Below are 72,089 nucleotides of genomic sequence, written 5' to 3'. Positions count from 1 at the left end.
CTTCAGGAGACCTTAGCACAGTTCCTGAGTATGTTTGGTACATTAACTCAGGCGAGATTGATCTCTGTTGCACTAAATATTTCGCAGATACGGGTAGTAGCTCAGACTCCTACCACAATTCCAGAGCAGCATGTTCATGTTGGTCAGGTTTCGGGTGTAGTACCGGTACAACCTGTTATTCCGGTTCGGCCTGAGGTCAGGCTAGAGGCATCAGAAGAAGAACAAAAGAGACTTAAAAGTTTAAGAGGTATAGTCCACCGACTTTCAGTGGCACAGCTACATAAGATGCCCAAGAATTTCTAGAAAATTGTTACCGTATTCTCCGCACCATGGGCATTGTGGAAGTGAGCGGAGTTTCCTTTACTACATTTCAACTGTCAGGCACAGCGTATCGGTGGTGGCAAATCTATGAAGAAGGTAGACCAGCCGATGCCACACCACCAACTTGGGCTCGATTTTCGGAAATATTCTTGAAAGAGTTTGTTCCCTAGACTCTCAGAGATGCATGGTGCACAGAGTTTGAACGGTTGCGTCAGGGCACTATGACAGTGTCAGAATATGCTATCAGGTTCAGTGAGTTAGCCCGTCATGCACCGATCTTAGTTCTGACAATCAGAGAACATGTCCGAACATTTATTGAGGGGCTCGATTATGATATTAAAATATGTATGGCTCGAGAATTGAAAACTGATACTCCATTTTAACAAGTAGTGGAGATTGCAAGAAAGATTGAGGGTGTTTTAGGCGAGGAAAGGGAGTCTAAGGAGGCCAAAAGGTCTCGAAGATCTGGAGGGTTCAGTGGATTTTACTCTTCAGCTAGAACCCATTATAGCGGAGGCTCGAGCAGTCGGTCAGCTCAGTCCGACATCAGATTACTCGGAGTGCTCCAGTTTATAGTGACCATCGACACGAGATTCTTACAGTGGTTATTCCAGTTATCCGGCACAGACGCAGTACGAGCAGCCGCGACCTCAGAGGGGTTGTTATGAGTGTGGTGATACTAGGAATATCATGAGAGATTGTCCTAAACTTGGGAGGGGTAGATTTCATCTGAACACTCCAGCCACAAGCTTTATTCCAGTTGATACTCCACGTGCACAGTCAGCTAGAGGTGGAGGATAGGCGGGTAGTGGGCGCCTAAGAGGTGGAGGCCTGACCCGTTGATATAATCACTATGATTTGGCTGGGGCCAATACACCAGATGGTGTCGTTACAGGTAGGATCCTGATTTTATTATAAAAGAATATTTTCCTTAATTTAATTCGGTTCTGAATATTGAGGTGAGTCCTCCTATTATGCTCCACTTATGGTGAGCTTCGTAAATTTGTGACCCACTTATATGTTTATCCCTGTTGGGAGATTTAAAGATGTGAGCCCGTGTCTGTTATTTTATTTCTGTACACCATTGAGGGTTATAAGTCTAAAAATAATTTTTATTATTCATTACAGTGGGTTTAATGTGTGTTGGAATAATTGATTCTAATTTTTGTGAATTATATTCCCTACCGGTATTGAAAAGAAGAAAGAAAGAAAATTGAAAATTTCAGTTGGCGCAATGTGCAAAATACTTGTGATTCGGAGTTGAGGACGAGATCCTCACATTTTAGACATGATGTGAAATATTTAAATCGGGCTGCAAGCCGCGATGGAAGTTATGTTAGGACGAGGTCCTTGTGGTGAAATATTTATGAGTTTAAAAAAAATTCCCTTTTGTGAAATTTAATTGTACAATAGTATTAATAGGGAGTCATGCCTGTTAGGCTTATTTAATAATTCTTGTATATTTTTCTGTGCATATTCAGCCATTTTGGTGCTGTAAACATTGAGTTTTAACCTATGAGATGAGTGCCTATGTGGCGTTAAATGTGACTCATTAATCCAAGTAAGCAATCATGAGATCTTCATACCTCACATTCTGTTGTAAGTGTTGTGAAAATTCGGAATGAGGTGGTGGTTAATATGAGATTAATTGATGATGCTGGAATTAATTATGAGCAGTTTTTAAGACCAGATATGTGATGATGAGCATACATATGATGTGCTTCATGTCCTGATATCATTATGATAATGCAGTGTTTGTAACTCTGAGATTATGTTATTGATATATACATTATGGATGTGTTGTTAGGAGTTGTTTTGGTATTACTCTAGCAGTGGATAGGCCCAATTACAGAGGAGACTCTGCCGAATTTTCTGAAAAAATAGGGAGTTAGTAAAATTTGAAGGATTGAGAATTGCTAAGGAAGAGATAAATGTGTTATGTGTTTGAGGGCGAATGATCCTAAGCGGGGGAAGAATGTAACACCCCAGAAATGTTTTTGAAGTATTTCAACACTATCAAAAAATTGATGTGTGCGTAGGCACGAGTGGCTATAGCCAGTTGAGACTAATATCGTGTGTTGTTGTGAAAATTAGACCTTTTGAAATGTTTGGAGAGTAAGAAATTTGATCTTAAGGCTTACAAATATGGATAAAAGAAATAAACTCAAATGAGATGATGTTGTCACGCTTATCTCAAATGCGGTAGCGTGGAATCAACCGTGAGTATATGTGTAAAAGTAAAACCATCAATTTGGTAACCTCAGAATAATTCTTAGAACGTACGAGGACGAACGTTTGTTTAAGAGGTGGAGAATGTAACGACCCGACTTGTCGTTTTAAAAATTACGCCTCGTTCAGTGACTTAAAGTTTCGAGAAGCTTCGCAATATGTATTATGACCCGCGTGTGTGGTCGAGTTTGGTTTTTGGAAGATTCGGAATTTAATTTAAAGAAAACTTCTCATTTTGAAGCTTAAATGGAAAGAGTTGACTGGGGAGTTGATTTTTAAGCAAACGACCCCGGAATGAAATTTTGGTGATAGAAATAGCTTCGTATGATGATCTCGGACTTAAGCGTATGTTCGGATTTGGATTTGGAAGTACGTAGGACAATTCGACACTTTTTGGCGAAAGTTGGAAAATATAAGATTTTAAAAAAATCCGACCGAAGGGTGAAATTTTGATAACGAGGTCGAATTTTAATTTCGGAAATGGGAATAGCTCCCTTACATTAATTATGACTTGTGTGCAAAATTTGAAGTCATTCCGCATTGATTTGATACGTTTCGACGCAAAATATAGAAGTTGGAAGATTTGAAAACTTATAATTCGATTCGATGCGCGATTCGTAATTTCGGCGTTGTTTGATATGGTTTGAAGCTTCGACTAAGTTCGTATTGTATTTTGGGACATGTTGGTATAATTGGTTGAGGTGTCGGAGGCCTCGGGTGAATTTCGGAAGGTTAACGGAGCAATTCGGACTTGAAAGAAGCTATTGGAAAATGGCAGCAGCTGTTGGATTCGCACCTGCGAAATTTTGGGCGCAGGTGCGACCTCACAGAAGTGAGGATTTCGTCGCAGAAGCGAGCTGGGCAGAGCTGGATGAAGGTCTCACATGCGGACATTCTTCCGCACCTGTGCAATCGCAGGTGCGATGGTTGCTACGCAGAAGCGACGAGGCAGCGCAAAATCAGAAATGCTGCGCACCTGCGATCAGCGCAGAAGCGGAAATGGCTCCGCAGGTGCGAGCTTATGGCTGGGCAGTGATCATCGCAGATGCGCATCTTGGCTCACAAAAGCAAGGCCGCAGATGCGGAAAATCAGTCCGCAGATGCGAAACTTGGCAGAATGTTAAGGACCAAAAATGGTCATTTCGCCATTTTTCGATTTAGATTTTGGAGCTCGATTTTTGGGCGATTTTGGAGGAGTTTTTCAAGACTTTGACTTGGGTAAGTGTTCTATATCCTAAAGTGATTATATTTTATGAATCTATGATTATATTCATCGTTTAGTTCGGATTTAAATGAAGGAAATAAAGATTTTTGTAAAAATCTTCCAAAAATGAATATTTATGATTTGGAAGTCGAGTTATTATTGGAATTCAATAAAATTGGTATGGTTGAACTCGTATCGAAATGGGTGTTCGGATTTCGTAAAAATTATGTCGGGTTCCGAGATGCGGGTCCCGCGTTGACTTTTCTTGACTTTTTGGAATAAATTTTTAAGTCGACGTATTATTATCCGGAATTGTTTATGATGAATTTTAATAAAGTTATACAATTAATTTGGATAGATTTGAACTATCCGGAGGTCAATTCAAGCAAGAAGGTATTTTGAAATATCGGCATAACATCAAAGAGGTAAGTTTCTTGCTTAACCTCGAGTGGGGGAATTACCCCTTAGGCATTGAGTCTTATGTGCCATTTGTGAAATGTGAAAAAGCCGTGTACGCGAGGTGACGAGTACGTACTCGGGCTTATACGTGCAAAATTCATTGAAATAAAGTCTTTAGCATTATTGCGTAGTAAATTGGAAAATTGTGAAAAATTATTAAATCATTTGTTTGCCATGCCTAAATCCTTATTGTTGAATTTGTTTTTATATGATAATTTGATGTGATTGTTACTAGAAATATTTATGAAATTTCGTGAGTATTGTTGGTTTAATATTTCTTGAAAATTAATTCCAATATGAATTTTCTTATGCAAATAATTAATTTAAGCAAGCTTAAGAATAAGTGTTAATATAATTATCTAAATTTGCATTAATGAAGGTTTTGCTTTATGCTGACTAATTTATATCTCTATTAATTATTTTTGGGTGTTATATACATTGTGTGGAGCCTTGGGCTATTTGTTGTGAAACTAATTGATTTTGTTATATCTTTGAAATTTGGTTGTGGCCATTGGGCAAATTGTGATATGAATTGATTTTTATTATATTGTCGTGTTAATTTTCCGTGTAAATTATTGTGTTGTGTGAGTTACTATTTTGGGGAGATAAGGGTGGCATTTCACCATTGATATTATGTTGATATAAGGGTGGCAATAGGAGCGATAAGGGTAGCTATTGATATTGTCTGGGCGGAGCGATAATGGTGGCTATAGGAGTGATAAGGGTGGCAATAGGAGCGATAATGGTGGCTATTGTCGGGGATGATATGTGATGATGTGGGATTGTGGTGTAGATGATTTTTATGCGATGTTGTGATTTTTTTTGTATTTATTTATATGCCTTGTGCAATTGGTCTTGTTGATAGTAAATTGATAACAATCTATTTTATGTTGAAATTGAGAACCTGTGGCTATTGCCAGGCGGATTATAAATTAAAATGTGGGCACGAGATGTCGTGAGTAAATAATGATGATAATTGGCACGTGAATTGTCCGTGCAGTTGTGATATGAAATATGGGCACGAGGTCCTGTGATAAAATGGTAATGATATTTGGCACGCGAATTGTCCGTCCAGTTGTGAGATTAAATGAGGGCACGAGGTGCTGGAAAACTATGATGATTTAATTATGGGCATAAGGTGCCGTGAAAATATGAAAATAGGTTGAGACCCGCGTTTACGAAAAATATGAAAATGGGCTGAGACCCGTATTTTTATGATTATGAAATGAGGTGTCACATGGTGACTTTTTAGTTGAAAGAATTGTATTCAAAATATTCATTTGAAAGAATTTTTACTTAGAAAGTATTATATAAAAGAATTGTATTTGAAAGATACTTATTTGAGGAAATTATATTTGAAAAGATTTATTGAAAGAATTATATTCAAAATATTTATTTGTAAGGATTTTTACTTAGAAAGTATTATATGAAAGAATTGTATTTGAAAGATATTTATTTGAGGAATTATATTTGGAAAATAATTATTTGAGAAAATTATATTTGAAAGAGAGTTATCTGGAAGAATTATATGTGAAAAATATTTATTTGAAGGACTTGATTTAATTGGGTGTAATTGTACATATTAATTGTTGAGCGATATTAATGGTATTCTTATTGTCTGCTGTGCATATCATTGGTTGTTCCATGTTGTTCTATTATTATTTATTTCCTATTATTTTGTATATTATATTGCACAGGTTATTAGACCAGTGAGTGTCTTGACTGTACCTCGTCTCTACTCCATTGAGGTTAGTCTTGATACTTACTGGGTACCGACCGTGGCGTACTCATACTACACTTCTGCACATTTTTGTGCAGAGTCAGGTATTGAAGATATCGAACTTGAGCAGAGTTAAAGCGCGATCATAAGCAGTCCCTTGGAGTCTTTTTATTTCATTGTACTGTTAATTTGTAATCAAACAGTATTGTATATTCGGTCCTCGTAATTATTCCATGTATTCAGTTAGAGTTCGTGACTCAGTACTACCAGTCTTGGGAGGTTGTGTATTGTAATTATTTCCGCTGTTAGATTTTAATTCAAAAAAAATGGCTTTAAAATGTAATATAGAAATCGGCTTACCTAGTCTTAGAGACTAGGTGCCATCACGACGCCTGTGGTGGGATTTTGGGTCGTGACAGCCTCGAACTACAGTGTATGTCTCATTCAATCCCATGAGAAACTGTATCAACTTCCTATCTTGCTCAGCTTTGTGCATGCTTTCCTTAGCTCCACATGTACAATTACAAGTGCAATGAGATTTGACAATCAAAGTGTTGAGTTCCTCCCATAGCTTCTTCATTTTAGTGTAGTAACCAGTGATATCAAGGGCTCCTTGGGATAGATCATTGATTTTCTTTTGGATTAGGTAGAGTTTTGTTCCATTTGTTTGATCATATCGATCTTCAAGTTCTTTCCACAATTCAAATGCATCTGTCATATATTCAACACTATATGCAATCTCCTTAGTTAAAGAGTTTAGAATCTATGAGGTGACCATGTCATCGTATTTTTCCCATAGTCAAAATTTCGATGAGTCTGGATCTGATCTCTTGCATTCCCCGTTGATGAATCCCAGCTTATTTTTCACTGATAGGGCTCGCATTACACCCCTTCTCCATGATCGATATCCAAAACTATCAAATGGAACAGGAACCAACGCTGCTCTGGGATTATCATATGGATGCACATACAAGGGACTACTGATATCAACACTTGACTGATTAGGCGGTTCAACCATGGTCTGTGTAGATTGATTATCATCTTCAACAATAGTCATCTCGTACAGTATAAAATTTCTAAGTGATTGAGAACTAGAAAACAATGATTACAGATCTAGAAGCAATTTCCAAGTGATTACAGAAACAGAGAAGTTTGAAATTGATGAAAAATGAACTTGCATGTGTGCGATCTGATTGAGATCGAGATTGACGGAATTAGAACTAACAGATTCAGAGAGACGAGTCCAAACTTACGCTCCTTGTTCTGATACCATATTAAATTCGTCAATGTAACAATAGCTTAAACCTCAGCTAAGCTTCAATGGTGATGAGAACTGGACTTCTACACCATGGGAGGTTACAGTGAAGAGAATGAGGAAGGAGAGAGAGTGAAGGTTCTAGAATTTCATTTCTCTAAAAATAAAATTTGAGTGGAGAGTCCACTATATACAAAACGAGAATGCTAAGAAAAATGAAGTCCACTAACTAAAGCTACTATATCTGCCATTTAACTAACTACTGACCACTCCACTAACTACAGCTAACAATAACAACTCTGCTCCAATAACTAAGTTAGTGACTAAGCTAAGTTAAGTGAATAATTAATCTTAACAAAGATCCCAAATAAGTATGAGGTATATCCTTTACTTATCATGTCATATGTAGATATAACTGCCATTTTGTCACTTAACGACATTGTCGTCACAGAAGTAAACTGAACTTTTGGGACTGTGTATAAAAGTGTCCACAAACGTATAATATGCTTCTTCTTCCCACGCACTTGGGAAATTAATGAAAACGATTGATGGACTTAGAAAACAGTTGCTTGGTTTTCTTAGAGAAATAATAACCGATTGACACGTGTAAGTAAATGGTCTTAGTGCTATAAATTAATAACCTGGCATAAAGAAATCCACAAAAGGGATATAGCTAAAGTTTTGTCGTTTGCTAACAATTGTCAATATTTCATTGGTTGTATAATTAGATCATAGTCCATCAAGCTCTTCTCTCTTATTTTTCTTCTTCTTCGTTTTCCCTTTTCAGCCAAGAGAATGGCCAAAAAGAAAACAAAGGAAATTAAAAGAATAAGGACATGAGATCCAATTATAGAGCCTTCAAATATTGAAATTTTATGTTGATGCTTGTACAATCTTCATCAGTTTATATATCGTTCATTTTCTATCAAAGTAAATGTTTGTTCCCTTATCTCTTCATAAAATTGTTTGAGTTAAAGCTTATCTCAATTAAAAAATACGTCTAATTGCCCTAATTCTACGTCTTTATGTGTGTCTCCTTCTAATTGGTGAACCAAGCTAATTATTGGCTGCCATGCCTATTACGATGTACCAGATGGCAAAAACCACATTTACATTTATTGGCCGGAGTGTTCCTTTGCCTGTTTTATAGAGTTCCTTTCTTTGGAAATATATTTGTGATACAAATAATTCTTGATGTAATTGTCATAGAAAATTAAAGCTTCGTCATATATGTAGTCTAGGTATTGAGGTGCCAAAAGAAATCAAAATGTTTGGATTTTCCTGTATGTTTTTACATTATATTGGTAGGTGCGCGTGTCTATTTAACATGCTGATAGTATTAGTATTAGCTTCGTATTTTTCATATTTTCTTATCCGCTGATTGCTTTTACTGTATGTGATTTCTTTCTCGTCGGTTATTTTATTATCTTATCATGCTATTGTTACTGTTAGAAAAATAATTTTGATAACTCAAAAAGAAATATTCAAATTGATGTCTAGGTTCATTCTTTTAATATTATGTTAATGTGTCTTCATTATGTAATTAATTTGATTACAATTTGAATAAATTTTCAAACATAATAATGATTTTGTAACTGAAATTTGATATTACTCTTGAATAGCTAATTATTCATAGTTTCTAACGTTGGCTTTTGACAATTGGGTCAGACATTGCAATGGGTTCAAAATAGCTTTTATAAGCTATAAAAGTTGACATTTATAACTTCTATCAACTTATCATATATATACTCTACTTTCACGCAGGGGCAGATCTATGTAGAGGTGATGGGGTGGTATGCCACCCGGTCGCTCGGATAGAATTTCATGTACTCAGTGGTATTTCACTAGTATTTCATGTAGAAAAAGTATATAAATAATTTGTGGCACCCAAAGTGTCAAAATGGCTGTAGGTGCCGTGGTTAAGGTAATCCTTCCCAAGCCCAATGCCCAGGATCAATCCTACTTTAACTCATGTTGTGAGTACTTTTTGTGTTCCTTCTTTCCGGATTGTTTTCTTTTCTCCTCTTTTTCTTAATTTCTTTCATCTTCGTGATGATATTTTCCCTATATACAATCTCATTTTTATTAGTAGTTCTTTAGATTATAAAAGTATATTTGCCTATGTTTTCTCGGTTTAGCTCTCAATTTTTTTAATTTGAATATGTTTTTAATCATTTTTCTTTTTTATGTAGTTAATAGTATTTTTTCCTTGAAAGGATAAAATATATTCAGTTTAATTATCATGTGTTTATTTATAAACCAAAAGATCTTGTAAAGCAAACCAAATTAACTCAAAATGGATCGAACCGAACCGAACCAAATTAATTTAAAATATAGCGAACTGGCCAAATACATGTATACCTAATAAATTTAACCTCTTTGACTACTGGTAAGTTTACATTAAATACAGTGGCACCCGCAACCATCAAATCCTGGATCCGCCTCTACTTTCACGTTGAAGGAAAGGAAGGGAAAAATAACAGAGGAACAAAAGTGAACATTTTCTTCTTCTTTTCTCTTGTGCTGGGATTTTTTTTATTCAATCTTTGTTGTTGCTGCTCCTAGTTTGTACTAAGAGAACTTGTTGAATCATGTGGGATACGCCTAATTTTATTTATCACCGTGTGGGAGAAATATTCTTAAGGACAGTGTTCTTGACACGCCTCAAGCTAAATCTTTTATTCTCCATAATCATCCAATTTTTCCAACAATTTTAAGGATATTTCTACATTGTGCATGCTTATGGAGAATATCGATTCTAATGGTCGTTACATGCTATTCAAAATGGCTAACGCGAAAGAAATATAAGCTTTCTCCATCAATTCTTGAATCTCGGGAGTAGTAGATGTTATTTGAATAAATACTATTATTATATTAGTACCGTATGTCATTGTTACTGGTTCCACTTTGGACTGCACTCTTCGCAAGTTGTTGCTTCAATTTTATACACTATTGCATTGTGGAGGACAAAATGCACAACAAAATTAAGGTACACTTTTCTAGTATTTAAATGTACCTAAGCCTACGCAAGTGTAGATTAATTCAATTAGGGGTAAAAAGTTATATTTACTTAAGAACCCACTTTATTCTAAAAGCTCTCAAGAAAATATTCTTTTATTCTTTCTACTGGCATTCATACCTCAATGTAATTTCTTCGAGAATTAGTGTGTTCAACTTCAGCATAAACTGTGTGAATTTGATTGATTAAGATAAAGTGGATGATTCAACTCATCAATAATTTACATACATGATAAGGATCATGAAAGGTAGCTTCTGCAAGTCTTTTTGCAAGTGAATAATCGTGAAATACAGACTGAGTCATGTCCATAAAGGCATATGTTACTTATTTTAGTTCCTTCGATGACATACTGATAATGTCATGGCATATATCATGGAAAGTAGGAACCTTAAGTAAGTTTCCCATATTTAAATAATTTTTCCGATAAAATTTATAGTCAGTGTCTACCACCATAAAAAGTTATGACATGAAATTTTCTTTTGTGAGGTAAGTTTTATTTGCCTAATTTATTTTAGCATAACTATATATATATATATATATATATATATATATATATATATATATATGTGTGTGTGTGTGTGTGTGTGTGTGTGTGTGTGTGTCATCGGTCGATGAATGCTTAATGGTCACATTAGAAAATATCAAAATTAGTGGTATGTCTGTATATTCTTCTGAATTTAAAGATATAGCTAAATAGAAGAATAATCTCCAGGGTAAAACTATATTTTGTTATTTATAGAGTAGAACTCTTTATGATTTGTGAAAAGATTATGTGACGACTCAACCGGTCGTTTTGAGTATTACAGTCATGTTTCCCTATTTACTGCTTCGTTTGTGCTTTATAGTTGTTGTATGACTTATCGGGTTAGTTAGTTCGGGTCCGGAGAGAATTTAGAGTGAAATGAGATACTTAGTCTATTAAATGGAAAGCTTAAGTTGGAAAAATAGACCAGATGTTGATCTATATGTAAACGACCTCAAATTCGAATTCTGATTATTCCAGTAGCTCTGTATGGTAATTTTGGACTTAGGAGCGTGTCCAAAAAATTATTTGGAGGCCCGTAGTGGAATTAGGCTTGAAATGGCGAAAGTTGAATTTTTGAAAAGTATGATCGGGGGGTTGACTTTTTGATATCGGGATCAAAATCCGATTTTGAAAATTTGAATAGCTTAGTTATGTCAAATGTGACTTGTGTGCAAAATTTGAGGCCAATCGGACGTGATTTGATAGGTTTCGGCGTCATTTGAAGAATTTAGAAATTTCAAAGTTCATTAGGGTTGAATCTATGTGTGATTCGTGCTTTTAGTGTTGTTTGATGTGATTTGAGGCCTCGAGTAGGTCCATGTTATGTTATAGGACTTGTTGGTATATTTGGTTGAGGTCCCGTGGGCCTCGGGTGACTTTTGGATGGTTAACGGATAAAATTCGGACTTAAAATCACTACTGGAAATTTTGCTTATGGTATTTTCGCACCTGCGGAAGTCAGATCGCAGGTGCGAAGCCGCATGTGCACACCAGCCATCGCAGAAACGACCAGACGTGAAGAAGGGCAATGGTCGTAGGTGCGAAGAAATTTCCGCACATGCGAGATCGCAGATGCGAAAAGGAACGCGCAAAAGCGGAAGGAGCATATTGGGCGATCGCAGATGCGGGCATTTCATAGCACCTGCGAGACTACAGATGTGATTAATCTGGTCGTAGGTGCGACAGGCCCTGGACAGAATAAAATTGGAGGAGTTCCGAGCTTTTGCCATTTTTGGGCATTTCAAGATCGGGTTGGGCGATTCTTGATCGAGAAATCACGGGAAATTTTGAGGTAAGTCACTTGTGATAATTTCTACTCCATAATATTGAATTATCATCGAATAATCCGACTAGATTACGTATTTTTGAGGTGTAAATCGGGGATTTGAACCTAGAGATTTGAAAATAAGATTTGAGGGTTTGGAGGTCGAGTTGAGGTCGGATTTTGGTAAAATTAGTATGGTTAGACTCGTGATTGAATGGGCTTTCGGATTTTATAACTTTTGTCGGTTTTCGAGATGTGGGCCCCGCAGGTAATTTTTGGAGTGTAATGAGAAAATATTAGTATTTTGATATGGAATTAGTTCCTATAAATTGTGTGGACTGAATCAAATTTATTGTGGCTAGATTCGAGCCGTTCAGGAATTGATACGCGCAGAATAAAATTTCTGGAGCATTGTTTAGCTTTCTCGGTATTGGATTCGTCTTGTTCGAGGTAAGTAACTCTTCTAATTTTGGAACTGGGGGTATGAATCCTGAATATACGTATTATGTGAATTATTTGGAGGTGACGTACATGCTAGGTGATGGGCGTGTGGGCATGCACTATAGAAATTATGACGTACTTGGTTCCGTAAAATTTTGTAGTCAAATAATCTTGGCATTTTCTATGTAGTTTTATGTGTTAAAGAAATTGAGCTGAGAATCATATTAAAAATCATGTTGAGACTATGTGCTAGTATTATTGAGACCCACAAAGGTCATATTGTTGTTGAATTATTTGTTTAAAATAAAATTTCATACTCAGTCATGTTCATTCATTTTATATCATCTCTCAGTCTCTGTTGTTATTTATTGATTCATCATATCATCATTTTGGGCTAGTTTCATGACATTATGAGCCCGAGAGACTAGAGAGATTGATGACTGAGTGAGGCCGAGGGCCTGATTGTGATGATAATTATGGGATTGGTCTGCACGCCGCAGCATGTCCATATTGGCTTTATATACTTTATTATTATGTGGATCGGGGTTGCCCGCCTGCAGCAGGCCTTATAGGTTTTATTATAGCACGTGAGTTATCCGTGTGGATACAGATATTGATACTATAGTACGTGAGTTGTCCGTGCAGCACGTGAGTTGTCCATGCAGATTATAGCGCTTGGGCTAAAGGAGCCCCTCCGGAGTCTATACACACCCCCAGTGAGCACAGGTATCTACTAAGTGCGAGTGCCGAGTGATTGGGAGAACTGAGTGACTGTGAGGACTGAGTGATTGGGAGGACTGAGCTATTGGTAGGACTGAGTGAATTGATACTCTGAGAGTATGCATATGGTCTTTATCACTGAGCTGCATCACATTGACAATGCACACATGACATACATGCATAGAGATGTATTTTTCTCATGTTGTACGGTATCACGTATTTCATGACTTCTCACACATACTGGCCTATGGGAATAATGATGTGGCTATTTGGAAAAAAAATGGAACATCTTATTTATTGTGGAAAGGATTTTTGGAAAAATTACTATTTTCAACTTACTCATATTTTTGGTAACTTCGGTAAACGATTTAGGTTTTTCACTGATGTACTTGAAAGGTAGAACTATTTTCAGAAATCATGATTCAGCTGAACATTTGATTTATGGGTTACTCTTTTTATTACTTTCTTTATGTTGTTATGAATTATTGTTGCTTATGGGAGTTGGACTCTGACCTTGGTACAAGCTCGTCACTATTTTCAACCTAAGGTTATGTTTGTTACTTATTGAGTACATGGGGTCGACTGTACTCATACTACACTTCTGCACCTTGCGTGTAGATATTGGATGTTGATGTTGCTGTACTCGACGGGAGCTGGAATTGAAGACGTACCTGCGTTCTGGTTGTAGCTGCCTCTTGTTTATGGTAGCCTTAGATTTATAAGAATCTGTTTATGTATATTTCGAACTGATGATGTATTTATTTCATACCAGTTTTATAAATTCTAATCTTAGAAGCTCATGATTTATACTATCAGTTCTTGGGAAATGTATAAGATTAAGATTTTTCTTTACTTAAATTGCTTTAATAATTGTTATTGGAATTGGATAGTTGATAATTGGCTTACCTAGCAGGTTGGGTTAGGTGCCATTACGACTAGTTGAATTTTGGATCGTGACAAGGTAGTATCAGAGCTCTAGGTTCATAGGTTTTACGAGTCATGAGCAAGTATCTAGTAGAGTCTTGCGGATCGGTATCATGACGTCCATACTTATCTTCGAGAGGCTACATGGCATTTAGGATAATTTTCCATCTTTCTTTCCTTATCGTGCGGAATTGATTTAGCTTGAAATATAACTCTTTGAATTCCTTCCACGCATTCGTGTGCGCATGTGAGCGCTCGGTATCAGCTGTGGATCGATGGCTTGTGATTTCAGGGATGATGTGCGAGATATGTTAAGATGGATTGAATGTGACGCGAAGTGTTTCCTTGGAATGTAAAGAGGGCCATTGGGTGCTTGATTTTTATTTTGATATGACGTACAATCTCGAGTGTGAATATTTTGACAGATCTTTCACATTGTTAAATTTTGGAAAAAATTAAATTCTCGTGTTTAGTTAATGAGTTTGAACTCATAAAGATTAAGTGATTTCATAGTAATTGTGGCTACGAAAGGATATAACAAGATGCCAATTTGAGACTAAGCAGGTGGGTTATCTCTTGCGGAGTAATCTACGTAGGTGTATTTCTTATGATGTGAATAGAGAGTTTCTTTCTGCCAGCGGGGCGTATGCGTTGGGACTTGAATTTGAATCTGGTTGAGAAAGTTGACTTGAGTGTTAAGGGAATGGATGCGAGCTTAGCGGACGATTGAGGTATTTTTATGATTGGTGTGGTATGAGCTTGAGAGGAATTTTCGTTGAACTGACCACGGTGTTATTGTAGTAATACAATATGGGTACTGTGAATTATCGAGTGTTTTAATCTATGGCTTTGAGCCAAGTGGGGGAGCCTGCTATTGACAATTCAATTCATGGTTATATGTTAAGTTTTTGTTTTGGTCTGAGGTATACTTGGGAATCAGTGATGACTTGCAGAGGTGGAGTTCGAGAATGACTCAAGTAAGGAAATTTCTGGAGACGGGTTATGACACTTTAGGAGTATAGAAAAATCACGGGATGAGTGAGTTGTTATTTCTGAACGATACAGCGCGCACAGAGTATGAATTTGATCAGTGGTGTTAAGGCAGGATTACCTCTTTAAGTGTTGTTGTGCTAATGGGGCACGTGTCTTTCAGCCCGTTTGGGTGGTGCAATTTTTAGATTTAAGCAAAATGAGTGACTCTCGAGAAGGTGCTAATGGATTCAAAAAAACAAAAAGGTATAAGTGGCAATTGAATTTTTTTTTTCGGATTCGTATATCGCTAGAATCAGTTATTTACATTGGATGGTATCGGGACTTGCGGTAATTTTATATGACTATGGATTCTACATTTCAGTATAATAAAAGGGAAGAAGAATAATTTTAAATTCACACAAGGTCTTTCAGAGTGGATGTCTCGGTTGTGGTATTTATGGGGTGCTTAAGAAGAATACAACGGTTTATGGGTCTTAGGACGGTGTGGTTTTATGCTAAGGTTGTCTTATAGTGAGATTTGGGTAAGGATCATAGTGTTCTTATAAGGAGAAATGTCACTTGAGGGTAATTCAGAAGAAACTCAGAGAAAAGAGGACAGCTGAGTAGTAGGCTGGACCAGTACGGTAATGGTAGGATCAGTTCTTTGGGTAATCACAATGTGGTAAGATTTTACAGATGTTTTGGTGGCAATATTCTTGGGTTTGGTGACCTGCGTGGCTAGGTCGAGTTATAGGAATTCAATTCTAATAGCTTGGTTATGTGAAAATGAATTTCAAAGTATTCTGGATAGTTTCCACCATGGTTTGAGATGGATATTTTCTACCGGTGTGAGGTAGCATGTTAAGTATTGTGATTTTCTACTGGATGGGATCAAATGGAAGGCTTCTGGATGATCGGATATTTATTCTACTTGTGACTCAGAATGATTATGAGGTTCTCGTATTTTTCATATGATGGCATGATAGTTGCGGTGTGTTGTGTGGGATTAAGGTTGGTGTGTGCAAGGTCACAGTTTAGTTTTGAAGGGGAGGTCATAAATTCTTAGATGGCATGGACGGTTTTCGATGTTTAGATGAATGCTATAACTATTTGGTATTGCATGAGTAGAGTGTACATTTCAGAAGGCGCATTATGTTATGAATTATGGATATGTCATAGATATTGCGGCACTCTCCTGGTTGATCGACTATTAATTTTAAGATGTTTCTATATGGCACGAAAGAATATGTGAAGTATTCCTTGTAGGAAGATCGTGTATGAGATATGTGTTAGACATTCGGGTTGTGGAGATGGAATCCGAAATGGTGATTCATGTATTCTATGGATTTGGAGACTGAGAGTTTACAGGAGCAGATTGTTTTATGGTTGTGGATTGTGAAGTCGTGGCCGAAGCTAGCCAGATGATAGTATGTATTATGAATCAGTCGTTGTGGATTTTTGGAGGGTTATTTATCTATTTGTGGGTGACCAGAGTTGATTTTGGGGTCCATTGGTAGGCCCAATTAGGATGAGTATTCTACACCGGGTCGGATTGGTTGGCTCCATACTGCTATTGTTGAGAGATGTGCCATTCAGTTGATGTTGAGCTTATTCGTGTTCTGAAATGATCTGTGAGTTACCCTTTTATGCTACGAGGAGTTGTGATTCATTGGATATGCACACATGGTGCGGTTCTATTGGGGGCCTTATGGCGAAATTTGAGCGAGATGAGTATTTGGGTATTGCATGATCGATTGCGTATTGGTTAGGTTCTTTCAGGTTTTGTGTGGCATTGTGTCATTTGCATCTCTATGGTTATTGATTTTAAGCAGGGTGGCTCGAGGTAGATAATATGGACCAGCGTTTGGATGAGGTCACGCATTGTAGCGGAGTTATGTTAAGGTATGAACCTTGTGTTAGAATTATGTGATGGTTCTACGGTGTGATGGATTTTCAGCATTTTGTTGTGGCGGTACTTGTTAATCTTGCGGGGCAGTTCTCTCATTTGAGTCATTTTCATGACTGAGTACATTTGAATTGTTGCGTATTGGTGCACGCATGATACGATTTGTGGCTCTGAGTTATATTGGTATGGCATTTCTGTGGGATAGTTGTGTTTAATAATATAAGGTCATTGGAACTAGAATGTGTACTATCGGGTTCGATTATGGTATATTCGGGAGGATAATATTAAAAGTCAGCTTAGAAAGTGATTATGGCTCTGGTTGGAGCGAGAGAGCTCCATGACTTCTGGATCTAATAAGGGGTTACAAGATTGTACGTATTTCTTTTATTATCAATAGAGTACGAAGGTTTTGGGACGAGGTTTTGTTTGATATGGGATTTAATACTAGTGCTTGGTTGGTTTGGAGTAGTTACTGTGATCAGTAAAGGTGCTACGAGCATGAGAGTGTGTAATATGTTAGGTGATTATATCTGTGGTCATGGTTATGGCTCGATGCAGCTTGTTCAGACTCATACAGTGTGTAAATGTAAGATTCGTGTCTTGAAAAGAAATTCTAAATGTTAGGAATTGAATTCCAAGGTTTTTGGGCCAAGATTAAATTAAGGATTTTTAGTTGTATTGTGCTATCAGGCCTATGTGGAATAGGGTGACGTGGGATCAACCCCGGGTACGTGCATGGTAAGATAGAATAGTTATTTAATGGCTCGAAAATAACTCTTGGCATGTTCGAGGACGAACGTATATTTAAGTGGGGAGAATGTGACGACTCGACCGGTCATTTTGAGTATTACAGGCCTGTTTCTCTATTTATTGCTTCGTTTGTGCTTTATAGTTGTTGTATGACTTATCAGGTTAGTTAGTTCGGGTCCAGAGAGAATTTAGAGTGAAATGAGATACTTAGTCTCTTAAATGGAAAACTTAAGTTGGAAAAGTCGACCGGATGTTGATCTATGTGTAAACGACCTCTAATTCGAATTCTAATAATTCCAGTAGCTCTGTATGGTAATTTTGGACTTAGGAGCATGTCCAAAAAATTATTTGGAGGTATGTAGTGGAATTAGGTCTGAAATAGCAAAAGTTGAATTTTTAAAAAGTTTGACCGGGGGTTGACTTTTTGATATCGGGGTCGAAATTCGATTTTGAAAATTTGAATAGCTTCGTTATGTCAAATGTGACTTGTGTGCAAAATTTGAGGTCAATCGGACATGATTTGATAGGTTTTGGCGTCGTTTGTAGAATTTGAAAATTTCGAAATTTATTAGACTTGAATCTATGTGTGATTCGTGCTTTTAGTGTTGTTTGATATGATTTGAGGCCTCAAGTAGGTTTGTGTTATGTTATAGGGCTTGTTGGTATATTTGGTTGAGGTCCCGGGGGCCTCGGGTGAGTTTCGGATGGTTAACGGATCAAATTCGGACTTAAAACTACTGCTGAAAATTTTATTTCTGATATTTTTGCACCTGTGGATGTCTGATCGCATGTGAGAAGCCGCATGTGCTCACCAGGCATCGCAGAAGTGATCAGACATGAAGAGGGGCAATGAGGTCGTAGGTACGAAAAGGAACGCGCAGAAGCGGAGGGAGCAATTTGGGCGATCGCAGATGCGGATATTTCGTCGCACCTTCGAGACCGTAGGTGCGGCTAATATGGTCGCAGGTGCGACAGGCCCTGGACAGAATAAAATTGGAGGAGTTCCGAGTTTTTGCCATTTCTGGGCATTTCAAGCTCGGGTTGGGCGATTCTTGAGCGAGAAATCACTGGAAATCTTGAGGTAAGTCACTTGTGATCATGTCTACTCCATAATATTAAATTATCATCGAATAATCCGACTAGATTACTTGTTTTTGAGGTGTAAATCGGGGATTTGAACCTAGGGATTTGAAAATAAGATTTGAGGGTTTGGAGGTCGAGTTGAGGTCGGATTTTGGTAAAATTAGTATGGTTAGACTCGTGGTTAAATGCACTTTCGGATTTTATAACTTTTGTCGGTTTCCGAGACGTGGGCCCCACGGGTAATTTTTGGAGTGTAATTTCGGATTTTGTAGAAAAATATTAGTATTTTGATATGAAATTAATTTCTATAAATTGTGTGAACTGAATCAAATTTATTGTGGCAAGATTCGAACCGTTCAGGAATCGATACACGCAGAATGAGATTTCTGGAGCATTGTTTAGCTTGCTCGGTATTGGATTCGTCTTGTTCGAGGTAAGTAACTCTTCTAATCTTGGAGATGAGGGTGTGAATCCTGAATATACGTATTATGTGAATTATTTGGAGGTGACGCACATGCTAGGTGACGGGCGTGTGGGCATGCACTATAGAAATTGTGACGTAATTGGTTCTGTAAAATTTTGTAGTCAAATGATCTTGGTATTTTCTATGTAATTTTATGTGTTAAAGAAATTGAGACGAGAATCATATTAAAAATTATGCTGAGGCTATGTGCCAGTATTATTGAGACCCACAGAGGTCATATTGTTGTTGAATTATTTGTTTAAAATAAAATTTCATACTCAGTCATGTTCATTCATCTCATATCATCTCTCAGTCTCTGTTGCTATTTATTGATTCACCATATCATCATTTTGGGCTAGTTTCATGACATTGTGAACCCGATAGAATGGAGAGATTGATGACTGAGTGAGGCCGAGGGCCTAATTGTGAGGATAATTATGAGATCGGGCTGCACACAATAGCAGGCCATATTAGCTTTATATACTTTATTATTATGCGGATCGGGGTTGCCCGCCTGCAGCAGGCCTTATAGGCTTTATTATAGCACGTGAGTTGTCCGTGCGGATATAGATATTGATACTATAGTACATGATTTGTCCGTGCAGCACGTGAGTTGTCCGTGAAGATTATAGCGCTTGGGCTGAAGGAGCCCCTCCGGAGTCTGTACATACCACCAGTGAGCGCAGGTACCTACTGAGTGCGAGTGCCGAGTGATTGGGAGGACTGAGTGACTGTGAGGACTGAGTGATTGGGAGGACTGAGTGAATTGATACTCTGAGAGTATGCATATAGTTTTTATCACTGAGTTGCATCGCATTGACATGCACACATGACATACAGGTATAGAGATATATTTTTCTCATGTTGTACGGTATCATGTATTTCATGACTTCACACATACTGTCCTATAGGCATAATGATGCATTTGTCACTGGCTATCTTTAAAGAAAATGAAATATCTTATTTCTTGTGGAAAGGATTTTTGGAAAAATTACTGTTTTCAACTTACTTATATTTTTGGCAACTTCAATAAACGATTTGGGTTTTTCACTGATGTACTTGAAAGGCAGAACTATTTTCAGAAATCATGATTCAGCTGAGCATTTTATATCTGGGTTACTCCTTTTATTACTTGCTTTATGTTGTTATAAATTGTTGTTGCTTATGGGAGTTGGACTTTGACCTTGGTACAAGCTCGTCACTACTTTCAACCTAAGGTTAGGTTTATTACTTATTGAGTACATGGGGACGGTTGTACTCATACTACACTTCTGCACCTTGCATGCAAATATTGGATGTTGATGTTGTTGTACTCGACGGGAGCTGGAATTGAAGAAGTACCTACATTCTGGTTGTAGCTGTCTCTTGTTCACGGTAGCCTTAGATTTATAAGAATCTATTTATGTACATTTCGAACATATGATGTCTTTATTTCATACCAGTTTTGTAAATTCTAATCTTAGAAGCTCGTGATATGTACTACCAGTTCTTGGGGAATGTATAAGATTAAGATTTTTTTTACTTAAATTGCTTTAATAATTGTTATTGAAATTAGATAGTTAATAATTGGCTTACCTAGCGGGTTGGGTTAGGTGCCATCATGACTAGTTGGATTTTGGGTCGTGACAGATTATCTCCTTAACCTAAAATTTTCAGAAATGTGGGGGACTGTGGTGTCTAGAGTTATATAGCTTGATCCTAAGAAGGAAAAATGTGAGAAAAATTATTTATTAAAATTATAATGATGAAGCCATACAAAAATGAGATTTTTTTGTGACGAAAATTTGTATTGGAAGATACAAAAATATACGTTGTATTTCTGATTAGTTATTTTATTATAGGTCTCTTGGTTATTTGGGTGAAGAAATTATTAAATTATGATTCGTTGCATACTTTAGATATTTCTATAGACGTTAAAGTTGCTTCTATATTTGAAATTTTTTACTTTGGTATTTGAATATGTGTTAAAGATGTTTCAAAAGGCACTTGTATAGAAGTCAAGTTTCATTTCATTTGAGATGATTTTGTGCCTTACTCGGGAAATACTATGAGTTAGTATTCTGTATCTGGATTTTTTATTGTATTAAAAGGATACAATGATGATATTGAATCTTTGATTCAGATGTTGTGTGATCACCTTTTGGTGGGGTGTTACAGTATTGAAATTGCTTGGCAATGAGGTTGATTAAGCAACCTTTTGATGAATATTCCACTAGGAATTAAGCCGACAATATTTGTGTCGATGAATGGTGATTGCCGAGGCGCAATAGCCATTGTAAGAAAATAAATCTCTCAATGGGAAGAGTAGACACATTCTCTTGAGACATAATGTGATAAAGCAATTGCTTATAGAGAAATTTTTATACATATTAAGTGTAGACAAAAGAGGATTTGGCCGATCCTTTGACTTGTAAGTGAAACATCGAGGGATTGAAACTTCTGCCAATTTGAGATGTATCAACAATGATGGTAACCCAACCTATGTGATTGGATATCCCATGAAGTAGGTTCATATTGGTAATAACAAGTCATTAGTAGATCAAATATGCACTATTAAATTATGTCTCTTCCAATGGTATGTGTGCATACAGTGCAAGACTGCAAGGAATGTGAGGTTGAGTTATTAAACTCTTAATCCAATTTCGTTGGGTTTTCACAAATCGACCCGTTTTGTCTTCAGGACTAATTTTCTATGTGCGTGAGACCACTCCCTTTTACTAGCTTTTTACAAGCCCAACAAAGAGCAATTCAATATAAAGAGAAGGAAATTACTTTCCACGACTAATGAGGGACATGTTATCTTTCACAAAAGACAAACAAGTAAAGAAGAAAAAGGGACCACAAAGAAATCTTTGACTTTGCATTATCAAGATTAATAATACCAACAATGACTTCTATCAACTTATCATATATATATATATATATACTCTACTTTCACGTTGAAGGAAAGGAAGGGAAAAATAGCAGAGAAACAAGAGTGAACATTTTCTTCTTCTTTTCTTTTGTGCTGGTTTTTTTTTATTCAATCTTTGTTGTTTCTGCTCCTAGTTTGTATTAGAAGAGCTTGTTGAATCCTGGGGGATACGTCTAATTTTATTTATCACGGTTTGAGTGAAATATCCTTAAGGACAGTGTCTTTGACACGCCTCAAGCTAAACCTTTTATTCTTCATAATAATCCAATTTTTCCAATAGTTACCGCTTCTTTTTCTTCTTTTCTTGTGTCGAGTATCTATTGGAAACAGTCTCTCTACTTTCAGAAGATAGGAATAAGGTCGGTGTACACATTACCCCGTCTGACCCCACATTATGGGATTACACTATGTTTGTTGTTGTGGTTCGTTATTTTGATTGTCAATTGTGTATTCAAAAATCTTTTAAATACTTTATTAAAAACTATCATCTCTAATAGCATATTTACTCAAACTAATTGAATCAACAACATAGAGATTTGATGGTATGCCATCTATATTCTCAAAGTGCACTCTATGTAGGAGTTTTTGGTTTTGCTTCCCCTCCACCTATCTTTTTTCATTTTAAGATCATGTACTTTTTCAGTTTCTTAAAGATTAATTATATACATATATACTAATTCAAGAAAGTGAATACAGATTCTGAGTATCTGACCATATATAGACTACTCAAATTAAAGTAAAGGTGCCATCTAGAGAGTGTCATGTCAGTATCTTGGTGTGATTGATTATAAAATAATGCTTCTTTAACAATAATGGGAAACCACATCTAAGAGATTGCAAGGAAAATAACATTTTTTTTAGATAAGTTCTAGTTTAGGTAATGCTTATGTAAGCCCTCAAATGCTTGACTTTAAGTTTAACAAAAACAGATACTACTTATGCTTAATTTAATCTAGTCTTGTACTTTTAACATAAACCTTTAAATCATGTCTGTTTGGTAAGGAAAATCAGAAAATGTCTTCTTGTCTGGGTGAGTAGACACTTTTAGAAGACCCATATTGTGCTAGCATTAATTGAGTTTGTTCTTTGCTTAATTAGGTTACCCATTTTTGGACATCTGCCCAAGAATATTCTTTTACTATAACGAGTGTTTTATATCATTATATGGCCTTGCACTTTAAGTTGAAAGTTTGCAAAGGCTAACACATGTCTATGTGTCTTGAACTTCACATGTCGTACTCAAGAAGAGATAGGTCTAGAGAAAATTCCAAATGATTGATTGTGTTTATATATCATGTCTAAAGAAAAGTTGTAGTCTTAACTTGAAAATAGTTTTGTGCAGATATGATTAAAAGGTAGAGTTCAAACTCATTATAATACAAGCGGATCTAAACGTTCCAGAACAACCATGGAAAAGAAATGTTTTATTCTGATTAATTTGCCTTATATAATATGCACTTTTCCTAATTTAAAGTTTGGTAACATAATGTTAGGTTAATCCAGCTTAATGACACTTTTAACATGGCATAATATAATTCGATTTGAGTTAAATTCGCACGATTTTCCTCTAATTAAAAGTTAAAACACTGATTATAAGCATTTGATGTGCAATAATTTAATTCGTATCGTTCATAATCTGATTTCCAGAAAGGTAGTTAGCACTGTTGCAGTTAGCATTTATATCTGATGTTGTTAAGCAGCTAAAATAACATGGAAATCGTCTAGAATACCAATCAGAGAGTTCCAATTTCCATCACAAATGGTATGTAAAATGTTTACCGTTCAATATAATTTTAACAATTCCAAAATGTTACTCATCGCACAATTGAGTTTTTAGCTGACTTAATTATGTAAAATTTGTTACACTATGAATAGATAAAAACAATTTTATCCATATATATTCCATCCATAGACATTCTCCATAAATTATATGTACAGTCGTACATAATGAAAATAACTTTTTTTATTTACTTCCTCAAAACTAGGGACATAGCCATCTATAGTAAGAATTACCATATTTATTGAGAAAGAAGGCAAACAGCTACGTTAATAGTGTAAAAAGTTCTCTAAATTGTTTCGTATCTTTTTTAGTGAAACAATAATAGGCTGTAATAACAAATAATATAAATAAGTTTGGTCAAAAACATCACAATACTCTTTTCTCCATGGACAATATTATGCGGAGATTATAATGAAGAGATTGCAATGCAACAATAATGTTCGCCAAACTATTTTGTTACTTTTTTTGGTTTCACTTTAAGTTATCCTGGTGTTTTATCAGAAATAAAGTGCCAATCTAACACAGTATAAAATAATTCCGAATTTTATACTAAAATTATTTTCCTAAATGAGGTAATTAAACGACCACTAACTATTCAATTATTCTTCAAGAAACTTGGTAATAAAAGCACTTGAACTTCAATCAAGATCTCAACCACAATTAGCCAATAAGAAAGTGCCAAATTTAATGAAATCCATAAAGTCACTTCCCTATTATAGTATTAACCAATTCCTAAACACCAATTGCCCTACACACAAGGGAAATGGTCATTACTGCAAACACTTTTGGGCGTGCATCCCTATCCCATCCCACCTATCTGACAAAAACCAAATAAACTCATCTCAACCGTTCATTTCCTTCTACGTGGACGGTTTCTGATCAACCCACCTTTCTTTCCACTATTGGCCTAAAGTCACACCAACCATCTCCTACTCCATTAATAATTGGCCCAAGTTTTATACCTTTGGGCCCCACACGCCCATTAATTTATTATCCGAAACTATATATTTTGGGTTACCGGCCTTTGCTTTATTAAAAAGTCCTAGTGAGACACTTGGCACTTCTAAGAACCACTCGCAGCCAAAGAAGAAAGAAACGTCTAGTAGTCTGCAAGTTTAGAAAGAAAAAAATATATCCAGAAAAACAGAAAAGGTAAACATGAAAACACACTGTTCTTCCCATTTAAAAAATTTCTCAAAAAAAGAAAAGTTTTATTCTTTCTTGTTATTGGTGCTTCCTTAAATATTTTCTATTTATGGATAAGTAGTCATTGATTAGCTTTCTTGGTTTCTTACCTTCAAAGTTTTCAGCTTTCTGGTTTTGAGCTTTGTGATTTTTGACTTGAGTTTGTACATTTGAAGTGGATATTTAAAGTTTATGCTTTTGTTGAATTGGTTGGTGTGGAGTTTGTACTTTGTATTCTGGGGTTATTGGTGTGAACTGAAAGTTCAGTCAACTAAGTGGAAATGAAGTGAATTTCAAGTAGAATTCTGTTTTTAATTATTTTTCTTTTTAGGGGTTGGTGAAGTTTAGGTTCAGTTTCATTTTGTATCTATTTCCAGGTATATTTGCTTTCAGTTTTATTATACACTTGTGAAAAACTGTGTGTATGTAGATATATGTACATTTGTGTGAGGGGTTGAACAGCATCTTAGTGAAAAGGCCTTAGAGGGAAGTGAAATAACTTGTTGATCTGACATAGTTTTTGTGATTCTTGAATAACAGAGTGAGTTTTGAAGTTTGATTGGAGACTATTATTTTTAGTGAAATGGGGAGTAATTTTAATTTCAAGAACTTTGGAAATGAGCCACCTGGTGAGGGTGGGAAGCAGCCGGGGAACTTTCAGTTGCCGCGGCAGCCATCTATCTATTCATTAACGTTCGATGAGTTTTTGAGCACGACGGGAGGGAGCGGAAAGGATTTTGGTTCAATGAATATGGATGAGTTGCTAAAGAATATATGGAATGCTGAGGAAAGTCAAACAATGGGAGGGTCTGGGATTAATGGGCAAGAAGTTGGTGGTGTTCAAAGTGGGCATTTGCAAAGGCAAGGATCTTTGACTTTACCTAGAACACTGAGTCATAAGACTGTTGATGAAGTTTGGAGGGATATGTCAAAGGAATATGGTGGTGGAAAAGATGGAAATAGTGTTGGGGTGCCAACAAATTTGCCTCAGAGGCAACAAACTTTAGGGGAGATAACACTTGAGGAGTTCTTAGTTAGAGCTGGAGTTGTGAGGGAAGATGCACAGTTAGTCGCGAAATCGAATAATGTTGGAGGAATCTTTGCTGATTTGTCCTATGCTGGAAATAATACGGGGCTTGGATTTGGATATCAACATCAACAAACTAATAGGAACACGGGTGAAACTGGTATTCAGGCTGCTAATTTGCCACTGAATGTGAATGGGGTTAGATCAACACAACAACAGCTAAGGGCGCAGCAACTGCAACAACAACAACCACAACCACAGCAACAACAGCCACATCAGCAACCCCTTTTCCCTAAGCAGCCTGCTTTGGCATATGCTACCCCTATGGCTATACCAAATAGTGGTCAGTTGGGCAGTCCTGGAATGAGGGGAGGAATGGTTGGTACGTCTGATCCGGCGATCAATTCTAATTTCGTCCAAGGTGCTGCTTTAACGGGTGGAGGAATAGGTATGGTTGGTTTAGGAGCCGGAGGTGTTACTGTTGCGACAGCATCTCCAGCTGTTTCATCAGATGGACTTGGGAAGAGCAATGGAGATACACCTTCTGTATCTCCACTTCCCTATGTCTTTAATGGTGGTATAAGAGGCCGAAAATACAGTACTGTGGAGAAGGTTGTTGAAAGGAGGCAGAGGAGAATGATAAAAAATAGAGAGTCAGCTGCCAGATCAAGAGCTAGAAAACAGGTAATATTCTGAATCTCACACATAGGATATACCTTTGGTGTCTGCATGCATTTGTATTTCTAGCTATGTGTATACCAGAAACCAATACATCTGTCCTTAATGTGTATAATCTTAATATTATACGATTTCAGTAGATTTCTCTTCCTGTAAAATTGTAAATTTTTATCTTGATATCTTCAAGATTGTGATTTGAATAGGTCTGATTAGTATGTTCGGAAACATCCGTTGATATACTCTTTCTTAGATGTAGCTGTGTGCTCTAGTTGAGGGGAGAAACACCATCCGTTGTGTTATTCAGAAAACTTAATCATACTTCCATCGATCTTCTTATAACTTCCTTAGTTAAGTCCTCATGAACTTTGCTTAACCTGTTTCTCTAACCACATGCTAATATCATTATTTGGTGCATTTAACCACATCCATTTGATGATTAATGATCTGCTTTATTATACTTCGAGGTGCATCTTTTAACTCTAGAAAAGATTGGATATCGTATGCAGCAGAATGGTGTTTGAGATGTAATGTGACAAGATTTGAAAGGTTCAAAGATTCGGTTTAATAAAATGTAATGCAGCTTGTGCTACACAAAGCAACCAAAATTTGTATGACTAACACTGTTATAAGTTGTAACCTTTAAATAGTTCTGCCTCCTGTGCTTTTGTCTTCCTAAATGTAGAAATGACCAAAAACTAGCACATCGAATTCCTTAAATTTCAAAGGATGCATATGCACTTAACAATTCCTCAATTTTTAATCTGATGAACACTCTTGTGGTCACTGATTACAAATTTTAACTCGTTCTCTAGGCGTATACTATGGAGCTAGAAGCAGAAGTTGCAAAACTAAAAGAAGAAAACGAAGAACTTCAAAAGAAACAGGTGATCTTATATGAAATCACATTGCAACTTTTGTCTGTCTCAATGGTTCACCACTAACTAGATTGTTCTGTTGCAGGAAGAAATGTTGGAAATTCAGAAGAATCAGGTATATAAAGTTGTTCTTCCTCTTTCAAGTCAAACCCCTCGTGCTTTTTTCTTGTCTACGCGATTTTGCCTTAATAAACATAGTCAGATAATTCAGCACACACTGATCGAAATTGTCCAAGTTTTAGCTGTAGAAGCTCAAAGATATTCTACCTCTATGATCACATTGTTTTCTTCTCGAATTGAGTTAGCATAGCCATTTTGGATCTAACAACTGAAGTTACTGCATTATTGTGATACAGGTTATGGAAATGATGAACCTTCAAAAGGGAGCTAAAAGGCGATGCTTAAGACGGACACAGACTGGTCCATGGTAAAGAAAGGGGTTCAGAGATTAGCGATATTAGCCATATTTACAAACTTATAGTAGGTGTCTGTTCATAAAGGGAATATGCGTCCACTTTAGATCAGAAGAGAAGAGTTGTCTTTTTTGCTGTAGCTTTTTCATTCTGTTAATTTCTTATTCTCCCTTGTTGGGCATCATATGCATAAATTAGAGCCAGGATGTAGAAATACCTAGTTGATAGCAGATACACATGAAAATACATATATATATATTAACATTTCCTCTTGTAATGTGTTCTGTAGAAGTGACTTGGAATCCAGCGTACTGCTTTGACAGGCTGAAAGTTAACGACTTCAAAGTAATTAAAAAGTGAGAAAGGAATTCAGATGTTGCCCAAACCCAAATGTTTTTCTGCGGGGCGTTTTGGAGTGAAGAGTTTTCTGTGATTGCTAATTTGGACAAGCATCTTTGTGTAGTCTGAACACGACATTTTCAGGAAAAGAGAAAACATAAATTTTGAGGTGAAACTACCATCGACTTAAGAAAAGAATTATTTTTTCAGATAATTTTCAGCAAATCAACTAAAAACTTATGGGGTGGATGTGGGTGTTTGAAACCTCTAGGTTCAAGCGCATTGGTGATCGATGTTGCTTCCAAATGCACACGCAAGTATACGTGGTCGTACAAGTAATAAAATAATAAGTCGGGTGTCGAACCCATAAAGACTTGTATCAACTACCTACTAAAATCACCAAGATTGTTATTCGGTCAAGCCAAAATCGAGTTCAAGAATGTGATTATACTAAACTATAATTCTAAGTAGTAACTAAATTATCAAGTAGTAAAATAATTGTGGTGTATTTAGTAGAGACAAATATTTCAGGGTTGTGATCGATTCACCAATCCTATTGTGTTTTAGTTAACTCTCCCTTTCGTACAATTCATTCATGGTTGCTAATTAATCGAACAATTACTCTCATAGCCTTCTCCCGAAGTACTACTCGTCTATTCAAAATAGATCAATGCCTATATTCCTATGGAATCAATTTATCAAGAACGCATTAAGATTACTATATTTAATTAAATACGGTGACTAGGTATATTCCTATCCTAACCACAAATCCGCTCCCCTCCCTAAGAGTTAAGATCGTGCTCTCTTCAATTCTTCTCTAATCTAAACATGGTTTTCCCAAGCATAGCATAGATAGTAAATAGGACCTAACTGTTGGCCAGACAATTAAGTAATTAATCACAGAATTGAAGAAATAACCATATATTAGTGAATTGTAATCAAGGTTAATTCAACATAAAACAACAATATTCATGGCTAAATCATAACCCCAAAACTATGGGTTTTAGCCGCTCATGTTCGTAGTAATAATTTTTCAAGTATTTTGTATAAACAAATTACAAGGAAAAGATAAAGGGATGAAGAACTCGATGATTTTCTCCTCCAAAAGTTGTCCACGTGATGTTCTTGCCTCCGGTCGCAAAAACTTCTCTAATAATGATGTTTAATGACTATTTATATGTGTAGGGAAGAGACCTAAATGAAATAACCAAGTCCAAAATCAAATAGGAGATAAAATAGGCTTTAAAAATCCGGAACACGCTCGCCACGGGCCTCGGCTCGCGAGGCAAAACGCCTGGTCCATCTCGCCTCAGCCCGTGCGCCGCAAGCTCCTTCTCGCTTTTTACCCCGTGCGTCGCCAGCTCCACCGCGAGCTAGAAAGCTCGCGTCGCCCAACTGCTTATCTTCATTTCAATGTTCTGATTTCTCATAGAGTTAGTGCTAGTTGCCTAACCTTTCCTTTTCCTTTCTCGTTTTCGTTTCTGTTTCGTTCTTTCAATTCCTTTGCATTGTCTCTTCAATCGTCCTCCATCATAAAGACACTATTTAAGATTAATTCACCGTGCGCTCAAAATTCAGTCTCCAACGTACCTACATATAAAATAAATTCAATTAAGCACAAATATAGTATAGTTTAGCATTAAAGTCCCAAAATATAAAGTAAGTAATACACTAAAAATATGTAATTATAGTAAAACATCAATACCTCACACTTAAACGTTGCTCGTCCTCGAGCAATCAAACTACACTTTATATAGATACGACATTTTTAAACAATTCTCCTAACTTATCACACCAAGAATCTTTAAAATAGACTAAGCACAAGGGTGTAATATCTTCACCTCAAAATTTGACTCACAAGTACCACGCATTATTCACAACTCACTCACTTACTCTAACATAGAGGTCAATGACATTACATTTCCTTCATGAATCAAGTGCCCTCACACAACAAAAGAGATTAGTTCCACACACAATAAAATTTAAGAACAATTAGGAACTCAAGATAGAAAGAATTCACTCACTCTCAGAAATAATATTGATATGCCACAAAAGATGCACCATAGGCTTGCCCATAATATACTACTCTACTAATCGAGCTCATTCAGTTTAGGATCAAGTAGGACTTTAATTGGTTGTAATGTAGGCTGCGGGTCGGGTAGGATATATTTGGATATAATAGTGACTACACCACCCTAAGTACTTTAATACGTACACTTTAACATTTAAACCCCACACTTATGTCAAATCATAACTCCACCTTCACATCAATGTATATTAACTCCATACTTCTTTAAGCACAATTACATCAAGAGTCACCACTATCAAGGAATATTTTTTCACAGCAATTCAACTATTTTTTTTTCCTTTATTTTTTTAATTCAAGTGGCTTTTATTTTATTTTTTCAAAATAGTGCACATTTCTCCTTATTTCATTAGTTCCACTCAAAAGCCAAACCAACTACCCACACAATTTAACTTTTACAAAGTTCATAACAATTCAAGTGCTCATGAGAGGTGAAAAGGTTCAAATAGATGGTTAATTCAAATAAATGGGTAAGGCTTGTAATATGATTGCTAAAGAAACATGATTACAGGCAAAAAGGAGTTAGCTACGATACATAACAATTAGGCGGGTAAACTATATATATCTGGCTCAATAAAGAAATGCCTATATCACTTCCAAGACTAGACAACACTACTATTTCGCTTTACAAATACACGGGGCAAGTTCTAGACATCAAATACAATGCACAGAATAACACACAAATCTCACACACACATGGCACATAAATCACTCACGAATGGACTCATCAAGACACTCTAGTCAAATCAGTTAAGCAAATTTAAGATCATACAATTTAAGATACTTATACAAGAGTCAAAAACTTGAGCCTAAGCGTCACAACCAAAGTACTCACTATTTATATCTCAAGGCATAACAAAGTCAAGAGATATTGTTTCAATTCAATTCATCTCACAGTGGCTCCTACTCCTAAAAAATAAAATTACCTACACCCGATTTAAATAAAATCCTTGAAAAAGAACCGCGTCACAAAGAAAAACCAAGGGGGAATTACTACACTACCTAACAAACGAAAATCTTTTTGTCTTTTTTTCTTAGACTTAAATCCCTCAAGACACCTGTCGAATGCGATCCATCATCGGGAGAAGTCCAATTTTCTACTTTTTTTTCATTTTTTTTCATAGCTACTAAAATACTACACAACTACGAAAACAAAAATAAGAAATTAATATTTTTCTAACATCCTACTACTAATTATCTAGAGAATTCTCCACCCCACACTTAAAAGAGTGCAGTATCCCCAATGCACAAATAAGCAAAACAATAACGAGGGTGGATAAGAAACTTCCTGAAAGGCCAAAGGCCGAAGCAATAGCGGCTCACGGGTACTCAGACGTCCACCAGGCATGGTCCTCTGTGTGGCACCCCACACTTATTTCTCACCATCTAACTCGCTTTTGCACTCTTCCAATGGATTTGCCTCTTATGCTTATAATCCTACAAAACAAAAACAAATACTACAACAATAATAAGAAAATATATAAATAAACGAAATTAGTAAAGATGGGTTGCCTCCCAACAAGCGTCTGATTTAACGTCGTGGCATGACGCAGAGTCTCGATTACTCATCAGCGAGTACAACCTTAGTCTTCTCACAATCAATTATTCCTCCCTACTAATGTTTAACTCTATGTCCATTCACCAAAAAATTTCTTTCACCATTCAAGGCTCGCAGCTGAATTGCACCATAAGGAGTGACTCTCACTACCTCAAACGGGCCTGACTATCTCGATTTTAACTTCCCAGAAAATAGTCTTAGTCTAGAATTGAACAATAATACTTGTTGGCTTAGCTCGAAGCGACACAGTTTGATATGCTTGCCATGCCATCTTTTTGTCTTTTCTTTGTAAGCATTTTCATAAGAGTGCAGCATGAACTCATTCAACTACAAGTGTCTTTTCTCGCCTGCGGCTTCAAGGTCTATATTTAAATTCTTAATGGCCCAATATACTTTGTGTTCAAGTTCAACAGGCAAGTGACATGCCTTCCCATAACTAGCCTATACGGCGACGCCCTAATTGGCGTTTTGTATGCAGTTCCATAACTTTGCAGCCCAATCTTTTCTATTCACACTCACCGTCTTCTCTAAGATTTGCTTTATTTCTCTATTAGACACCTCAACTTGTCCACTTGTTTGTAGATGATATGCCGTCGCAACTCTATGGCGGACTCCATATTTAGCTAGAATGTTATTCAACAATCGATTGCAAAAGTGTGTCCCTTCATCACTAATCAAAGCACGTGGAGTCCTTAATCTCAAAAATATGTTCTTTTTCACAAACGCAGCTACCACCATGACATCATTCATTGGCAATGTGATCGCCTCTACCGATTTTGACATGTAGTCAACTGCTAGCAAAATGTATTTGTTTCCTCTGGACAATGGGAATGGTCCCATAAAATCTATCCTCCGCACATCAAAAATCTCGATCTCCAGGATGTTATTCAAAGTAATCTCATGTCTCTTTGTGATTGTTCTTGTTCTCTTACACTGGTCACACTTCTTAACAAATGCATGGGAATTCTTGAATAATGTTGGCCAAAATAAACCGGATTGTAATACCTTTGCAGTTGTTCTATCCTCTCCATGATGGCCCTCATAGGGTGATGCATGAAAATCATACAACACTAGTTCAACCTCCTATTCAGGTATGCATCTCCTCATCATTTGGTCAGCACACTGCTTGTACAAATATGGCTCATCCAAATAGTAGAAGTTCACATCATGTAGAAACCTCTTTCTAGCTTCATATTCAATTTCAGGAGGAAGTACCTCGCTCACCAGATAATTCACATAGTCCGCGTACCATGGGGAAGGGTCTTGGGTGATAGCAAAAAGTTGCTCATTAGGAAATATTTCTTTAATTTGCCCATCCTCCTCCACGTGGTTGTGATTTTCCAGCCTTGATAGATGGTCAGCTACTTGGTTCTCTATGCCCTTTCGATCTCGTATTTCCACATCAAATTCCTAGAACAATAAAACCCAGCGCATCAATCTAGCCTTAGATTCCTTCTTTGTAAATAGATACATGATTGTTGCATGATCGGTATGGACTATGACTTTTGTTCTCACCAAGTATGCCCGAAATTTCTCAAAGGCTCATACCACAGCTAACAACTCCTTTTCAGTGGTAGTGTAATTCAGCTGCGCATCATCAAGAGTCTTACTCGCATAGTAGATGAAATAAAATATTTTGTCCTTCCTCTGGCCTAACACTGCCTCAATAACATGGTCACTTGCATCACACATAAGCTCAAATGGTAAGGACCAATCCGATGCGGCAATAATGGGGGCAACCACCAGCTTCATTTTGAGCTCCTCGAATGCTTTCAGGCAGGCGTCGTCAAAATTAAAAGTCACATCTTTTTCAAGCAACCTGCACAAAGGAGTAGCAATTTTAGAAAAAATTTTAATAAAGCGTCGATAGAATTCTGTGTGTCCCAAGAAACTCCGGACACCCTTCACAGAAATGGGTGGGGGTAATTTTTTAATTGCCTCCACCTTCGCCTTATCAACTTCAATGCTGCTCCTAGACACTCTGTGACCCAACACGATGCTTACTGCACCATAAAATGGAACTTTTCCCAATTCAATACCAGATTTGTTTCTTCACAACGGGCTAACACCTTGCTCAAATTCTTCAAACAATCATCATAAGAAGACCCGAAGACCGAAAAATCATCCATAAAAACTTTCACAAATATTTCCACCATATCGATGAAAATAGCCATCATGCATCTCTGGAAAGTAGCTGGTGTATTACAAATACCAAACGGCATTCGCTTGAAAGCGAAAGTGCTATAAGGACAAGTAAAAGCGGTATTTTCCTGATCCTCTGGGCATATGACAATCTGGTTGTATCTGAATAACCATCAAGGAAGCAATAATAATCATGCCCCGCCAATCTGTCCAATATTTGGTCAATGAATGGAAGCGGGAAGTGGTCCTTGCGGGTTGCTTTGTTGAGCTTTCTGTAATCAATGCAAACTCTCCACCCCGTCACAGTGCGAGTAGGAATTAGCTCATTTTTTTCATTCTCAACCACGGTCATCCCTCCCCTTTTAGGAACACATTGAACTAGGCTAACCCAATTGCTATCAGATATAGGAAAAATGATACTTGCATCGAGCCACTTAATTACTTCCTTTTTCATGACTTCCGTCATGATAGGATTCAATCTCCTCTGCTGCTCAACACTGGGTCGGTGTCCATCTTCCAGAAAAATGTTATGCATGCAAAACGATGGACTGATTCCTTTGATGTCAGCAATTGTCCACCCTATAGCCTTTTTATGCTCGCGAAGTATTCTGAGTAATTTTTCTTCTTGTACATTAGTCAGGCTGGACGAGATAATTACTGGCAATGTTTCAGAGTTCCCCAAATAAGCATAGCACAAATGTGCTGGCAGGGGCTTTAATTCTAGCTTTAGAGCTTCCTCAATAGATGGCTTAGGAAGGGTCAGAGTAAGAGGCCTGCCCAACTCCTCAAACTTCCCAAACCCATGGACATAATTGCATGATTTATCAAGTACTTGTTCAATTTCACCCATCATCTTATCTTCAATGTCTTCTTCATTCCCAATCAAAGCTCGTTCAAGAGGATCTATAGGGCTCATATAAGGCACCAATGACGTAGCACTGCTTTCTACTACAAAAATCATGGATAGCTCTTCATAGTGGGCTGGCAATCTGAGTGCTTTGTACATATTAAATACCTCCACTTGATCACCTACTCTCATCGTCATCTTTCGTTCGCATACATCAATAATAGATCGGCCCATGGCCAAGAATGGAAGCCCCAAAATAAATGGGACTTCCTGATCAGGCTCGTAGTCTAAGATAATAAAATCAGAAGGGAATATGAAAGAACCCAATTGAACTAACACATCTTCAATCACTCCTTCCGGATGAGCAATGGAGCGATCACTCCTTCCGGATGAGCAAGGGAGTGATCATCTAACTGTAAGATAACTGTTGTTGGGCGCGGATCACCCAAACCCAACTGTCTGAACACAGATAGCAGCATCAGATTGATGCTCGTTCTAAGATCACACAAAGCTCACCCGACTGCATGTTTACCAATCAAGATTTTGATAGAGAGACTACATTGATCCTTCAATTTCTAAGGTAGCTTGCTTTGGATTCTAGAGCTACATTCCTCAGTGAGTGCCACAGTCTCGAATTCAGTCAGTCTCCTTTTATTTTTCACTGTCCTTGATGTATTTTGCATATTTGGGCACTTCTTGCAGGATGTCTACCAATGGAATATTTATTTGCACATGCTTCAAAATATCAAAAAAAAAAATATACGTGGCATTATCCTTCACTTTCTGCAATCTTTGAGGGAACAGAGGTGGTGGCCTCACAACTAATGGTGGGAGTTACTTAGCCACCGCCTCTTCAGCTGGCTTCTCAGACTCCTTTGATTTTTCTGATTCTGACTCTATAGTTGTCGGTTTCTCATTAAAGGTCACTTGTTTTCTCTTTTTCGACTGGACTTCTTCTAATTGTCTCATAGTCCTCAATGAGACATCATTAAAATATGCCTTAGGATTAGCCTCAGTGTCACTTGGAAGAGCTCCAACTGGTCGGGTATTTTGGGCACTGGCAAGTTATCCCATTTGGCGTTCCAAATTTCTCATGACTGCGGCTTGGCCGTGCTAGTCAACCATCACTTTCTTTATCATCTTTGCGGTGTGGGCTTGCTGGTCAGCCATCAATTTCTTCATCATTTCCTCAATGTGATTTGTTGAGTTTGCTTGTTGTTCAGCCTGAGGTGGTCTATATTGTTGTTGAGGTGCTTGTGGTCGGTATCGATTTTGAGCACCTTGATTTCCACCCCAAGAGAAGTTTGGATGGTTCCTCCAGTTGGGATTGTAAGTATTCCCATATTGGTTTATCTGGCCCCTATTTGCATTACCCACAAAGCAGACAGACTCTAGATTAACTAGGCATAAGTCAATCGTATGACCCTCTCCACATACTTCACAAAATAATTGAACATGTTACACTAGTTGAACTTGTTGCTTGTTAATACCCAAGGTCATCTGATTGACTTGGTTGGTCAGTATAGAAATCTGCGCTGATAATGCCGAGACGACATCTAATTCGAGAACCCCTGCAGAATTTTGCACCGTGTGTCTGCCCATTTCTCCTTGCCAATTCGGATTGCTTTTGAAAAATTTGTTCAATAATGCATATATCTCGTCAAAGCTTTTCTCCAACACTTGACCTTCAGCTGCAGCATCTACCATAATTTTTGTCTCAGGATGTAGCCCCTCTATGAAAGTGTGAGATAACACTTCGTTGGTCTGGTTATGATGAGGACAGTCTCTGAGCAGCCCTTTGAACCTCTCCCAAACTGAGTATAAAGACTCCCTCGTTTTCTGTTTGAAGGCGACTATCTCACTTCTGATCTTTGCAGTTTTGCCTGAAGGGAAGAACCTTGCTAAAAATTTTCTTGTCAGATCATTCCATGATGTAATTGAATTAGCCGGTTCTGCCTTCAGCCATCGCTTTGCTTTGCCCAACAGAGAGAATGGGAAAAGTGTGAGCCTCACATAGTCTGGAGTGACTCCGTTAGTGATATAAGTATCACTAATCTCCAAGAAATTCAGGATATGCTGTTGTGGATCCTCGTGTGGAAGACCCATAAACTACCCATTCACATGAAGTAGCTGGATCATACTCTGTTTTAGCTCAAAGTGTCCGGTGATCCTGGGCATCACAATGCTGGAAGTGACATTAGCAATGTTGGGCATTGCCACCTCCTCAACAGCCATATGTTGCTCCTCTTCCATGTTCACAGGAAATTGAACAAGTGCCTCAAGATTATTTATATCCTTTGCTTCCCTCAACCTCCTATGAAATGTTCTCTCGGGTTCGGGGTCAAAGCCTTGAAGTCTGTCCTGGCTTCTGACCCTACGCATTCAATCAAAGTTCCTGAAATCAGAGCAACAATCAAGTAAAGTTAGACTTGACGAAATAAACAATTAAGCAAAAACTAGAAAGTAGTCGATATTCAAGTCCCCGACAACGGCGCCAAAAACTTGTTGCTCCCAAACGCACATGCAAGTATATGTGGTCGTATAAGTAATAAAATGATAAGTCGAGTGTCGAACCTATAGAGACTTGTATCAACTACCCACTAAAATCACCAAGATTGTTATTCAGTCAAGTCAAAATCGAGTTCAAGAATGTGATTATACTAAGCTATAATTCTAAGTAGTAACTAAATTATCAAGTAGTAAAATAATTGTGGTGTATTTAGTAGAGACAAATATTCCAGGGTTGTGATCGATTTACCAATCCTATTGTGTTCTAGTTAACTCTCTCTTTCCTACAATTCACTCATGGTTGTTAATTAATCGAACAATTACTCTCATAGTCTTTTCCAAAGTACTACTCGTCTATTCAAAATAGATCAACGCCTATATTCCTATGGAATCAATCTATCAAGAAGCATTAAGATTACGATATTTAATTAAGCACGGTGACCAGGTATATTCCTATCCTAACCACAAATTCCCCCCCCCCCCCCCCCTCAAGAGTTTAGATCGTGCCCTCTTCAATTCTTCTCTAATCTAAACATGGCTTTCCCAAGAATAGCATAGATAGTTAATAGGACCTAACTGATGACCACACAATTAAGCAATTAATCACAGAATTGAAGAAACAATCATATATTAGTGAATTATAATCAAGGTTAAGTCAACGTAAAACAACAATATTCATGACTAAATTACAACCCCAGAACTATAGATTTTAGCCACTCATGTTCGTAGTAACAATTTTCCAAGTATTTTGTATAAACAAATTACAAGGAAAAGATAAAAGGATGAAGAACTTGATGATTTTCTCCTCCAAAAGTTGTTCACGTGATGTTCTTGCCTCCGGTCGCAAAAACTCCTCTAAGAATAGTGTTTAATGAATATTTATATGTGTAGGGAAGAGACCTAAATGAAATAATCAAATCCAAAATCAAATAGGAGACGAAATAGGCTTTAAAAATTCGGAACACGCTCGTCACGGGCCTCGCCTCGCGGGGCAAAGCGCCTGATCCATCTCGCCTCAGCCCCTGCGCCGTAAGCTCTGTAGCAAGCTCCTTCTCGCTTTACCCGTGCGTCGCCAGCTCCACCGCGAGCTAGAAAGCTCGCGTCGCCCAACTGCTTATCTTCATTTCAATGTTCTGATTTCTCATAGAGTTGGTGCTCGTTGCCTAACTTTTCCTTTTCCTTTCTCTCTTTCGTTTCTTTCAATTCCTTTGCATTGTCTCTTCAATCATTGAATAATTTTCCTCCTCCATCATAAAGATACTATTTAAGATTAATTTACCATGTGATCAAAATTCGTCTTCGTACCTACACATAAAATAAATTCAATTAAGCACAAATATAGTATAGTTTAGCATTAAAGCCTCAAAATATAAGGTAAGTAATGCACTAAAAATATGGAATTATAGTCAAACATCAATCGCACGAACATAAAATATTACTATACTCCATGCGTTTCAATTTAGATGATGTAGTTTGACTTGACACAAAGTTAAAGAGAAAAAAAAAAGACTTTTGCAACATCTAGTGCTAAAGCTAGGGGGGAAATCTTAGTAGGCCATAATATTTGTGTGGCTATAAAAATTTCTCATTAATGATAAAGTAAGTAGAATGAGAAGCTTAAAGTTAAACTGTTTTTAAATATAAAAATGTGTCATTCATTTTGGAACGAACTAATAAGGAAAGCATATCATCTAAATTAAAACAGATGGAGTAAATGAGTAATTGTTAATCTATATGCGTAATTTAAGATCAATTGCCATCGCAATTTGAGAAAGTTGCTTGAGTTGAAGATAACTTCATGATTTTAGAGCCCGTTTGGACATAAAATTTGATGGAAGATTTTTTCAAAAATAATTTACTTTTTTTCGAAATCAGCGTTTGTTCATAAAATTTTCAATTTTCATTTGAAGATGCATTTTGAAATTTTTCGAAAATTTGAAAAACTGCAAAAAGCTGTTTTTCAAAATTTTCACTCAAATCACTCACAAAACTTCAAAAACAACTCAAACTAAAATTTATGTCCAAACACAACTCTAAATTTCAAATATCATTTTTCACTTGAAAAATAATTTCACCATTTTTCCGAATTTTACAATTCTTATGTCCAAACGCCCACTTAGTCTGAATCGTGGAAGTTAAATGGCTTTGCTAGTTAGCTTATAATGTCAGGCCCTCATATCGTACGAGTGCAATGAGCTGAAAATAATCTCGTTTTTATTTTTATTTCTATTTCTAAGGGTGGTCTAATATAGAGTTTTGATATTTAGATACTTCAAGGGAATGTTTCTCATTTCAATTTCTTCCTTTCTTGCATATTTCGTGGTAATAGCCACATTTCAATCTTTTTATCTTTTTGTTTCCTACACAATGAGTAGGTTTTAAATATATTTTTCCAACACTACAATGTGCCCCAATAAGATAGTTGGTATTACAATTTTACATAGTATTTAAACAATACCCTCGCCGCTGATAGGTTAAGCGACGTGCACAAACAGAGGATCCGCATTAACACCAATGAGTTGCCTTTCGCTTCAATCTAGCCTTTTTTATTATGTCTGCACCGGTCTTTTAAAAGGCTTTTATGGGACTCGCCTCGGGGCTTGTCCCGGGGCGGGACATTATCAAAACGTCTTGAGACTCATGTGTGAAATTTAGTTCTGTGAGGTTTATGCACCCAAGTCGCCAAGCCTCCGACGTGCGCCCTAAACACGCCTAACGCTCAACGCTCGGGACTTACTCAAAATTTCATATGCAAATCTTGTGTTGAATTCACAAATTTGCACTATTAACTCTCAAAAATCTTTAACAAATGAATGATTAAAGTTCTTTTTATCTATAGAAACTAGTTAATTTATCCACGCTTCGCATGGTCCAAACCTTTCCATAATATCAACTCGTAAATTTATTTTGGTTAAATCTTAAAAGTAAAAAAAGATCATCATTTTCTAGTAATTCGTTCACTAACTGCCAAAACAGAACTGTAAAAATTGAAAAATATCATGTATCAGATTAAACATTAAATAGCCTATCACCAAAAAAAGGGGGAAAAAGAAAGGTTAGATCGCGTTCAACTATGCCTTATAAAAGGACTAAGCGGTCGTTACAAATATAATCGGGTTTACAAGTCCGGAGTCAAATCCCACAGGGAATTAACGTACTAATTATAACTTTTAGTTCAGCAAGAATCCAAATAATCAACTTCCAACAAGATTGAATAATGACTTGAGTGTTTACTAACAATTAACAAGGTAATTAAAAACTATAATTTTATTACTAACAAAGCAACTGTTGCAGACAAGATTAGGAAGATCTAGAGTTACGATTTCCCCTCTTATCGGAATTCTCCCTGCTACGTCTGCTACAAATTCGCCTAGATACTCGCTACCGATCGTGAGCACTGTAGGTGTCGTAATTCTCTTCCGAGCAAATACAATAATTTACTAAACGTATTCTTCCGAACTACACTAGCTAGCACTCGTTTACCACTCACTACAATCGCACCAAGGTTTTGTTATTCTTAAACCCACATTTAAACCCTCTGTATTGATCCCTCATATCCGTTAGGAGTACCATTTTTCCAAGTAATACACACTAAATAGGTATAGCCGATTGAGAGCCCTTCAATCAACCACAATAATCACGTAGTTGAACACGTAGGGAAAATTCAATAGCAAATTTATATTAAATGCAATAAAGATTCATCCTCCAAGAGGTTCCATCAAACCCTAGAATAAAGAGTTTAGCTACTCATAATTGTTTTAACAATCACAACATAAGAATTCATCATCAACGATAAAAAATGAAGAAAGAAAGATAAAAACTAGTTTCTCAATCTTCCGTCTTGCTCATTGCCTGTTCTTGCTTTCCAAATTCTCCTAAAAACCAAGATACCCTCTTTTTGGGCGAGCTGGGCTTCATATAGATCAAGGACAGTCGCCTCTGAAATTATAATTTTAGCCCTGGACTATTTTTTCTCGGAAGGACGTGCGCGGCCGCGCACCTTGGCAGGTGATCGCGCATCTCGCCACGCACTTTGGCCAGTTTCTGCCTGACTTGCACGGCCCAGTGCACGGTCAGTGCGCGGCCGCGCACCTGGGCGATTTTCTGCACTCTTCTTTGTTCTTCTTTTTAAATGCGTTAACCTTCTTCGATCCTCGAACAAACTCCCAATTTACTTCATAAGCCTTTACTTAGCCTTCAACGCTCCATATTATCTCAAAACACTCCTTAACCTCATTGTAGCCCGGAATTGCTCCTGCAAAGCATAAACTCAATCAGATCAATTTACTATCATTCAGCGCTCAAACATCAGTGAAGTGAAGCCAATTTAAAGTGCAAATAGTGGCCAAACTACATAGTTATAGCCTACAATCAATATCCCACACCTAAACCATTGCTCGTCCCCGAGCAAACAAATCACACTTTACATAGACATAACCTCACTAAGCGACTTTCTTAACTCATCATACCAAGAATATTTCAAATAGAACAAGCATAGTAGTGTAACATCTCCACCTCAAGAATTGACTCACAAGCATCACGCATTATTCACAACTTACTCACTTACTCTAACACAGAGGTCAAGAATTACCTTTTCTTCATGAATCAAGTGCCCTCCCATAACATAAGAGAATCGTTCCACAATTAATAAAATTCATGAACAATTAGGAACTTCAAGATAGACAGAATTCACTCACACTCAGAAACGACATTCATGTGCCACAAAAGATGCACCATAGGCTTGCCCGTAGTGTACTACTCTACTAATTGAGTGCATTCAGTCAAGGATCAAGTAGGACTTTTAACTGGTTGTAATGTAGGCTGCGGGACGGGTAGGATACATTTAGATATAAGAGTGACTACACCTCCCTAAGCACTTTAATACATACTCTTTAGCAGTCGGAACCCCACACTTATGTCAAACCATACTCTGTCTTCAAATCAATATACATTAACTCCCAATTATTTAAGCACAATTACATCAAGATTCACCACTTATCATGGAATATTTTTTATTTTATTTTTTTCAGCAATAGAACTATTTTGTTTTCTTTTCTTTCTTTTTCAATTCAAGTGGCTCTTACTTTTTTTTTAAAACAGTGCACATTTCTCCTTATTTCATTAGTTCCACTCAAAAGCCAAACCAACCACCCCACACTTTAACTTTTATAAAGTTCATAACAATTCAAGTGCTCATGAGAGGTTAAAAGGTTTAAATAGATAGTTAATTCAAACAAAGGGGTAAGGCTTGTAATGTGATTGCCAAATAAACATGATTACATGCTCAAAGGGTTTAAATACGATACATAACAATTTGGTGGGTAAAATATACATATCTGGCTCAACAAAAAAATGCTTATATCACTTCCAAGACTGAACAAAACTATTATTTCTCTTTGCAAACAAACGGGGCAAGTTCTAGACATCAAATGCAATACACATAATACAACAAACCTCACGCACACATGGCACATGACTCACTCCAGATTGGATCATCAAAACACTCTAGTCAAAGCACTTAATCCAAGTTAAGAACATACAATTTAAGGCACATATACAAGAGTCAACAACTGAGCCTAAGCGTCACACTACCACATTCGCTATTCTCAAGGCATAGCGAAGTTGAGAGACCCTTTTTTCATTTTAGCCCATAGCCCATAGGTTCCTACTTCTAAAAAAAATAAAACTAACTACACCCGGTTCAAACGAAACCCTTGGAAAAGAACCGCGGCCCAAAGAAAAACCAAGGGGGAATTGATACACTACCAACAAAAGAAAATCTTTTTATCTTTTTTTTCCTAGACTTTAATCCCTGAAGAAACCCGTCGAATGATATCCATCGTCGAGAAAAGTCGAAACTTTTGAAATTTTTACTCTTTTTTTTTAAATTTAACTAACTAAAGAAACTAACACTAATCTATATTACTATATATATACAATATAAATACAAGATATCCCCCCACCCCACACTTTAAATGGCGGCATGTCCACATGTCACACAAAGAAAAAATGCAAGGTAAAGGACTTCGTTGAAAGAGTCAGTCCTGGTCGGAGACAGTGCCGGGGTCGAGATGGCCAGCCCTGCCAAGTGCACGTAGCCATGCCATGACCCTCCTCTCAGATTTTTTATTTTGGGTAGCAAGGGCATCCACTCTAGCTCCCACCTCCGTGACAGATGTACGCAACCCTGCCATTTCCTGCTCTAAGGCCATCATTCTCGTGTCCCATCTAACAACCGATGTTCCCTCAGCAACCTGCTCGTGCGGGGGCGAAGCAGCCATAGCCTCATCTTGCCCTTCATTACCCTCATTTGGAGCATCAGACTCATCGTTATTTGCCTCAATGGGTGCAGCAGGGTCCTTCCTAATTACCACTTTATCAGCCCGGAACTTCTGTTCTTTTTTTACTTTCCAATCCAAGTTCTTGTTTTCTAGTACACGTGTCGCACGGCATAATCTAGTGATTAAGGAAGGAAAGAAGAACTCATACCTCTGCACTGGACAACGAATGAATATTTCGTCATGAATAACCTTAGCCACATCAAAATCGTGGCCATTGATAAAGCACCAGATCAGTGCAACCCGGGGACCATTCACTTGAGTGGTGTTAGAAGAAGGCAGCAGGCGGCTATTGATGATATAGAGCCAACACTTCCCTTCAAAGGTGAGTGATGCCGAATGAAACTTTCGCCCCTGCTTAATCCACACTACATCCTTGTTGGGCACACATATTTTTCTAAAGAACAAATTCCACGAGGTTGGTTCTCTGCTATAGATGTCATAATAGTCCTCCTCTTCAAGATTTATCCCAAACACTGGCAACTGGTAAACCCTCCCAATGGCCTCGATGGATGCATCCATACTCTTCTATCGTACCGTGCAGACATGGTTCACATGTTCCGGACAATTTGGGTAAAACTCCCACACAATCATTAAATTAGCTTCATCAGGTTCTTCAAAGAATATACCAGCCCGCACCGAACCAATTCACGATACATATTGGGACAGTCATTTTGGAGGGACCCCATATCAATTCCCCTCTCCAGTATGGGTTTCTTGGGAGCCTTATGACCAAAATGTTCCTGGGCCGCGCTTGATACGAACTTGGTACTATCATACTGGGCCGCATTGGTCGAGGCCCGTGACTGGGATGAGCCTGCGTGACCATTAGAAGAGGCACATATGGTTCTTCATTTCTTAGAGGGAATCAGACTACCTGAAACAAATACCACTATCAGTAAAAGGCACGATGTGTGAACCAAGAGCGGTTACTCAGACTTCATCAGCACACTTGGTCACAAAATTACATTCTCGAACTCACTGTGGCATTTATATAAACACTTGATGCGCATGTTCACCCAAACTCCCCAAATACTCAATTATAACCCCAATTCAACCACAAATATACCAAAGTTTAATCCAACCCAACAAGGTGAAATTCAACTATCACCTCACATACAAACAAGTATACTAGCAATACAAAGAAAAGAAAAGAATAACAATGAATTCTACTACAATACAAAGAAAAGAAAAGAAAAGTAAAAAAACGAACTAAATTAAGAGGGAAACAGAAACATGACACTTACCTCAGAGAACTTGTGAGGATTTGGGTTGGGAAGAGATGGAATAGGAGAGATGAGGGGAAGGGTGTAGGGTTGGGCGTTTTGTTTCTTGTGTTTAGAGAGGGAGGGTTCAGATTTAGAGGGGGGTCGTGTATATTAAAAGAAAAATAAATAAATAAGAAAGAAAAGAAAAAAAATATAAAATTAAATTAAATTAACTAATTAAATACCCTACAACATGGCGCCCAGTGCGCGGCCGCGCACGTGTGGCAGTGAAGGTCCAAAAATGTGCGGCCACATGCGCGGCCGCGCATGTGTGGCAGTTAACGTCCAAATATGCGCGTCCATATGTGCGGTCAGTGCGCGGCCGCGCACGTTTGAAGTATCAACTTCTCGACTTATGCCACTTTTAGCCCCTCTTCAAATTTATTTCTTCACCCGAATCATTCCAGCCCGCCCACATTCATTCTTGCACATTGATAAACCTGTCAATACTTCCACAATTCAAAATCAAACACAAAAATTAACGAAAACCCAAAAATAAATATTGGGTTGCCTCCCCAGTAGCACTTGATTTAACGTCGTGGCACGACGAATTACAACAAACCCATGGGTTGCATCCCAAGAAGCGCCTGATTTAACGTCGCGGCATGACTCGGGTTATCCCTTATCAGGGATCTTTCAAGTACACGGTCGAGATCATTTTGTCTTCCTCAACCATGCCCTGGTAATGTTTTAGCCTTTGTCCATTAACTTTGAACTTGCGGGAGCCATCTTTCGATGTAATCTCGACGGCTCCAGTTGGATGCGTCTCTACCTCACGAAATGGTCCCGACCATCTTGACTTCAACTTGCCTGGAAACAACCTCAATCTTGAATTGTACAGCAATACCATATCTCCAGATTTAAAGTTTCGCTCAATAATATTTTTGTCGTGCATCATCTTCATTCTCTCCTTATATAGTCTTGCGCTCTCAAAAGCCTGGTAGCGAAACTCATCAAGCTCATGCAACTCAGTGACTCTACTTGTACTCGCCTCTTCTATGTCGAGATTCAACTGCCTCAATGCCCACAAGGCTCTATGCTCCAACTCCACTGGTAAGTGACACGCTTTCCCAAATACTAATTTGTACTGCGACATACCAATTAGAGTTTTGAAAGCGGTACGATATGCCCTGAGTGCATCATCTAACTTTCTCTCCCAATATGTTCGTGTAGCATTCACAATCTTTGTCAAAACGCTCTTTATCTCTTTATTCAAAACATCCACCTGCCCACTCGTTTGTGGATGATATGGGGTGGCAACCTTGTGGCATACATCATACTTTTCTAACAACTTGGCGAAGGCGCGATTACAGAAGTGAGTGCCTCTGTCACTAATTATTGCCCTTGGGGTGCCAAATCGAGTGAATATATTCTTTATCAAAAATTCAATTACCCCCTTTGCATCATTTGTAGGGAGCGTTGCAGCCTCCACCCATTTTGACACGTAGTCCACCGCTACGAGTATGTACATGTTGCTATATGAGCTGACGAAAGGCCCCATGAAATCGATTCCCCAAACGTCAAACACTTCTACTTCCTGAATTGGGTTCATAGGCATCTCATGTCGGTGGGAAATATTCCCGGTTCATTGGCATTCATCACAAAACTTCACCCATAAGTGTGCATCTTTGAATAATGTTGGCAGCAGAAGCCAGACTCCAGCACTTTCGCAGCTGTCCTTACTCCCCCCGAAATGGCCACCATATGGTGACGCGTGGCAAGCCTGCAAAATAGAAGATTGGTCTATCTCGGGGCTACATCTCCGGATCATGTTATCAATACAAATCCTGAACAGATAAGGCTCATCCCAATAATACATGCGACAATCACGAAAAGAACTTTTTCTTTTTGATAGAGGAAAGGTTATAGGGGACAATACCGCTTGCCAGATAGTTTGCAATGTCTGCATACCATGGCGCCTCCTCCATTGCCACTGCTAGTAATTGTTCATCCGGGAATGTCTCAGATATATCTTCTACCTCTACTTTCTTTTCAGCTCCCTCCAACCTTGAAAGGTGGTCTGCCACTTGGTTCTCTGCCCCTTTCCTATCGCGGATCTCCAAATCGAATTCTTGTAACAAAAGAACCCAACGGATTAAACGTGGCTTTGACTCCTTCTTTTCTATCAGGTACCTAAGTATTGTATGGTCAGTATAAACAATCACTTTTGAACCAATCAAATAAGACCTGAATTTGTCGAATGCAAACACCACAGCCAACATCTATTTCTCAGTCACGGTATAATTGAGTTGTGCACCGCTTAGCATTTTGCTTGCATAGTAAATTGGGTGCACCAGTTTGTCCTTTTGCTGCCCCAGAACTGCTCCTATAGCATAGTCACTCGCATCACACATGAGCTCAAACGGTTGCTCCCAGTTGGGTGCAACGATGATTGGTGCAGTCACCAGTCACTTCTTCAGTTCCTCAAATGCTAACATGCAATCATCAGAAAACACAAATGAGTGATCCTTTTCAAGGAGTTTACATAATGGGTTAGCAATTTTAGAGAAATCCTTTATAAATCGTCTGTAGAAACCGGCATCCCCAAGAAAAATTCTTACTGCCTTGACCGAAGTGGGTGATGGCAACTTCTCAATCACGTCAACCTTAGAATGGTCGACCTCAATACCCTTACTTGACACTCGATGTCCCAACATTATACCTTCTTGTACCATAAAATGGCACTTCTCCCAGTTCAATACTAAATTTGTCTCCACACACCTTTTCAACACTCTTCTTAAATTGTGAAAACAATCTTTGAATGAATCTCCTACCACTGAGAAATCATCCATAATATCTTCAACCATATCAGTGAAAATGGCAAACATACATCTATGAAAGGTGGTCGGTGCATTGCATAGGCCAAACGGCATCCTCCGAAAGGCAAAGATGTCATACGGACAAGTAAATGATGTTTTGTCTCTAACCTCAGGGGCTATTGAAATCTGATTGTACCCCGAATATCCATCCAAAAAGCAGAAGTGAGACCTCCATACCAATCTATCCAACATTTGGTCAATGAATGGTAGGGGAAAATGGTCTTTCCGGGTGGCCGTGTTCAGTTTTCTGTAATCCATGAAAATTCGCCAACCCGTGACTGTACGAGTTGAGATCAACTAATTATTCACATTTTGCACTATATCCATTCCACCCTTCTTTGGCACACACTGAACTGGGCTGACCCGGTTACTATCAGAGATGGGGAAGATGATTCCCGCATCTAACCACTTGATCACTTCTTTCTTCACCACTTCTTTCATGTTAGGGTTCAGCCTTCTTTGATGTTCTCTGGAAGGTTTGTGCCCATATTCCAGTAGAATCTTATGCATACAAAATGCCGGGCTGATCCCCTTAATATCTGTAATGGTCTAGCCAATTGCAGTCTTGCATTCCATTAACACCTGCAAAAGTTGTTCTGTCTCCACATTTAACAAACTGGATGAGATAATAACAGGTAAAGTGGATTTAGGTCCCAAGAAGGCATACCTGAGGTGAGACGGTAATGGTTTTAGCTCCAACTGTGGTAGCTCCTCAATTGATGGCTTAGCTGGAGGTGTTTTTCTTTCTTCTAAGTGTAAGGGCTCAAATTCGAGCTCTCTTTTCCAGTACCCTCGCTCTTCAAGGGACAAAACCCACTCTGCCAAGTCCCCACCATCCATTTCTTCTAAGTTCATGAGGCAGGCTGCTAGAGGGTCTTTTGCGTTCAGAGTCTCATCTTCCTCCTCCAAAATCACATCCACAACCTCTATCAGAGAGCAGTTAGCAAACTCACTGGGTCGCCTCATAGATTTCTGTACATTGAACGTTATCTCTTCATCGTTCAGTCTCATCTTTAGCTCCCTAGTTTCACAATCAATCAGAGCTCTCCCAGTGGCCAAGAATGGCCTTCCCAAAATTATGGGAATTTCCTCGTCAACCCAGCAGTCCAGAATGACAAAATCTGCCGGAAACACGAACTTTCCAACCTGCACCAGCACATCATCAAGTATACCTTAGGGGCTCTTCACCGTTCGGTCGGCTAGCTATAATAACATGGATGTGGGTCTTGCTCTTCCAATTCTTAACCTTTTATAAATAGCCAAGGGCATCAGGTTTATGCTCGCCCCCAAATCACAAAGTGCCTTAGCAAAAGCATAGTTACCTATTGTGCATGGGATTGTGAAACTCCCTGGGTCAGACAGTTTCTCAGCTATGAGTCTCGTCACAACCGCGCTACATGTCTGAGTCAGTGTAACTGTGGCCAGGTCTTGAAAGTCGAACTTACGAGACATCAAGTCCTTCATCATTTTAGCATAACCAGGCATTTCCTTCAAAGCGTCAATCAATGGAATGTTCACCTAGATTTGCTTCAACATCTCCATGAATTTCTTATACTGCTCATCTTTCTGATATTTGGCCAATCTCTGGGGGAATGGTGCTGGAGGCCGCTTCTTTCCTGTGATTTGAGTTTGAACCTGTTCGGGCACTGTTTCTACTGTCTTCACTTGCACTAACTCAATTTCTTTCCCATCCTCTTTTTCTTTGCTTGATTCAGCTGGTGCATGTTGTATCGTCACCTCTGTCAACCCTGTTGAATCATCTACATCGATTGGTATTGGCACAAGTGTTTCAGTTGTTTGGCTTTTGCGAGCAATTTCTTGCTCTAGATCAAGATCTCTACCATTTCTTAGACTCACCGCCATAAGCTGCTTCGGGCCCTGCTCTTTTGGATTGACATGCGTGTCTGCGGGCAACGTCCCTTGAGGGCGATTATTCAGAGCCATGGACAACTGCCCTAATTGAATCTCAATGTCTTTTATCGCTGTGTCATGTGCTTCGACCTTCTCTTGCATTTTTTCCATTTGACCCAATCAGTTGTTGCAGCATTCCTTAAATTTTGGACAACCCATCATCTTGTCTCACTATCTGTTGTTGTTGAGGCTATTGATAAGCTAGCTGCTGATTTTGCTGATTGTAGCCATGTTTCCTTTGGTAAGGCACAACTTGACCTTGTGGTCTCATAGCTCCAGGATTGTTACCATTATTATACTGTTGTTGTGCTGGTCTATACTGCTGATTCTGCTGCCCCCAATTCTGACCACCTTGTCGTTGTCCTCCATAGTTGGCCACATGGTTCATATTCTCCTGATAGTTCTGGTTGTCACCTTCCGCACTCCACGAGCATACATATGGTTGGTTGATGCATGGTGTACATAAACCCCCATTAGTCATGTCAATTATGTGTACCTGCTGCTTCTGGCCTAATTTATCAATCTTTTTGGTGAGGATACTCATTTGCGTCATCAGAGTGGCCATATTTTCAGCTATGGAGTTGTTTGGATCCAAAGCCACTGAGTGAACAACAGAAGTGATCGTAGAGTCTCTTGTCATCCATCCTGAGTTTTGAGCCATTTTATCTAGTAAAATCTTGCATTCTCTGAATGATTTGCTCAAAAATGCTCCTCCTGCTGAAGCATCAACATTGGCCTTCAAGCTGTCTGCCAATCCCATATAGAACCTTTTCCCCAACATCTGATCTGGAATGCCATGATGAGGACACTTAACTAGCATACCTTTGAACCTTTCCCACGTTTCTTGTAGTGTCTCTGTTGGTCTCTGCCTGAAGCTCAATATCTCGTCAACTTGTTTGGCAGTCTTATTAGGTGGGTAGAACTTGTTCAAAAATTACTTGACTAATTCCTCCCAAGTAGTGATGGATTTAACGGGGAGTGAATTGAGCCAAGCCTGAGCCTCTCCCGTCACCGATAATGGAAACAACAACAGCCTTATTATTTCTGGTGTCACATTTGGTTGCCTTTGTGTGACACATATCGAGAGAAAAATTTTCAGATGCTGCTAAGGATCTTCAATGTAAGACCCTGAGAACAGTCCCTTGTTCTGCAACAAATATAGCATGTTGTTCGTGATTTGGAATGACTCCGCTTATATCTAAGGGACTGTAATTGCGGTTGCCAGATTTTCGGCGGTAGGTTGTGCCCAATCATATAGGGCTGCTTCTAGTACAAGAGGCACCACACCCTGATTGTTTGGTTCATTCGCATTGTTTCTGTTGTTGTTTGGATTTTCTATTCCGTCATCCATTTCTGATTCGATTTATTCTGTTGAATTCTATTGTTGTTTGTCTTTCTTGTTCGCACGATTCAATGCCTTGAAAGCTTTCTCAGGATCTCATAATACGTAAAACAATTCACCAATTCTTGAGGAGTTTCTAGGCATGCACCTGTAACACCCAAGACTACAAACGTTAGAAATTCAATGTATTTAGTTTAAGATGAAGAAAATTGACTACACTACAAATTCTAGCACTTTTTTTGCTGTAATTAATAACACCGTTAAATCCCCGACAACAACATCAAAATTTGATCACGCCCAACTATGCCTTATAAAAAGGACTAAGCGGTCGTTGCAAATATAATCCGGTTTACAAGTCCGGAGTCGAATCCCACAGGGAATTAACGTATTAATCACAACTTTTAGTTCAGCAAGAATCCAAATAATCAACTTCCAACAAGATTGAATAATGACTTGAGTGTTTACTAACAATTAACAAGGTAATTAAAAACTATAATTTTATTACTAGCAAAGCAACTGTTGTAGACAAGATTAGGAAGATCTAAAGTTACGATTTTCCCTCTTATCGGAATCCTCCCTGCTACGTCTGCTACAAATTCACCTAGATACTCGCTATCGATCGTGAGTATTTTAGGTGTCGTAATTCTCTTCCGAGAAAATACAACAATTTACTAAACGTATTCTTCCGAATTACGCTAGCTAGCACTCGTTTACCGCTCACTACAATCGCACCAAGGTTTCGTTATTTCTAAACTCACCTTTAAACTCTCTGTATTGATCCCTTATATACGTTAGGAGTGATGTTGCTCAACAACTACCTAAATATGTACCCTTTTTCCAAGTAATACACACTAAATAGGTATAGCCGATTGAGGGCCCTTCAATCAACCACAATAATCACGTAGTTGAACACGTAGGGAAAATTCAATGGCAAATTTATATTAAACGCAACAAAGATTCATCCTCCAAGAGGTTTTATCAAACCCTAGAATAAAGAGTTTAGCTACTCATAATTGTTTTAACAATCACAACATAAGAATTCATCATCAATGATAAAAAAAAAAAGGAGAAAGAAAGATAAAAACTCGTTTCCGAATCTTCCGTCTTGCTCCTTGCCTGTTCTTGCCTTCCAAAATCTCCTAAAAACCAAGATACCCTCTTTTTGGGCGAGTTGGGCTTCATATAGGTCAAGGACAGTCGCCTCTAAAATTATAATTTTAGCCCTGGACTAATTTTTCTCGGAAGGACGTGCGCGGCCGCACACCGGGGCAGGTGACCGCGCACTTTGGCCAGTTTCTGCCCGATTTGCGCGGTCAGTGCGCGGCCGCGCACCTGGGCGATTTTTTGCACTCTTCTTTGTTCTTCTTTTTAAATGCGCTGACCTCCTTCGATCCCCGAACTAACTCCCAATTTACTCCATAAGCCTTTACTTGGCCTTCAACGCTCCATATTATCTCAAAACACTCATTAATCTCATTGTAGCCCGAAATTGCTCCTGCAAAGCATAAAAATACTCAATCAGAGCAATTTACTATCATTCATCGCTCAAACATTAGTGAAGTGCAGCCAATTTAGAGTGCAAATAGGCCAAACTACATAGTTATAGCCTACTATCAAAGGTTAAAGCCATGTCGATGCTTGCCCTGTATTTCTCCAGCATAAGAAGTTTTATTCTCAGAAAGGCGTGAGTGGTAATAATAACTAATACATCCCTTCCTAAACCTTTAAAAATTGAATAAGGATCTAGAAAATAAAAAATAACTAACTCACGGACATTAAATTTATGCAGAAATTTTGGACTGTGTAATAATTTGAGTGATAAATTTTTATTCCTCCCTTAATTTGTATTACTTTCAAACTGAACGTTTTCTTTCTTGTCAAAACTTTCACAGCCTAAAAACTTTGAAAGCACTAAAAAAAGAGTTTGGAATTTTATCATATCAAAAGCGTGTTTATTTCTCAAATATATTGTTGTCCAAAAGGGTCTTCCCATTCTTAATTTCAATTATCATCTTTGTTAGAAATTCAAGGGCTTGAAATAGTTTGACACAGGAGTATCAATAAATATTATGTCATTTAGGTTTAGAGAGATATTTTGAAAATTGAGAGATTCAGATATCAATTTAGTAAAATATTATTATGGTGCTTTTCTTCTTTCCCCCTCCCCCCCCCCCTCCCAAATTAATTGAGAGGGAGATTTTTACTTATCCGTCGGCACAAACTATCAATACTAACGTTTGTAAAATCAGTCAGTTATCCAAACTAAACCAAAACAATTTGAAGTAAAATTTTCTGATTTCATTAGTATTTTAAATATAATGCTAAGAACTCTAACTTTTATTAAATCTACACATGCAAAAATAAAACAGAAATATTTGTAGGAAGAAATAATAGAAGAAGAAATTAGAAAAGAGGCAGTAGGAGTAGAAAGAAATACTAATGATAAAAAAAAAAAAATTAACTCGTTCTTCTTGGATTTGCTATTTTGTTATCTCTCCTTTTCTTTTTTCCTTCTTTTCATTTTATCTCCTTTTTCCATTCCACTCTTTCCATATATTTCTTCAGTTTTTCATTCCAGGAAAAAAGCAGACAAAGTTGTGGAGATAGCCCCTTGTTGTTGGTCAGAAGAAATTCCAACCTTTGTTGGAGTATTGCTGTAAGAATTGGTATATCCTAAAATATTACTACAGTCATGTAGATAGAAGAAAACAAAAGAAGCAATAAAGATAATAAAAATACAAAAATTTATTGACTGCTCTAACTCGAAGAAAGTTGGCACTTAAAATTCATCCCTTCCTGCATTACATATTGCTAGTATTCTCAGCATAGCATGCACGACTTTAAATAGGGAAAGCAAGATCATATACTGTTTAAATAATACATTAATATCACATTCATTACACATTGAATTGAAAAAAAAATTAAGGGAGAAAGAAGAAGAAGACATGGCGAGGGAGAAACTACTGTAATAGACTTATTGAAAAATAGGAAGAGAGCCATGGAGAAAGTAACGTGCAACAGCCAATAAGGGTGATCTTTGATATTGTTTCTTTTGGGTTGGGTCAAAAAGTAGGAAGATAGAGCGAGGGAGAAAGTAACATATAATAACGTTAATTTTAACATTGTGCCTAGAGGCGAATCTAGAATTTTGGTAGGACGGGTGCACTATTAAGAAGAGAAGGATCCAGAATATATACGGGTTCAACCTTTAGTTCTTACGATTGCGTACCCATTGCACTTTTGGAATTATAAGTTCAAAATTATAATTTTTTAAAAATAGTAATTTTCTTACATCTATATCTATTTTTCATGTTGAAAATATTGAGATCAGTTGAACCCGTTGACTATATGTTACATCATACACTGCTACTAGTTTTAAGATACACATTTTATTTAATCATTTAAGATTTTACAGCGACAAAAGAAGAATAGGAATTTCAATGTGTGAAAATTTTGAAAGAATAAACCAAATAAAAAAAGAAATAAAAAGAAAAAGTACTTAATTAATATTGATTGACATAAGATTTGAACTCACAACCTCACCTAGAGAGGTACACTCAGTAATCATCACATCATATAATACATTGAGCATGGGTGCACACACATATTTAAATATTTTTGAAAAAAATATAACATTACTATACATGATTTAGGGCGGGAAGCATGGGTTCACGTGCGCCATAAAACCCCCTAGATACGCCCTTGAGTGTGCCTTTTGGGTTGTGACTAATCGTAATAACCTCCTTAGATTTAACGTCGTGTCTTTTGGGTTCCGACTAAACGGTTCGATAGAAGATAATAGAAAGGAGAAAGAGGCAAAGTGATAGAAAATGATTAAAAATTGAGGAAAAAGATAATTAGAAATCTCACCTTAGGAGAGTGCCACATCACTTGTTCTATGTCCCTCAATTATATATATATATAGATAGATATAGATATGAAAATTGTGAATAACCCAAATAACGAACTATATTATTGTATATTTACTAATTGAGAACATCATGAGTGTAAATATCATTTGAATATTTTTTCTAAAAATAGATAGCCTAAATTTATATCTTTACCTGATAGATCTTCATGTCTTAGTTCTATGACTTTCGAAATTATCATACATTTTTATTTTAATATTTAAAAATATTTTTACATTTACTCATGAAGGAGTAATATTTTAAATTACAGTATGGATAAAATTTATTGTGCATTTACTTTTAAAGAGGTAAAATATGTAGTTTGATAATATTTTTTAAGAGATTATATTTTTTAACTGTTTGAAAGTTAAGAGGTTGGAGTTAATTTATATTTCATAGTAACTTTAACAGTATTGTATTATTTATACTTGTATAACATGCTAAATATCTTATTTTTTATGAGTTTATTTAATTCTTTTTAGTTTTCTTGAACTTTTAATATATCTTTTATATTTTTATGGAAAAAGGCCTAAATATGCCATTGTACTTAACGAAATGGCTTATTCATGCCACTCGTTAAGAGTTGGGCCTATTAGTGCCATTGTCGTTACACCACTGGCATATTTATGCCACTATTCATTAACACACAACTCATCCCATATTAAAAAATAAAAAAAATACTAAATTTGATTTTTTAACACCAAGTTTGACACGTGTCAGCTACCCAAATCACAACATAACTCTACCCCACTTCCCACTCTAACCCCAGTTACCCCAACTAACCCAACCCCATTTATTTTCTTACCACATTTATTCCCCCAAAATCCCAAACCCCACTTCATATCATTGACAAAATGCTTTCCACCAATTTCAATTATATTTATATGGTAGATGCGGGTTCAATTGAACCCATAATTTTTTATGCGGAGTAGAAATTTATATGTAAAAATTTATTAAAATTGTAAAAATAATGGATATGAACCCATAACTTTAAAAATATAATGGGTTAATATTACAAATCTTAAAAGTTGAACCTATAGAGTTTAAATTCTGAATTTGCCGCTGTTTATGTTGTAGTTTAGTTATGTTCTAAGGGATGGTTGTGTTTTAAGTATGTTCTGAACAAGACAATATGGAAAAAAAGTTATTTGGACAGCTTATTGTTTCACTTGTATCTAGAGTATTTTTATCCACCGTTGCAATGGGATTTTGGGAGAATAAACATCTGGTAAGAAAATAAATAGGGTTGGGTTAGTTGGGGTAACCGGGGTTAGAGTGGGAAGTGGGGTAGAGTTATGTAGTGGTTTGGGTAACTGACACATGTCAAACTAGTGGTTTTTTATTTTTTAGTATGGGATGAGTTGTCTGTTAATGAATAGTGGCATAGATAGGCCAGTGGTGTAACAGCAAAGGCACTAATAGGCCCAACTATTAACGAGTGACATGGATGAGCCATTTCGTTAAGTACAATGGCATATTTAGGCATTTTTCCTATTTTTATTGTGTTATAATACTATATTATTAATTCATAAATTTAAAAAATTAAAGATCCGTGGGGCTTACGCCCCATGTCTCGAGGCTTTCGTCTTGCTCCGTATTATGTAAAGCGCTCCGCCTCACGTATATTATTAATTCATAAATTTAAAAAATTAAAGATCCGTGGGGCTTACGCCCCATGTCTCGAGACTTTCATCTTGCTCCGTATTATGTAAAGCGCTCCGACTCACGCTCTCGCCTTTTAAAACACTAGTCCGCACAAGTATAAAAATATAGTTGAAAAAGCGCTTTACACGATGCAGTAGTATAAAAAGATGCCGTCCAAACGGATACGCTATATCTATAACTTAATGGTTTTACAATTCCATAATTTGATTTGGAGAATATCTTAAACAATGTCACAACTTGAAACGTGCCAACAATACCATTTCAAATACCTCCCTCAACCGGTGATGCAGAACGCCACCATGTTCTTTGACCAAATAAACAATCAGCCATTGTCAAACCAATTCTGGAGCTAGAGGAAGTGGCTATCATCATGCCCATCATTTTGAAAAGATGGGCAACAAATAGCATCCTAATGTCTTAAGAGTCATAACATTTTGACTAGGTATGTTGCAACATGAATCTCATTAGTACATGTTATAGCACGAAAGACAAATCACATGGATTTAAACAACCCAGCATTTGAGAAATAATAATACAAAATGTAACAACATTGGGATATTACCTAGTACGGATAGCCAGGGGTGCAAGAGCTGTCTTTCCATGAGATCATCTTCCTATGATCTCGACCTCTAAATGATCGAGCGACAAGCTGACCAGTCATAGGCTTGCACAAACCGACATCAATCACAGAAGTGCTCTTTCTCTTCTCAGAAGATGACTCCCCATCTTCAGCATAAAAGTCAAACAGCAAGGCAAGACAACGAACCTGATGAGCCAAGACCAAGTTTTCTTCATCTGCAGGTATAGTGTTTATTATGTGAGCATTGACCTGCAACAGATTAAATAGCTACTTCAGTTTAGGATTGACCAATAAAATTGTCGCAAACTGACATCACACAATCTCAATTAGTGAACAAGTTCAGCTATTGTCTGAGGAATCCTCAAAATTACGGTGGGTTAATTAAGGAATAAACCTAGAGTCTCCTTTTCGTCAAACATTAGCCACAAAGCTTCGTGGTTGAATTGCATTGCACTGCAGGCCTACCTTACATGGATTAAGAACACTCAACTTTTAGATATATGTAAAACACATACCCACTTGACACGGTCCAGGCAAATAAAGAGTCCATGTAACATAGCCACATGCAGCAAAACCAACCATTAAGTTTGTTACTGCTTACCTCTGCTTCCATGCTGCGAAGTTCATTGTACCACACAGAGCTATCCACCTTGGAATAGTTCTCCGACTGTATTGCCTCATAAAGGCTCAATGTGAAAAGAGGAGGCCTAAGTGGATACTCCTTGCTGATTTTGATCTGCCATAAGAATTACCCAAATGTTGACCACTCATGAAGAGGAAATTTAAATTGAATTTGATATAGAAAATGAAAAGGGTAAGATGTTAGACCTTGGATTCCAATTTCATTTTTCTTTCCTCGTTATCCATCTTTCTTGTCAGAACGAGACAATATTCCTGAACCTTGCAGTCCACCCATGACTTGTCACTGAACCCGGCAAGCCCAGGTGTATTATTACTATCCTGCTCAACCTGCACAGTTTCATCCACTTCACTATCTGATTCCAGAATAAGATCTGCATCATCTCCATATTTCTTAAAACTCGGTGACTTCCCCTTTATAATTGGAGAGCTGGCACTCTTTGAAATGAAAGACAGCTTTATGGAATGATCAAAATTGGTTCTTTTATTTGGAGTGGCATTAGTATCATTTATAGAAGTGACAGGAACTAAAGATGGAAGCTCCCCATCCTCCCTCGTGCTTTCTACCTCTTCTTTTGAAGAGGCAGATTTCCCATCCACCACAACTTCTGTAGGAAGCTGAACTTGTTCTGTTTCTGCGACAGCCAGTGTCGAAACCTGACTAGGAGATGGGCAAAGAGGGACCCATGCATGCAAACTACAGCGAGGATCGTGTGAAGCCCAAGGAACACTTCTACCGGCTAGAACTGGCCAGTTTAGGTTCATTAGAGAGTCAAACTGCTCCCTGTAACTCAGCCAAAAAAAGTTCAAATTTCCAACATGAGTTACGCCTTGCTTTTTAACCTTAAGGGCAAACAATAAAAGAGGAATAGGAGAAAAAGACAAGTCCAGAGATGGAATTTCAGTACTGAAAGAACAAGGAATACAAGACATCACATCATTCTCCGTGAACAAGAGGACACAGTAGAAAATAGAAAGAAGGCCAAGAATGAACTTGCAGAGCAAGGGAAACATTAACTATCTTTAATAAATTCAAACATCTTCAGCAAAACAAAACTGCACATAAGATCATCTCTGCCACAAGTCAGTCTCATCTATGATATTTGTCCCTATGGATCCATGATGCTAAACATACAGTTACAGTGACTCACGCTAGAGCCAGCTGAGCCTTTTTCCGAGCACGAATTCGTTGCACAACCGTTTGCACCCGATTTTGCTGCCGATACAGCGATAGACCAGAGATAACAGCAGCGTGTTTTGCTGTTTCATCATTTGACGTCCCAAAACCCCTAAGTGATGGTGACACCTCAGGTAAAAAGTCGATGCCTGCCAGATGCTGGACCCACTTGTATGGTCGTGAGGTTCTCCTTTCATCGAACACAATAGAATGATCAATTAGCTTAGCTGACTGCAGAACACACACGAAGTTGAATCAATCAGAAAGGCTGAAACAAACAGTTGAAAGTAAAAGGAATAATTAATACACCAATATCTCAAGCTGAAAACCTGGCGCGGAAGCTCAAGGCCTGTGTCATCCGGAAATAAATTGCATAAGATGTCATTATCAGGATTCTCTTGAGAGCCTTCAACTCCAACACACACAATATTCAACTTAATTAAGTACTCAAACTTCAAAGTGACAAGTTTTGTAGATTGTATCTCATCATCGTCTATATGAAGTGTCACTTTAAGTGGGTGAGTTTGATAAATTCCAGCCTGCTCCAGACTTTCCTTGCTGGGTATCTTTTTGGGACGCTTTCTTCTCCGTTGTCCATCATCTTCCTCTTCTATATCATCATCAACTTTAGAGCTCTCTAAGCTTGCAGACACACCTTCACATGAACGATTTATCATTCAGATAACAACATTTAGAAGGGCAAAGGAAGTAAAGAAGAAAGTGTTCAACCAGAAAGGAACTGAAAATAAATACATTCAAAGCTCAAGTAAACTAAAGGAGATATAATCAGTGAAATTGAGTATAAACAGCACAACCACTATAGTGCAACCAAAAACCAGAGCATAAATGAACAGGCATGAAGAATAAAATAAGCTGAACAAAGTAAAGTTGAAGTTCATGGTTTCCCATGAGTAGAATCTATTTGGTAATACTCAGAATAGAAATGGTCATTAAAATGATTAAGGTAGAGACTTAGACTTCTCCTTCTAGAAATCTTCATGATACCTTCAAGGTCGATTCCCACTACCAAAATGATTCACTACTTTGACTTAAACTTCAATCAATCTTCTACACTTAGACTTAGACTTTTCCTTTTTGAACTCTTTCAAGAGACCTCCAAAGTCAAAAACAAGCATAATGATTTCATTTTTTTTTTACCTTGAACTTCAATCCCGCCATTATTCCAATAATGATTAAGCTCTATCCTGAAAAACCAATATTTTTCCCCTCAAAAACATACTTTCCTCCTCCAACTCAAGAAATCATAAACTAATGCTATCTTAAATGGTTCATTTAAAGTAATTTCCTTTCAACTTCTCCATGTTTAACATTTCAAACTTATCATTTTAAATCCTTATTGACCAAACTCTGTATAACAATACTTTCAAACATTTTACTCTTAGTCTCCATAAAAGTCAATCAAAGCCAATGAAGATGGCCCAGAAGGAGTACTATGCAAGGATGGATCATTTTTTTTTATCTCTCTTGCCTTAAAAGCACTGTTTGCCTGTAAATTTGCATTACTATGTACAGTTACTACCTTCAAGCTGAATGCACAAGGTGACAACAAACTTAATAAATAGAACAGTTTCTCTATGAACTTATCACTTCCTACAATTAGAATGTCCCAATTGAGGTGCCAACTGAATGTATCAAGTGGAACATATGCCACAACCCCTAGTTTCAACCACGTGTATCCAATCTGATAATATGTAACTTTGATTATAAGAAACGATGGAAAGAAACATATTGATGAGTAGTCAAAGAAACCAATATGTTCTCTTGATTATGTCACATTTTAAGGATTTGTTTAACCACTATATAACTAGCATTAAGCGTAGTTATCCTCAAACGTAACCGAGAAATCTCCTAGAATTACTAAGATTCAACTAACACCCCGATCACTAGGAAAGTTTTAAAAACTGCAGTCTACACAGGATTTATTTTCTCAACTTGAAATAATATATTCTCAAAAATTAATATAGACACTAAAGATGAAAATCGCCCAACTAAACCTTAGTTTTAATTTTTGATGAAGACTAAACCTTAGTCTTAATTGAACAAACATTATTTGAAGGAAAATTTATACTGAAGTATAACAAACCTTTCTTCTCCCTGCCTATGATAATATTTACAAACACCCATCACAGAGCCCCTTGTTAAAGAAATAGACAGAAAAAGGATTTTCAGAGTTCAACATTGAGAAATAGTTTAGATCAAGTTTGTAAATATTTAATTACCGTTAAAATAGTATAAAGTCTTGGCTTTAGTTTGTGATCATACAGTTTACCTAAAAGAAAATTTTTCTAGCAAAGAAATGCATCAACAACCTTGAATCTGGCGGAGAAAATAAACATTATGGCGGACTTTAATTTTGAAATAGGTGCCATTATAGCAGACTAGAGCAGAGCACATGAAGAAGGCATAATATGATAAAATGATATTAGTGTTTACACAGCAGTTTCAGGAAAGAGAAAAAAACACATGATGAGCCCAAATAAGAAATCTATAGACTGGGACCAACCAGTGTCTTTATTTGCTTGCTGGCGGGCAACAGCTTGAGCGTCCTTCACACTACCAACAATCTCCAGCTCCACATTTTCTCCAAAGGCTTCTTTTTGGGCCATTAGCTGTGAATAAATAACATAGAGAGGCGGAGGAAGCAACTCTGCATATTGCAACTGCTTCAACTTTTTTGTGTGCAGAACTCCAAGTTGGTGCTGCACCGGCAAGGATGCTTTCTTGAGTGATTTTAGGTGTGACGGGAGACTTGACAAGAACTTCTTTCTGTTTGCAATGGTCTCCTGTAGAGCCTTTTTTTTCTGTTCCAGTTTCTCACGAAGCTTGCATAATTCTTTGCGCTGACACAGCAAATATGTAAACTCAAAACAAAGCTCCAGCCAGACTTATCACACATGCGCGTGCGCACACATGCCACTCCTCCGATGATCATATAACTTATAAGAGATGGGAGTATTCTACAAACATACACAGCTGATACCAGTGGCGGAGCCAGAATTTTGGTTAAGGGGTGTCAAAATATATAAAAGTAAACATACCAGGAAATTAAGGGGAGTCAATACATAGTATATATACATATAATTTATTTTTTTACCTACCTAAACAGTGTATTTTTTTCGCGAAGGGGTGTCATTTGACACCCCTTCCTATAAGGTGGCTCCGCCACTGGCTGATACATATGATCTAATACAAATTCCAAATAAAGGAGAAGCATAGAATTTGACCTCAACATTAGCAAATACTAAATAACCCCAAGAACTTTTTTCAGCTCATGAAATAACATGTTACAACATCTACAAATAAGTGCAATATGTGCAGAATCTATGGTTGAAAGCACCACTAAAGGGAAGCCAAGCTGGGTATAGTTTCAGTCTTTCAGGGTCTATCGTTATTGATTGTAACAACCTTCATATGATCCCTTCTCCACTAAACCACTTCTGAAACCACTTTAGTAATTTTAATAAAGATGATAGTCCATGAAGACAAGAGTTTTAGAAGCAAGATAACAACTTTAATTCACCAAGCAACATGAAACACCAAGCCTAATAACTACCTTTAGCACAAGATACTGAGAAATTAACGCTAATAAAACAGATTACTAATTTGGAAATAGAAAGGAGTTCTTGCCAATTGAATTAAGCTAGTTACCTGGAATAGCTCAAAATTGAGCCGCTTTAGCATCAAATTGTGTGAGCTGTCCTTTGACATAACAGAGCTTTTTATCTCCTCAGGTGCATCTCTAAAGAATTCTTCCTCAGGAACAAGTTCAATATCAGGATATTTTGACCTGAAATCTTTGCAAGCCTTTATAGCTTTCAAGTAATGACTTTTTTCATACATCAAGTTATGGAGCTGCAGCGTGGTGAAGTCCACCGGAGCTTTTGCACGTTCTGTTTCCCCTTTCACACGATCCTCATCGAGCAAGATTGATCTATTTGCCTAGCGGAGGATGTTTAAGGTAGTTAATACACAAGCATTAGGGAAAAACAAAAGAACAAGTGGAGATAGAATGAAAAGAAATTAACCTGGCGGAGAGAGACGAAGTTGATTAAAATCTGAGTGACGAGTTCGCGAAGTTCAGATTTCGGCGTGCTTTCTTTTTTGATGGACAGCATTTTTGTAACGATTTCCTCAACTGAAGCTTTGCTTTGCTGCAGAACTTCGTAGGGAGACTTTTCCGGCTTGTGCTCCGGTAGTATCTCGCCGGGTTCCCCCATGGTTATCTCCATTTTCACCCCTGCTCAGTCGCTGCCTCTCTGCAGATTAAGTCATACGCTATGCTTCTGGATGTGTACGCTACTAGGGTTTGTTTGTTCCGTCTGCTCGACACTTGAGTGCCAGTCTTTCGGGTTCAGCACTCTTCTATTTTTGCTTTATTTTTTATCCTTTTCTTTTAAGCATTTATTTCCAGAATTTAAAAAGAAAAAGACCTTCCGGAAAAAAAGATAGAAATGTTATAAAATAAAAACTGTAAAGTAAAGACAAGTATAGAGAGAAACTGATATATTATTCAAACTTCAAACTTATGTACATAATGAACTGAAAACTACTCTATTTATAGAAGATAGGAAACAGCTACGAGGCTTTTCAGGAAGCAGTTGCAAGGCTTTTCTTTAGCTGCTTGTAAGCTGTCTGCATGAGCTGCTTGCAACCTGCCTGTTTAATAAGAAGTTACTGCAAATTATTTCATTGAGCTGCTTGCAACCTGCTTGCATATAAATTTCAATAAAGTACTAAATGGATAATCTTCTTCAGGAAGATTATCTATAGCGGAGTAATAAATGAACATCCACAATATAATTATTTTCATAACACTCCCCCTTGAATGTTCATTAAAAGGTATTGTGCCTCGTTAAAACTTTACTAGGAAAAATCCAGTGGGAAAAATTCTAGTGAAGGAAAAAGAGTACACATATTTAGTAATACGCATTTCTAGCTGCCTCATTAAAAACCTTATAAGGAAAACCATGTGGGAAAAAATCTTAGTAAGGAAAAAAGAGTACATCGCGTATTTTACTCCCCCTGATGAAAACCTTGTTTCAAATATTTAAGTCTCCGCATTCCAATCTTGTATACCATCTTCTCAAAAGTTGAAGTTGGCAAAGATTTAGTGAATAAATCTGCCAGATTGTCACTTGAACGGATTTGCTGCACATCAATGTCATCATTTTTCTGAAGATCGTGTGTGTAGAATAATTTTGGTGAAATGTGCTTCGTTCTATCTCCTTATAAATCCTCCCTTCAATTGGGCTATGCATGCAGCATTGTCTTCGTATAAAATTGTGAATTTTTTATCACACTCAAAACCACATTTTTCTTGAATAAAATGAATCACTGATCTCAACCATACGCATTCCCTACTTGCTTCATGAATAGCTATTATCTCAGCATGATTTGAAGAAGTAGCAACAATTGACTGTTTTGTGGAGCGCCATGATATGACAGTACCTCCACATGTAAACACGTACCCGGTTTGAGATCGAGCTTTATGAGGATCAGATAAATAACATATATCTGCATAACCAACAAGATCTGCACTACCTTTGTTAGAATAAAACAAACCCATATCAAGAGTTCCCTTTAAATATCGCAAAATATGCTTAATCTCATTCCAATGTCTCCGAGTAGGAGAAGAGCTATATCTTGCTAGTAAATTAACAGGAAATGCTATGTCAGGCCTTGTAGCATTAGCAAGATACATAAGTGCACCAATTGCACTGAGATAAGGTGTTTCAGGACCAAGTAGTTCCTCATCCTCTTCTGGAGGTCGGAACGGGTCCTTATTCACTTCAAGTGATCGAACAATCATTGGTGTACTCAATGGGTGCGCTTTGTCCATGTAAAAGCGTTTTAAGACCCTTTCTGTATAGGCAGATTGATGGATAAAAATCCTGTCTGCTAAATGTTCAATTTGCAGACCAAGACAAAGTTTTGTCTTTCCAAGATCTTTCATCTCAAATTCTTTCTTAAGATATTCAATTGCCTTTTGGAGCTCTTCTGGAGTTCCAACAAGATTTATGTCATCAACATAAATAGCAAGTATAACAAATTCTGAAGCCATTTTCTTTATAAAAATATATGGACAAATAACATCATTTATGTAACCCTCTTTTAGCAAATATTTACTGAGACAATTATACCACATGCGCCTAGATTGCTTTAAACCGTACAAAGATCTTTATAATCTGATTGAGTACATTTTCCGAGATTTTGAATATGCTTCAGGCATTTTAAATCCTTCAGGGATTTTCATGTAAAGTTCATTATCAAGTGACCCGTACAGATAAGTTGTAACCACATCCATTAGATGTATTTCAAGCCTTTCACGTAAGGCTAAACTGATGAGATATCGAAATGTTATGGCATCCATAACTGGTGAATATGTTTCTTCATAATCGACTCCAGGTCGTTGTGAGAATCCTTGTGCAACAAGGCGGGCCTTGTATCTTTCAACTTTATTTTTATCATTCCTTTTTCGCACAAAAATCCATTTATGACCAACTGGCTTTATACCAGCAGGTGTTTGGACTACTGGTCCAAAGACCTCTCTTTTAGCAAGTGCGTTCAATTCTGATTGAATTGCCCCTTGCCATTTTGGCCAATCAAATCTTTGTTGATATTCTTCGACAGATCGGGGTTCAAAATCATCACTATCTTACATAATGTTAAGTGCAACATTATATGCAAAAATATTATCCACCACTATTTCATATCGATTTAAATTAATCTCATCACCAGTATAACTTATTAAAAGTTCCTCGCTCACTTGAGTCTCGGGTTTATTGATTTCTTCGGGAATCTCATAACTAATTAGATCTTGGGTCTCTTCAGGAGATCCCTTCATAATATCATTTTGATCTTTTGTCAATTTTCTTTTTCTATGATTTCGATCCTTAGAACCCAAAGGTCTACCACGCTTCAGGCGTGCTTTAAGTTCACTAGCTCTCATGCTAGTAGATGGTCCTGCTGGGACATCAATTCAGATAGGCACATTCTCTGCAGGGATATGTGACTTAGTTATCCTTTTCAAATCAGTAAATGCGTCTGGCATTTGCTTTGCTATATTCTGTAAATGGATGATCTTCTGGACCTCCTGATTACATATAGGGGTACATGGATCAAAGTGAGATAATGATGAAACTTTTCACACAATTTCTCTTTTGATTTCCTTTTTCTCTCCCCCTAATTGTGAGAAATTTATTTCATCAAATCGACAATCTGCAAATCGAGCAGTAAATAAATCTCTCGTCAATGGTTCAAGATAGCGAATAATAGAGGGTGATTCAAACCCAATATATATTCCTAACCTTCTTTGGGGGCCCATTTTACTGTGATGTGGTGGTGCTACTGGCACATATACAGCACATCCAAAAATTCGTAGATGGGCAATATTTGATTCATGACCAAAAATCAATTGTGACGGAGAATATTTATTATAATGTGTCGGTATGAGACGGATAAGTGATGTTGCGTGCAAGATAGCATGGCCCCAAACAGTAGTGGGCAATTTTGTTTGCATAAGTAGTGGTCTTGCTATTAATTGCAGCTGTTTAATAAATGACTCTGCAAGGCCATTTTGAGTATGAACATAAGCTACAAGATGTTCAACTTTTATTCCAACTGATAGATAGTAATTATCAAAAGCTTGAGATGAGAATTCTCCAGCATTATCAAGGCGAATAGCCTTTATAGGATAATCTGAGAATTATTCCCTTAATCGAATTATTTGGGCTAATAACTTTGCAAATGCCAGGTTGCGAGATGATAGTAGGCAAACATGAGACCATCTTGAAGATGCATCTATTAGGACCATAAAATATCTAAACAACCCACTTGGTAGGTGAATAGGTCCACATATATCCCCATGTATACGTTCTAAAAAGGTAGGGGACTCAATGCAAACCTTCATTGGTGATGGTCTAGTGATCATTTTGCCTTGATAACAAGAATCACACGAAAATTTATCATTTGTAAGAATCTTCAGGTTCTGTAATGGATGCTCACTCGAATTTTCAGTAATTTGTCTCATCATTATTGATCCAGGATGGCCCAAACGGCCATGCCAAAGCACAAAAGTATTTGAATCAGTAAACTTCTGGTTTACGATAGAGTGTGCTTCAACTGTACTAATCTTTGAATAGTATAAGTCAGAAGATAAAGTTGGTAACTTTTCTACAGTGCATTTCTGGCCAGAAATATTCTTTGTAATACAAAGATATTCCACGTTCATTTCATCTATTGTCTCAACATGATACCCATTTCGGCAGATATCTATAAAACTCAACAAGTTTCTTCGGGACTTGGAGGAGAATAATGCATTGTCTATAATAAGTTTTGTTCCCTTAGACAGAAATACAATAGCTCTTCCGGAGCCTTCAATCAAACTTATATTACCTGAAATTGTAGAAACATTTACTTTTTCCTTATGCAAATAAGAAAAGTATTTCTGATCTTTGAATATGGCATGTGTTATTCCACCATCAATTACACAAATATCTTCATGATTGGTCTTTGATCCAAACATAATTTGAGGATTATCCATATTCTTCAAAATGACATAAACAAAATAAATATGATAGTAAACATTATTATCAAAGCATAACTTTTATTTATGTACAACAATTACATAACCATACTATCTACTATAAATAACAAAAATTAAAATATTTACATCTCTACAGATTCACTACCGATCACATGACTTGTTTCTCCTTCTGAGAGTGCAAAGTAATCAGCTACATCCAAATGCATGAAGTCTAAATTATCTTCAGAAATAAAATTTGCTTCAACATTTTTCTCTGTCTTCTTCAGGGAGGCTTGATATAGCTCAACCAGGTGCTTTGGCGTACGACATGTACGGGACCAATGCCCTTTTCCCCCACATCTATAGCATGCATTTTCTGGCTTTGATGCTTGCACCGCTTCATGCTTTTGCTCCTTCCTTTTCCACTGCTGGTGGTGAGGAGGGTTCTTTGGTACATTATTATTACCACGATTAGAATTTCCTCCCCGACCACGGCCATGACCACGACTGGGGCCACGTCCTCTTCCACGTTTAGCTTGGTGGAAGTTCGTCTCATTCACTTCAGGGAATGGACAAGAACCAGTAGGTCGGCTTTCATGGTTTTTCATTAATAGCCCATTATGTTGCTCGGCTACAAGAAGATGTGAGATAAGTTCAGAATACTTTTTGAATCCCATCTCTCGATATTGCTGCTGCAGGAGCATATTCAAGGCATGAAAAGTGGTGAAAGTTTTCTCTAACATATCATGATCAGTAATATTATCACCACATAGTTTCAATTGGGAAATAATTCTGAACATAGCAGAATTATACTCACTGATAGATTTAAAATCTTGTAGCCTTAGATGAGTCCAATCATAACGTGCCTGTGGAAGAACGCCCATCTTCAGGTGGTCATATCTATCTTTCAAATTATTCCACAGTATGACTGGATCTTTAACAGTAAGATATTCCATTTTCAGGCCCTCATCAAGGTGATGGCGTAGGAATATCATTGCTTTGGCACAGTCTTCGTTTGATGCCTGATTTTTATCTTTGATGGTGTCTGCCAGACCCATCGCATCAAGATGAACTTCGGCATCAAGCACCCAAGACATGTAGCTTTTGCCCGATATATCCAGGGCTACAAACTCAAGTTTAGAAAGATTTGACATTATTTAGAGAAAGAAAGTTCGTACCTCTCATACTTTCAAAGTATTTTCTCGAGATGACAGAGTATCGTGCTAATAACGTGTTATAAAATAAAAACTGTAAAGTAAAGACAAGTATAGAGAGAAACTGATATATTATTCAAACTTCAAACTTATGTACATAATGAACTGAAAACTCCTCTATTTATAGAAGAAAGGAAGCAGCTGCGAGGCTTTTCAGGAAACAGCTGCAAGGTTTTTCTTTAGCTGCTTGTAAGTTGTCTGCATGAGCTGCTTGCAACCTGTCTGTTTAATAAAAAACTGTTGCAAATCATTTCATTGAGCTGCTTGCAACCTGCCTGCATCAGCTGCTTGTAGATAAATTTCAACAGAGTACTAAATGGATAATCTTCTTCATATAGCGGAGTAATAAATGAACATCCACAATATAATTATTTTCATAACAAGAAAAAGATAATTTATGCATTTATAGTAGAAAAATTTATTATATCTTTATTTAAAGAAGATAATTTGTACATTTCCCGAGATTTTTTTTTATGTCATAGATATTTATCCTTTTATAAAATTTAAAAAATTCACTGGAAAATTTATACCTTGGGTAAAAGGCAAAAAAAAAAAAAAAAACTTTTAGGAAAGAAAAAAAAAGTCAGAAAATCAATATCGTGAACAGAATTCTTTTTTTTTTCTTCCATCACAAAAATATTTAAAAACTTCTTTTCTCTGAAGAAAAGAAAAAGCTAAATTTCACAACTGTTACTACCTCTGTGACTATTTCTGGACTTCTGGTATGTAGGACACATTACTCGATGCTCTTATTTTAACATAATTTCTCATTCTTTCTATATTTGCTGGTATATCAATTAGCAAGTTAAATTATTTATTGTCATAATAAATTTCCAACGGTTTGAAATTAATTTATATAAGTTATTTATTATATCAATTATCTATTATTTGATAAATGGCATTCAAAATTTTGTTGTAACCTAGTTAAATATATAAATTACTTATTAATTGATTTTGAACAGCTTGTCATCCAAAATTAGTTAACATTTACACGGTTATAAAACTTTAAAACTTAAGGTTTTAAGCATATCATATACATTTGTGTGGCTTTAAAATTTTCTATTAAAAATAAAATAAAAAATTTAAAATTAAATTAATTTTAATATAAAAATGTGATTTTTTTTATTAGAAATAACGTAACACAATTGGAACAATGGAGTACTATTTAGGGGGAGGGGGAAAACTTATTTTACTATTGAAAGCAAGACAAAAAGAAGAGCAAAAGGCGATTCTTCTTTTTTTTCCCAAACTAAAATAACATTTGTCACAACAATACCTCAAAAGTCAAATATGATTCTTAAGTGACCATTTGAAGGCACACCTTTACAACACCATTCTGAGTGATCACACGTTTACCATTAAGGCTAAAATAAAAAGGCGTCCAACCAAACTCAGCATTTAAGCACACATCAATTAAGAGAGTAAATGCATAGTTGTTTATGGCTTACTAACATGCAACAGAAACTTCCTGCTTTACACATATGGGTTTCAACACTGATGCCACACTTTCAACACTTGCTATATGGTGTTGACTCTTCATTAGTGACCAGGACCCAGAAGAGATAGAAGAAAGGTCCGATAATCACCAGAAGTCTCCGAATGAACTGCATCATTCAGAGATTTCTTATGTTTTTTCTGGTACTCTGCTTTTATATACTGCATATCGATCTCAGTTCGTGTGACTACTATCCTAATGAGAGTCGTATCATTCGTCCCCAAGCCCTTCATTGCCCTGTGCAACTCCTGATGTAACAGCAGAAAAGAATGGTTTACTAGTTGCTTCATGTTTAGCTAAAAAACTCAAAAACGGAGAGGGATATTTGTAAGTTAATATCCTTCATTCTCCAGTTTTCTTAAGGTAAGCTTACAGAAGTCAGAAGATACAACATCTTTTGCTTCAAGTCCGAGTAAAGGAAGGTAAAGAAAAATAACAGAAGTAAACGACATCCACAATTCCGAGTATTAAAAAAAAGAATGAAAAGGGGGCAATATCATTTGAGGAAAAAGAAAAAGCTAACCAGAAGCAGGAGTTCAAAAATTTCCATGTTATAGGCAGAATGGTAATCGTGTTCATAACTTGATAAGAATTTAAATAAATGTAACCTGTACCTTCGCAAAGTATTTTGCTGGATTCTCAGCACACTGCAAAATAGTCAAGAGGGCAAACTCAAAGTGTCCAGAGGTTTCGTTTTTTACAGCCTGTAGCAGTTTCGGTCCATTGGTCAGCAAAAATTGGAAATCCGAATAGGTTTTCGAAATGAAGTCAGCTTACCTTTTTCAATTCCCTGCCATACATGCTGTGATAAGTAGCACTAACAGCAGCCAAGTGTGCCCTGCTTCGTTCAGAGAAAATTCGTATAAAAGTCTTCTCATCAGTTCCCAATTTCTTCTCCCCAGCTTTGAAAAGAGCTTTAGCATCATAATCCACAGTAGCTCTGTCAACTTCTGTGCCTTCATATCGCATTGTGCTTACAAATGCAAGAAGCAACTGTAGTGATTAAGAGAAAATAATACATCAATATCTTCTTTCATAAGAAGCAATAAATGCAATTACTTGTTTAAATTTTAAAGATAATACAAGGTAGACTCCAATTTGCATCAGGAAAGTAAGACTCCACAAGAATAACTAATGAATTGGAATCAGATACAATACTAGGATAAGGTCATGACCAGATAATGCACCTCAATTCCGATCAATAAAGACAAAGGTGCCCGGTGCCCCAGCAAAAAATGGTAAATGATATAAATATGAGAGTTATTTCACAGCCCCCCATCTTTCCCAAAGACTATAACTGCATAAATATTAAATTCAAAGTTCAACAATCTACTACGACTCATTTACTTCAAAGTTGTTTCTAGGCATGGTTATCCTCTGTTAGGTAATCCAAATAGCTTTATGATCATCATTTAACAGGGAAAACGTAGAGAGTGACTACCTTTTTGTGATCACCAGATGCGTGAAGTTCAATATCATGCTCAAGGTAGATACCATTCATAGAATGATAAAGTTGTTTGAAATGTAGTATTTGAGAAGGAGTCCGTGAACATATCACTTCTGTGGCAGCTCTGAGATCA

At 37.2% G+C, this 72,089-nt stretch overlaps 6 protein-coding genes and 1 non-coding gene across 7 annotated transcripts in view; 2 read left to right on the top strand and 5 right to left on the bottom strand.

Annotated features, from left to right (window-relative positions):
* Window positions 1–6,306: 6,306 nt before the first annotated feature.
* On the bottom strand, window positions 6,307–6,651 carry LOC138910432 (uncharacterized). The gene has a single exon (XM_070201671.1). The coding sequence runs from the start codon at window positions 6,649–6,651 to the stop codon at window positions 6,307–6,309; it is 345 nt and encodes a 114-aa protein (XP_070057772.1).
* An 18,338-nt stretch (window positions 6,652–24,989) lies between these two features.
* Window positions 24,990–28,410, top strand: LOC104089140 (ABSCISIC ACID-INSENSITIVE 5-like protein 5). The gene is made up of 5 exons (XM_009593978.4): window positions 24,990–25,102; window positions 25,676–26,846; window positions 27,653–27,724; window positions 27,801–27,830; window positions 28,072–28,410. Exons 2-5 carry the CDS (start codon window positions 25,719–25,721, stop codon window positions 28,144–28,146), a joined length of 1,305 nt encoding a protein of 434 aa, XP_009592273.1. The 5' UTR covers window positions 24,990–25,102; window positions 25,676–25,718; the 3' UTR covers window positions 28,147–28,410.
* Window positions 28,411–36,865: 8,455 nt separating this feature from the next.
* Window positions 36,866–36,972, top strand: LOC117274926 (small nucleolar RNA R71). The gene has a single exon (XR_004505086.1). It is a non-coding gene; the product is annotated as a small nucleolar RNA R71 (small nucleolar RNA).
* Window positions 36,973–45,839: 8,867 nt separating this feature from the next.
* LOC138910431 (uncharacterized) lies at window positions 45,840–46,772 on the bottom strand. Its single transcript, XM_070201670.1, has one exon. The coding sequence runs from the start codon at window positions 46,770–46,772 to the stop codon at window positions 45,840–45,842; it is 933 nt and encodes a 310-aa protein (XP_070057771.1).
* Window positions 46,773–48,582: 1,810 nt separating this feature from the next.
* Window positions 48,583–49,518, bottom strand: LOC138910430 (uncharacterized). Its single transcript, XM_070201669.1, has 2 exons — window positions 49,336–49,518; window positions 48,583–49,179 (listed from the first exon to the last, which is right to left on the bottom strand). The coding sequence occupies exons 1-2, from the start codon at window positions 49,516–49,518 to the stop codon at window positions 48,583–48,585; spliced, it is 780 nt and encodes a 259-aa protein (XP_070057770.1).
* Window positions 49,519–56,993: 7,475 nt separating this feature from the next.
* On the bottom strand, window positions 56,994–63,645 carry LOC104089139 (THO complex subunit 5B). Its single transcript, XM_009593976.4, has 8 exons — window positions 63,302–63,645; window positions 62,925–63,215; window positions 61,780–62,116; window positions 59,585–59,910; window positions 59,230–59,486; window positions 58,268–58,862; window positions 58,041–58,175; window positions 56,994–57,688 (listed from the first exon to the last, which is right to left on the bottom strand). Exons 1-8 carry the CDS (start codon window positions 63,503–63,505, stop codon window positions 57,422–57,424), a joined length of 2,412 nt encoding a protein of 803 aa, XP_009592271.1. The 5' UTR covers window positions 63,506–63,645; the 3' UTR covers window positions 56,994–57,421.
* A 6,582-nt stretch (window positions 63,646–70,227) lies between these two features.
* Window positions 70,228–72,089, bottom strand: part of LOC104097781 (annexin D5-like) — a 3,176-nt gene continuing 1,314 nt past the window's right edge. The window contains exons 3-6 of the mRNA XM_009604397.3: window positions 71,951–72,089; window positions 71,287–71,502; window positions 71,124–71,213; window positions 70,228–70,757 (exon numbers count right to left, since the gene is read on the bottom strand). The exon at window positions 71,951–72,089 is cut by the window's right edge and continues 80 nt beyond it. Coding sequence (XP_009602692.1) covers window positions 70,554–70,757; window positions 71,124–71,213; window positions 71,287–71,502; window positions 71,951–72,089 — 649 coding nt within the window. The 3' untranslated portion in view covers window positions 70,228–70,553. The remainder of the gene's footprint in view (window positions 70,758–71,123; window positions 71,214–71,286; window positions 71,503–71,950) is intronic.

This window comes from Nicotiana tomentosiformis, chromosome 4 (genome assembly GCF_000390325.3).
Source record: "Nicotiana tomentosiformis chromosome 4, ASM39032v3, whole genome shotgun sequence".
Classification (NCBI taxonomy): domain Eukaryota; kingdom Viridiplantae; phylum Streptophyta; class Magnoliopsida; order Solanales; family Solanaceae; genus Nicotiana; species Nicotiana tomentosiformis.
The sequence above is the reverse complement of the archived record's forward strand: the minus strand, read 5'-3'. Positions and strand labels throughout refer to the sequence as shown.

Excerpts from the sequence above, each read along its gene's own strand:
- LOC138910432 (XM_070201671.1), bottom strand. The coding sequence starts at position 6,651 with ATGACAGATGCATTTGAATTGTGGAAAGAACTTGAAGATCGATATGAT.
- LOC104089139 (XM_009593976.4), bottom strand. The coding sequence starts at position 63,505 with ATGGAGATAACCATGGGGGAACCCGGCGAGATACTACCGGAGCACAAG. Across the intron at positions 62,117-62,924 it reads TCAATTTTGAGCTATTCCAG|CGCAAAGAATTATGCAAGCT; the intron begins GTAACTAGCTTA and ends TTGCTGTGTCAG. Across the intron at positions 59,487-59,584 it reads GCCTTGAGCTTCCGCGCCAG|TCAGCTAAGCTAATTGATCA; the intron begins GTTTTCAGCTTG and ends TGTGTTCTGCAG.
- LOC138910430 (XM_070201669.1), bottom strand. The coding sequence starts at position 49,518 with ATGCCTGGTTATGCTAAAATGATGAAGGACTTGATGTCTCGTAAGTTC. Across the intron at positions 49,180-49,335 it reads GTAACTATGCTTTTGCTAAG|GTTGGAAAGTTCGTGTTTCC; the intron begins GCACTTTGTGAT and ends GTGCTGGTGCAG.
- LOC104089140 (XM_009593978.4), top strand. The coding sequence starts at position 25,719 with ATGGGGAGTAATTTTAATTTCAAGAACTTTGGAAATGAGCCACCTGGT. Across the intron at positions 26,847-27,652 it reads GATCAAGAGCTAGAAAACAG|GCGTATACTATGGAGCTAGA; the intron begins GTAATATTCTGA and ends CTCGTTCTCTAG. Across the intron at positions 27,831-28,071 it reads TGGAAATTCAGAAGAATCAG|GTTATGGAAATGATGAACCT; the intron begins GTATATAAAGTT and ends ATTGTGATACAG.
- LOC138910431 (XM_070201670.1), bottom strand. The coding sequence starts at position 46,772 with ATGCCTATGAACCCAATTCAGGAAGTAGAAGTGTTTGACGTTTGGGGA.